The sequence below is a fragment of the Ixodes scapularis genome, unplaced genomic scaffold, assembly GCF_016920785.2.
Source record: "Ixodes scapularis isolate PalLabHiFi unplaced genomic scaffold, ASM1692078v2 PGA_scaffold6__148_contigs__length_123643588, whole genome shotgun sequence".
NCBI lineage: Eukaryota > Metazoa > Arthropoda > Arachnida > Ixodida > Ixodidae > Ixodes > Ixodes scapularis.
The window spans coordinates 102,327,840-102,399,928 of NW_024609881.1; the positions used below are offsets into that span (position 1 = coordinate 102,327,840).

The 72,089-nt window shown below is 44.8% G+C and overlaps 1 protein-coding gene across 1 annotated transcript; it reads right to left on the bottom strand.

Moving 5' to 3' along the window:
• Positions 1 to 31,301: 31,301 nt before the first annotated feature.
• LOC8024937 (cytochrome P450 3A14) lies at positions 31,302 to 51,014 on the bottom strand. The gene is given in 14 exon segments (XM_029967547.3): positions 31,302 to 31,399; positions 32,085 to 32,247; positions 34,221 to 34,361; positions 34,593 to 34,684; positions 35,595 to 35,703; positions 36,503 to 36,572; positions 38,172 to 38,277; positions 38,510 to 38,640; positions 43,678 to 43,915; positions 47,346 to 47,471; positions 48,771 to 48,867; positions 50,339 to 50,391; positions 50,815 to 50,913; positions 50,916 to 51,014. Coding segments are annotated over 14 exon segments (1,602 nt in total). The 3' UTR covers positions 31,302 to 31,321.
• Positions 51,015 to 72,089: the final 21,075 nt, after the last annotated feature.

Below are 72,089 nucleotides of genomic sequence, written 5' to 3' on the forward strand. Positions count from 1 at the left end.
TCGCTCACATTCAGCGGAAGTTTCGCGGTCGCCGATGAGCACCTCTCTGTCGTGATAGATGCGTAATCCGATTCGGGCAGCACAAAACAACGCAAACACAGTGCCGAGGTTGAAGGCGGTCGGTCACATTCAACGGAAGTCTCGCGGCCACCGATGAGCAGCTCTTTGTCGAAACGCGTCCAACAAATACAGCACAATAATTCCATGGACTCCGACGAAATAAACGACCATTTCCGAAAACTTGGCATGGATGTATTCCGGCCGTTCACGACGAAAAATCACGGCCTCGACTCAAACGCACGAAAAACAGGAATACACTGACGGGCGCCCCCCTTTTTGTAAACCGGACCTACGTGGCCCCTACAACTCGCCATAACTTGGCATACTGCAAAGACTACGGCCCCAGTAGCCCATCAGCGCGTCAGAGCGAATCACGTGACAAATTTTCGTCCAACTTCCAAGCGTCCTTGTCCTACGGAGAGCGGTCACGTGTTTTGCGCCACCCCTCTGATTTGCTAGAAGTGGCCTTCGCACTCGCTCACAGCAACACGAAGACATAAAAGAAGGTTTCGAGGCTTATCAGAAGACGAGGTCAAAGGGGGTTGGACAAAGCCGCTAATCTCCCTCTGCTGCTTTGTATTGCCACCTGCCCTGCCCAGGGAAGGTCGCGAATTCGGACTCGCCGGGGCTTGCTTTGCGTAGTACAACCTTGAGCGTCTCAAACTGCCACTGCTGTAGACGCGCATGATCTGGTGCGGACCGCGAGATCACAAGATAAATAAAAAAAAAAAAAACATTTTTAACGCCGCCGAAGACGCGGTTTCACGTGTACCAAAAAAAAAAAACGGAAAAAAAGCGTCGGAAAGCTAGATATTTTGGTGTCATTACGCAGAGATAAGAGTCGCGTCCCTGGGGGTGTCATTAATACGGCACTTTCGATTGTCTTGCGGCATTGTTTCTTCAGAGCTACACTCCAAAATAAAGTATCAGTGAAGGTGCTATAAGGAGTGCGAAGCCCAGTTAGGTGAATTTGTAATTTCCGAAATGAGGGCGCCACAGTTTGTTCAAGTCTTCAGCTGAAAAGGTCTTTCTCAGGTTAAAAGTAAGCAGATTCTATTTCATTGAATCTTGCTTTGTATTGTTTTTTAACGTCGGATTTTAGACAGTCAAGGAATAGAAATACCTCGCCGGCATAGCCGATTCACGCAGGACACTCTTGACAGTCAACCAAAAACGGCGCCAAGTGCAGTATGTCAGGACCAGTGTTGTACGGAACGGCGTTCCAAGGAACGGCGTTCCTGGAACGCATTCCTTTTAGGAGGAACGAAGGACCGCCACCGTTTCATTTTACATAGGTGGAACTGGAACGGGAACTCATTACCTTTTTACAAAAAAGGAAAAAGGAACGGCGTTCCTTTTTTTCTCGTGCAGTGTTTTTTTTTTTTTTAATTTCTACGAGGGAAGTTTCAAAAGTATAAAAACAATATCTTTACCGAGAGCAGAATCTCGCTAACTTCTTGGTTAATTATCTTAGGGTTTATTTTGTATCATCCTCGTTCAGTAACAGTCGGGTGCAGGGAAGCTAGTGAATGATGCTTCTTTTTTCAATGCCCAAAACTGCAGTACAAAAGAGCAAAACTTTTAGTCAAAAGAAAAGACAGAAAAAAGACGTTTCAAACTGGGCTAATTTCATTGCTTCCACGATTCCTCATATACCTAGAAATATAAAGCAGACTATAGCCATCATGGAAGTTTCACAGAGACCTAGAGTTTCAACAAAATAACATGTTACCAGACATCGAACGCACCCTTGAATCCCGAACAATGATCACTTATTTATAAGATACAAAAAAATAACCTTCATTCGTGTTCCCCTAGTCCCACGCCTTCAAACTGAACGACTAAGTCAACCTTCATGAAGAAGGAGATGTAGTTTTCAACACTGACCTTCCGAAGTCGTAACCTTTTCTTCCATTCATCGTTTTGCGGACATCAACATCGAGAAGCAACTGTTTTAAAGTTCGCAGCGCAATGTAGGGTAACAGTATATTTTGCTCGTTTGATTCCGCCCACCACAAACATGAATGCGGTTAAAAGCTAAGTTCTTTTTTTTTTTTTAATATGAATACATTAACAAATGAAACCCTGCGTTGCTTGCTCTCTTCTCCTGGTGCCCTTCCATCACGGCATTCAAATTCGTATGTTGCCATTTGATGGGATAGATAAAAAAAAAAACTTTGTTCTTTGTAATTAAATATAGTAACAAGGCGGTAAGTTGGGCTAGTTGGTTGAACATCGCCAAACGTGAAAACAGCGCAAAAAATTGAACAAAGGACAAGTGAAAGAAGTGCACGGAAAACAGTGCTTTGTCCGTGCACTTCTTTCACTTGTCCTGTGTTCAATTTTTTGCGCTGTTTTCACGTTTAAATATAGTAATAAGCAAATGTAACGTATATGTAACGATACGTTCCATTTTTCGAACTGTAACGGGAACGAGTTCCTTTTTCACATATGGAACTTGTAACGGGAACGCGTTCCAGAAATCAGAAGGAACGAGGAACGAGCTTTTGTTCCTTTTTTTGAGGAACGTGTACAACACTGGTCAGGACAGCGTCGGCGCGACCCATCCCATTTTTCAGATATTGGCTAGACCGAAATAATATCGACACAATCTTTCCGATTTAATTCCGTAACAGCGCAATAGTGTGTGCTGCCTAGGTTGTATATTTACACGTCTTCATTCTTTTTTTTTTTTTTTTGCGACGGAGATGATTTTTTTTTAGGTTGAACCGATAAAACTGATGCACGCGCGAAACGTAATTTTAGGCTCGTGTCGAACGAAGAGTTCAATAGGAGTAGCAAAAACTATTCTCTAGCACTTCCTAATCATACGCGACTCCGTGTGGCGATTAATTATACTCGATGTTTGTACCGCCGTACATCAACAACAGTTTCACCAAGGCAATAAATATTGCTTTGTATTGTAATAAAGCAATAAATATTGCTTGCATTGTAAACGGGTGATAGGACCACGTCAGGCAGAGATAATCTGCCTTTTGTCCTGTTACCCTTGACCTAGTGTCTAAATAAAAACCAATTCAATTCAATTCAATATGAACGGCTATGAAATCATGGCTGTATTTGACAGCATCACCGTTACGCCCCTTTCACACCGTGTGGATGAAGGGCGTAAAACTCGCCCACACACCCTTTTTACACGATTCCAGCCACCATCGTTGCAAGTGGGGCGTAAGGAGGGCGTGTAAAGGGTGTAAAACGTCAACACACCCTTTTTACACCCAACGATATTAAGAAATCGTGTAAAAAGCGTGTAAAAAGGGTGTTTTTCCTAGCGTACACCCTTCTTACACCCTTTTTACACGATTATGGGTGTTACAATGTTTAGTGTGTACAGTGGCCCGATTTTTTTAAATAATATCAAGCGAGCGTCGACTGCCGAACGGCCAGCGCCGTGCCGCGGAGAAATGCAGCGTCACGGGAGAGATTAAGCGCGTGCGCACAAAGCCCTTTCTGGTGGGAGCGTCGTCTGCTAAACTATTCCGTTGATCGCACACAGCCCCTGTTCCGTACCAAAGGAGCGCAGGGCGCTTACAATGTCGAAGTGCATTGCCGATACGCCACTCCTCTTGGAATTCGTTCACAATCCTATTGACGGTAGCCTGTCTAACCCCGACTGTTTTTGCTATATCCCTTTGCGTCATGCCGCCCATGGACATTCACATTCTCACAACACGTTCCCTTGTTTCTGTAGGCACTCGAGGAGACATAAAATGTGCGCGCCCCCGCTGGTCAAAGAAAAGTGTGACTACACGGCTACATAGGCAGGATGACGACAGCAACAACGCAGTTGATAATACAAAACATTGAGCGAAGTCTACACTCCGTTTTACTTTGCGTTGTATCGCAGCCGACGCTACGAGCCATCTTGGCCAGTCCGTCGCTAAAAGTGTGTCACGTGGCCTTCCCGTTGGGTACAATTGCACGTGAAAGCACGATGTCACGCGGCAGGGTGAAAACACTGGATTAGTTTGGTGGCTCATATCATTGTTAGCGGTATGTAGTGTAATGATGCATCGTTGCATTCAGTTTGTAGCGTCACCGTATTTTTCATTTTTGTTGGTGTTCACAAAAGTAAAAACAAACATGAAATATACAAAAAGGTAAATTAAACTCGAGATGACGCGCGGTTTATGCCACGCCTGAGCAGTATCGAAAAAAAAAAGAGAAAATAAAAGCAAGTGCTGTTCAGATCTTCGCTTAAAGGCGATTAGCTGTGTCAGCAGATAATGAACGCGGGCTGTGTGCGGTCAACAAAATAGCCTAGCAGACGATGTTCGCAACGAAAAGAGCTTTGTGCGCTTGCGCCCAATCTCTCCCGTGTCGCCGCATTTCTCCGGGGAACAGCGCTGGCCGTCCCGGCGGTCGACACTCGCTTGATATTATTAAAAAATTGGAACACTGTACTTTTGGCGTCGTTAATCTCACAGCACGTCTTCACTGCAGCCCCAGCAAATCCCACTGGGTTCGCGCCGCGCGCGCGCCTCCGCCGATTCTGGCCCAAGTAACGCCATCTCATGGTCCTGCGGCGAACCGTGGGTTTTCGTACCTTTCGTGTCGTTGCTGTGTTTTCGCTCGAGGGCTGAACGATAAGATATATAAGACTTTTGTCTTAATAAAAAAACAACATTTAAAGCGTCGCAAGCAGTACGACCAAGAGCACTGCAATCAGGAATGCAGTTAGCATTTCTCGTTCCTAGTCAACTGAACCAGAAACCTAAGTGGGGCGCAATGCACACCCAGTGCAGGTGGAACAACATTTCGATAAAAGTTTCTTATAGTAGCTGAACTGGTCAAACAAACGGATGTTGAATCAGCTACTCGACCCAACTTAATCATGAACCGGATGACGTGTGCAGAATCGTCAACTCTTTACGGCGACAGACTTTACTCTGCGAGCCTAATCGTCCCTTATCGTTACAGGCGCCAGTATTGTTGTTTACACTGTCAACCGATATGGGTCATTCGACTGCAGAAACGGATATCTCCAACACCTCCTAGATAACAACAAGGACTCGATACTACATGTTCTACGTCATCAGCCGAAGGCTCGCGCGGGCCAGGGATTGCATTTGAGTGCGACCTCAGTATCGGGCTTGGGCTTGTGTTCAAAAGGAAAGAACACAAGCCCCAGCTGTATGCTTACAAAGGACTCTTGTTTGATATGTGGCCCGTTTTGTACTCCAATAGGTGGCGTAAAAATTCAGTACCACAAACATGTTAAATAGAAGTGTTGATGACATGCCATCGACCTAAAAATGTATTTAGCATTAGTGAAGGACGCATTAAGAAAGCGGTCCAAGAGAAGGCTACTGAAGACATGCGAGAGGAATAGTGAAAGTATCATCCTACGTCCATACCTAGATGCAAGATGCACTACTTTTGGAGGAACACTCACACTCAATTTCACAATTACCTAGTTTCCTATCTTGTGGGGCATCGTTATACACCATGCATGACTGACCAGGTTCGAACAGAAACTGATGATCGATTGCACCAAAGGTTGCGTACCATGATAGTACGAAACCTTTAACGACATGGTCGCACTCCGATACAATCAGTGGTGATGATCGTACCCGTTGAGTGTATCGGGGTCGAATTGGTATGCAAAAGTGACGTGCCACTCTAACATATTCAGATCAACTCTCTTTGAGCATTATTTCCTGTTGGATGTTGGGCTAAGGTTATGCTGAGATTAGTTGGTTAAGCCACTTTATTCTAAAAATTTTTATGTTTTTTTTTTGGGGGGGGGGTGGACGTTTTCGCTTTTTCCAAGTCAATATTGAACAGACGTATAGTTGCGTAAATCTACTTTCAGTATTTAATGCACCGACATCCCATAAAACTTCGCGTTCTTTTAATGGTAGTGGGGGTATAAAAAGGATAGATGTTTAGTTGTACTGCCGAGGCTCAACACACAATTCGTTCACCGCAGTGTGAAAATAAAATAGAGCGGTAATCGAAGCTCGTTGACAAACTTTAAAAAAAGAACTTGTTAAAACTAAAATTCGACGAGTTAGTTGCTCATGATGTACATGGAGAAGAGCGCACCCGCAAAACAGTTACTAAAGTTACTACCATAATAACAAATTCATAATAACAAAACAGTTATTCCATAATATCAAAAAAAAAAAACAAAGACGGAAGTTTAAATATACCAAAGAGTTGTTAGTCAGCCCTGCGTAAGTGTGTCTTTCTTTTGTGTGTTTGGACATGAGTAACCGTTTGGCGGGTACGCTGTTCCCATTGTGCATCATGAAAAAAAACACCTTCGGGTTTCGCCTTTTAGAACTGAGCACTTCAAGATGAATAGTTCGCCACAGCCTAGCGGGTGGCTCGCCAAAGGGTGTTAGATGTTGATGTAACATCCGCTGACGTATTCTGGTTTACCAGTGGTCACCGGGTTTAGTGTACTCGAAACTTTATTGCCTCTATCATAACAATGCTACAGACACTTAAAAATTGTGAAGCCGAGAAATAAACTAATTGGTTTAACATTAACGAACATCATCTAAGAGAACCACGGCCAGAAATTTGCGACAGTCGCTTTTAGCCCAGTTACCTGTCTCCACGTGGCGTAATCCCTTTTAACCTTTACGCCGTGTACAAATTCCTGCCAAAGCCGTGTGTTGGCTGAGTGAAAAATGTAGTAACTTCATAGATAGAAAATGTTCAAATAATTTTTGTATTGGGGTTGCAACGTACATACAGATAACTTTATCCAAATCAGTTACCATTCCATGGCGATACCGGGATCCAAGAAAGAGCATTGAACTTCTAAAGGATTTCGCAGAAGCCATCACACCATTTCTAGAATTCTTATCGTTGACTTGAAGTGCGATATAGATAAGTGCTTTCAGAGATAGCTGTGTTTTGAGTGAGTATAGGGCATGCAACGTGTGCTAATATTTCACGATAACTTGGCGAACTGTGAAGGTTGCGGCCCCCGCGACCCAATAAGGGCGCCGGAGCAACATACGTGATAACACTCCATGGTCGAGGCCACCGGGGCCTCCTTACCGCCACAGCAGCAGAGCCTTCCGAGACTAAATGTAGTTCTAGGCTTTTTTTTTTTTTTTTTGCGGCGGCAATTGGTCTTCCGCGATTCCACCTATGACGAGAAGGTATAAAAAATAAAGAATAAATATTCACAAATTTATGAGTTTTAAATACTTAAACCAAAAAAGTGACGCCACATCCGTATCCGCTCGATTTTTTTCGGCGGCGTGGCCGTTGGTGATCTCTCACGATCACGGCCGTGTAAATGGCCATTTCCGCTCAAAACATTGCACTGTGCCTTTGCACTAGTACACGTCACATATTCGCCGCTAACTTCACCTTATAGTTTTCTTATGAATTGTTCTTGAAGTGCTCGCTATTCAAGCGAAGGGAAATGCTGCTGCGGTGGACGTTCACCCGAAATTGATTCGTTTCGGAGCAAACGACTCTTGGCTAGAAGATGGCAGCCGGTTTCTCTGGGGTTCGCGCCTCGCATTTGGCGTGGTCCCGTAAAGGCTCCCGTGATGTCGGGTCAAGTGCATCGCTTCGACGCTGTTATTGGGTCTCGGAGCCTTAGCTTCCACATTTCGCCGAGTTACCGTGAAGCGGAATGTAGTGACTGATTCTGTACAGGATGTGTCTACGGATGAATTGTCGGCTTATATAATTCCGGCGCATATTTTTTTTACGCGTTGATTTGCATCCACTTTCCGCCTGGTGCAATGTATCCACTTTCCTTCAATAAAAAAATGGAAGCTGTTTACAACTCCCTGTAGCGCCGAATTAGAGCGCAGCTCTTGAGGAGGAGGAGGGAAAGGTACGGAGAGGTGGCTATGTCCTTCCTCCTCTGCTGCTCGCCTTCCATTCAGGGGAAATTTTTCCGCTAGATTTAGCGGGGAAATTTTTCCGCTAAATCTAGCGGAGAAACTTTCCCGCAAGATTTGGCGGGGAAAATTTCACGCTAAATTTAGCGGGGAAATTTTTCCGCTAGATTTAGCGGGGAAAAGCTTCCGCTAGATTTAGCGGGGAAGTTTTTCCCCTACATTTAGCTGGGAAATTTACCCATATTGCACCGTACGGTTACGCCGACGGCGACGGCGACGGCGACGCCGCTCAAGCCGGAAAAGGGCGCCTAAGAGCTGCGCTCTAAAAAGCAGATCAATTTAGAAATAAAGCTAAATGTTTGATGAGCCTTCAAGTCCAGACACAGTTAATGCTACGAGGCGATGGGACCAATCAGACCACGAAAAGAAGGCACCATCATGGTGTTTGCAGTGTTTCTGCACGCTTTCTATCACTGGTGAATCAGTCATAAACTGAAAAGGCGTCATGACTTGGGCTTTTGAGGCTGCCTCATTAGTCTCATTATCTCGTAGCGTCGGCTGCGTGTCGACTAATACTGAATAGAAGTATAATAACTATCGCGCATAACAAATTTACACCGCGTTAGACATGGTTATCAAAGGAAGGAGAGAAACGAAACAAGGTGAAAGGACTATATTTGTTGCGATCCCATATTTTTGTGAAATTTCACACAACTTGACGGCATGCGCGAAAAAGTTGGGAGTAGACACTGTCTTTATCTCAGATTTAACTCAGTAGATTGACGCCATTTCAAACCGGTGCGAATAACTGCAAAAAGAACCATCAAGAAAAATCGGTAAATTGCGAGAATGGTGTTGTGTATTAGATACACTGGAATGCGGGTTTAAGTATGTAGGGCAGACATCACGATGCATCAACGACAGATAAAATGAACACAAAAGCAACGTGAAGAACAACGCACTGAACTCAGAAATCACAAAACATGTCCACGAATGTAACGACTGCACTATGATTTGGTCGGAGACAAAAATCATTCACCAAAAGATGAATGATGCAAAAAGACTTGTAAGGGAGACGGTGCGGATAAAATATCTAGGTAATTGCATAAGTCGGGCTTCGTTACAGTTGGGTAAAAATTCCAATAGCTTTTTAAAAATATAATTGTTTTCTCGTTCTTTTTGTCTTTGCCCCGCTTTAGATACAGTGTGTGTCATCCCTTCATCGCTGACAAACTTTTTTTGTGTAAAGAAAACATTTTTTGAATTAAGTATGTACTGATTCTTTTGTTAAATTTTGGGGAAGATCGTAGAGTTATCTTCGTGAATCGGCAGGAAGGCCGTCCAAAGTACTATTTTGTGTATTGGAGGTTTTGGCATTTGGACTGGTTAGAATTGTCCCTTCGCGTAGGTTGTGGCTGATTGGAGGGTTTGGCGTTTGAACTGGTTAGAGGTTGCCCCTTTTGTGTTGGTGGTGGCTGGTTGTGGGCTATATAAGGAGGAGGAGTAAATAAACCTGGTAACTGAGTTTAAAACGTCGTCCCGTCCTTTTCTGCTCCTTCGACTTATTTGTTCACTTCCGCCCCAGTCTCAGGTTATTCAGCATCGTTAACATTCACCAGCTTGCCTGCACCCTTACTATACTAAAAAAGGGTATCACCTTACAGCCTGTTGTCCCATATAAATATAATACACCTTAAAACTTCATTTCGACGAACAGAACCCTATAGTCGAACAGACCTGCCCAAATTTTATGAGAGCTTGATAATGGTGCAATAATTTTTTTAAAAATAGCTAAAGTGCGTATCAAAGATTACATAAAGAAAACACTGAGTTTTTACAGTAGGGCCAAGAAATCCCCGATTATTTTTTTGTAGTCAGTAACACGTATCTTAGCTATTTTAATAAGTTGTGTCACACGGCTATCAAACCCCTCGTAAAATTTGAGGCCGTCTGTTCGACTATAGGGCACCCCTTACAAAAATTTCATATATGGACCAGATATATTTTATATACGGCCATATATAATCGTATAAGGACGTAAATAAGGCAGTATACTGCCAGATATGGAAGCAAATGGGGACATATATGGCAAGAGGGCACCATATATGGTTAGGTAGAATGACGGATATAATCATATATGGTGCAAATTATTGCCATATATGGCTATATATAGCCCCTTAAATGGCGTGCATTTTCCCCATTTTGCCTTATACGGCAGGATGCAGTCTATATATGGCACGCGCTTGCCTCTGTATATATATGATAAAAAAAATTTTTTCCTTTACACGGACACATTTTTTATGAAAAGATTGCCAATTCTAGATTTTGAATTTGAATCTGCAAATATTTTTGTTTTATTTATTTTTCTTTTTTAATCGGATACTGCATCAATATTTTCTGAAGAGAAACGCTTTTTACAGAGGGATTTAACAGTGATCCACATATTTTTTGTTTGGCGCATTTAAAAAAAATCTTAGCAAAGATTATTCCTCTGTCAAGTGTGTACTATATATTAATTTGTGCATGCGCAAGTTCTTTGAAGATTGGAAAACAACTTATAAATGCTTGCGATCATTTAAAACTTTTTTTGCGAATTATCACCAAAATGATACTAAAGAAGAATTTGGATCTGAATCAACTATTCTAATGAGCTAGTATTTGGATTTTAAGATGATGGACCATATTCAACTGAACATAGATCAATTCCTGAAACCTTCAAAACACCTTAGCAAATGATATATTAAAAGGCTTAAATTGCACCAAGTGTATGTTTCATATTATCGTGATCCAGAATTTATCTGAACAGAAAACAATCACAAAAATTAAAAGTATTTTGTGAAGTAAAAGCTAATGTATACTTTGATGGCCAGTATTTACATGGAAGTTCAGTGACTGGCCGGCCTCTGCGCTTTGCTGTTCAAACTGGCGAGCCCCGTCATGGAAGTTCCGTTTACCGACCGGCATCGTTTTATTTTTTTGCCTTTTTCACTATGCAGTCAATTCATTGAGATTCTGACGAACTGCGGCGATTCATGAATAGCGAGTGGAAATTTTAGCGTTGATCAATCCTTTCTAAAAGACTGCCGACGCTGGCGTATTTGATCCCAGCATGGCAAGGCTGACGTGTTTTATCGCGAAAACGCGAGAAAAAACAATGCGGTGAGGAAACGTTGCTGCCCAGGATTTGAAAATGTGACCGCCTGCGCCATGAAAAATAAATTTTACAACACCGAACCGTACTTTTTTTCAGGAAGCTAGTTTAATTGGATGTACTATACTTAAGCGCTCTGATAAAAAATATAAACAATATAGCGATGCTTTAAAATGAAAAAAAAAACACATGGCATGATTGAGCACACGCCTTGAGGTTCAAAAACAATAATAAACATTACTTTCCGGGAGCTAGAAAAGTAAGAGACGTGCTTATTGCTTATGAAGCTACGATAGTGTGAAATGGAGGTTGAAAATATGCTATTTTTGTCAGGAATCGACTGCTTTCTGTGGTAGTCACGATCACCCAACAGAAATATTTGAAATGTTCACCTAGCGAAACGATATCTCTCTCTTTGATAGCGACATACCGTACCAGAAAAACGCGAAAATAAATACTTTTCTTTTCAACGCAAAAAAGCGAGAAACACCAATACGTTGTGGATGTTCACATTGCCGGGTTTGTGAATGTGACCCCTTGACGCTATGAAAAATAAATGTTACAGCGCCGAACGATACCATTTCTGAAAGCTAGTTTAATTATCCGCTACATTAATTAGTTTACGTTACAATAATTATCCGTACATTAATTAGTTTAATGTACTTGAATCTAAGGAATAAAAACATGTTTAGGTCTCATAAAAAAGTAAAACTGCGGAGCGCAACCTGTATAAGTAAAACCAAGCGGCACGCAGGGGCTAGCACTGATCTACCAAAACAAAATTATATACTGCTTTCCGGAAGTCAGAAAATTAAGAGATGTGCTTAATACGTAGCGCGCTATGAGCTCAGCTAAATTACTGGCTTAAAATGGCGGTATTTTTCTGTCAATAGTGGGGGAAGTTGGCCACTTTCAGAAAAACTTCGGCTGCATCACTGTTGCAGTTTTACCACTTACACATTTTCCCATTTTGCTCGCAGTATGCTCATTATTATTACATTGCTTTCTTCGTCGAAAGGATTTGAGCTGTTTGCCTATTACACTGACCCACATACTAGCACGGAGGGAGTGAATCATTTTGGCAAAACAAGAGGGCCACGGTTTGTGCATTTCAACAATTCAAACTTTGGCTGGCACTTTTTATTTTGACCTTCTGCGTGATTGCTACCCTAAAGAACGGGGGGCCGACGACTGAAACATACATAGAAAATATTTAAATAATAAAAACTAATACAAAAGGTGAGAAAAAATATTTAAAATAATAAAACTAATAAAAAAAGGTAAGAAGAAAATATTTAAAATTATAAAAACTAATTCAAAATGGTGAGAAAAAAATATTTAAAATAATAAAAACTAACACAAAAAGGTGAGAAAATATATTTAAAATAATAAAACGTAATACAAAAAGGCAAGATGAAACATTGTGCTCAACGCGATTCTGACCAACGACCACACGCTCAGCAAGGGAGTGTGGTCGTCTTTTTTTTTTTGTAAAATGTGTTTATTTACATATTAAAAGCATTACAACAAGCTAGGCTACCGTCACACGGTTAAATTTCGCTCTCTTTCTAGAAGGTTCGTTCTAAACCATTATACGTTTAGTTTCGTATTTATTATTTTGCAACGTGTTCAGGACTTATTCATAATATTGTGGCAATATTAAGGTGCGCAATAATTTATTATTGCTGTGTCTTTCATGACTTTTATACTACGGATTTTCTGATCGTTTTATTTCAAACGTCTCGAAGATACGAATATAATCTCATCGAATCAACAGCCTATGTTTCTCACGTTTTGCCGCCGCCGGCGGTGTGCGTTCTGCGTCTGAATGCCTGTATTCAAGGAGGTTAGAAGTACTAGGAGGGGGCACGTTGTAATATTGGTGATGCCTAGTCATAAAAAGTTTAAACGCTTTTGTGCCCAGCGTGACCGCAGATCTGTCTGGCGATTGGCGCGCGTGACATGTCACGTGTGAGATGGATGGTTGATTGTAGAAGGACCCCTTGCAGGCTTGCGCGCGCTCCGTCCGGTAGGTTTTATCAGATCGAAGGCTAGACTGCGGTGTATTCTAGTGCCCCATAGCAAGACCAAGGCTAGCTACGGTCACGTGATGTATTCACGTTGACATGGTAAGTGAGGAGAGTAAGGAGGAAAATGAGAAAGAGGCGAGGCGTCAAGGGAGGCTACGCGGCCGACGTCATGCCCTCTCCTACCCTTCTATCCTCCTTGCATGTGTTCCTGTGTCCACGACCGGCTAACGGTCCAATTTGCCGATTAGTAATGGTGCACGGAGTTTGCCTTAGTTTCAAATGTGTCCGAAAAAGACGGAAGCAACTGTGAGACGTGGAACTTTGTCAAATCTGCTCAACAGCCAAGATCATGGCACGGGATTCGAAGAAAGTTCGTTTCTTTGTTCGTTAGGGCTAGATTATTTCCTGCGTTCAAAAGACTTGTTTTGGTCTGTAGATCCCTTGCTTTTACCAGTATTACTAATCGTGCGCGAATGGTGTTATGCGAGGCTGTTTTTCTTTTTTGTTCCCCGATGCAGAGGCTATGTATTCGCTCGAGGTCTATCATTAGCGGCGGAACTCTTTGGGATACGGGGGGGGGGGGGGGGGGGGGGGGGGGGGGGGCGTGTTTGATTGCCTCCCTCAGCCGTATTGTTTACTTGTAAACTACTAGAATGTCTGGAAGAGCATGGTGCCCCTCCATTGCCGACGCCACTCTCCGTACTTGCGTGCGGAGAGCTAGACCCGACAAAAAGCAGCGATTGATTGATCGCTTAAGCGCGTAGCTTCCGCCGTCCAGTTGTCTGCGAACGACTTCTTTTTCGCGATTCGTAACCAGAAAAGAATTGCTGAAAATTGGTGCCGCGATGAATTTACCCATGGTGCTTAATGCATGGCATACCACTTCTTATCGCAAAAATTTGTGCCCGCGAAATAATTTTTCACGCTGGCACTTATTCTTCGCGAAATGTCGAGCTTTAAAGATCATTTGCTATACATGTGTTTCGTCTCGTGCAACGAATTTCACACCTCCAGAAACACTCAGGCTAAATAGTGCAGCATTTATTCTCTTTCTACTGGTCTTTTTTAATTTTTTTAGAGGCTATCAAGTATTAATTACAAGCTTCTGAGGAAATTAACAACCATTTCTTGAATTAAGGTGGTGTGTCGCCAGTTTTTGGTATCTATATTTTGTTCAGTGTATGTAGTGTTAGACATACCTCACCCCATCCCTGTGTTTTCGCTTGGTACTGCCTTTAGCGAATGGTGTAACTTGTAATTGTTTTTCGCTGTTGCATGATTGTAGTAAGGTGGTGAGCTGTTACTGATTGAACACCTTGAAAAATAGTTCGTAAAAAGTCAAGGAGACAGGGGAAGTAACACGTAGACCTCATGCAAGCGCAGACTGAACTCGCATAAATCAGAGAAGGAAGATATAAAGAATGCGGAAGGAGCTCGAGCACAGGCCCGAGTGGAACGCGCTCATTTACCTGTTAGCAAGAGCTGATTAAAAAAAAAATGTCCATGTCAGTTAAGGTAACAGCTGGATGGCTAATACATAAAGACAGCTCAATCTTTGTCTAAAATCATCGATGGATTGTCACCTACCTATGCACTGTTTACACTGCTCGTGTATGTCATCGTTAGGAAAAACGTAAATAATTAGCAAAGACTATAAAAAAACATACAAGAGAATTATTTTAAGCCTTTATTATTCGTAGTATGGGCAACAAATGTGTCCGCACATCCGTCTGTTACCTGAGCTGCCGAGGAAATCGTTTTTACAGTCTTATGCATATGGATGAATTAGCACATTCCACTTGGACCGTTTCGAACTTTTGCTAAAGCTCCTTCCGCATTCTTTCTTTCTTTTTTTCTTTTCTAATTTGTGTGTTGGTGTCTGCACTCGTATGTAGTGTATGTATTCCTCTCCTTTATTCCTTGTTTTTTGTTGTTATATTTCAAGATGTTCAATTAGAATGAACTCACCACCTTACTACATGGGAATGCTGTTGTTAATTTTAGAGGTTCTGTAAAACAATCTACCTGAGATCTTTGCCTCACGCCCCGGTTCCTGAAGCTCACATTCTCTGAACAGAACCTTTCTGATTTCTCTCGTCAACTTATTTATTTTCGTTTGTGTTCAATCGATCGAGTTGCGAATGTGCACCAGTGTGCGTCTTACGTGTTCCTTTCCTTTTGACCTTGTCTTTTTGTGTACTTTTTTCAAGTTGGTCCACGCTGTATTTGATCATATATTCTAATCTGTGTTTTGATCTATATACTTAGTGCAGCCTTTCCCACTTAGACGTTGGCATTCACTTTCGCCATCCTGATGTGGGTGACCTGAGACGACACAGGATGACAGTCTCCTCTGCTGAAGTCCTGGCTTCATAGAAGACTGCCAAGGCTGTTCATGGTAAGGTGCTCTATATATTGAGCAATATCATAGCAACTTATTGCTGCTAAGATTGTTTGCAACTCAGACTGTATATATGAGCTGGCCTTTAGTAATTCTGATGCCACTGACGCGAAATGAAAGCCTGTAGGGGAATTGCGCATTTCATTCATAAGAGGAATGCTGAGTTTACAACAGGAGTGCGTTGCGTTGCCTTGCGTTTGGGGATCGGTGGCCAACTAAAATCGGAGCTTTGAATCAGATAGGTGCCATTCGAGTCAGATAAGTTTCATTGGATCAGATAAGTGTTGTTGGGATCAGATAAGTGTCAAATTGGGGTGTCGTAGCACATATTGAAAATTGTTGCATATTATATAGGATTTGAGATACACTGACAAGAGAAATAATGAAAGCGCAAAGAATAGAGCATCTGAAGGACAAGTGTGGAAGTAGTCCTATAGCTTCGTCGACCAAAGAGCGCCAATTTCTATTTAAGGGATAGCGCTGAGGAAGAGGGATGAATTGTAAGGGTTTCCTTTTTTCGTTTTTTACTTTTTCTTTTGTCTTTTCCTTTTCTTTTGTCATGTCTTTCGTTTTTTTCTTGTATTTTGTGCTATTGCTTCTGGTTATCACGTTCTGGAAAGTCAATTCAGACGTTGAAGAGAACAATGAAGTAGTCGAATACACAAGAGTTATAAGTTCAGTGCGTGTGCTTGTCTTTCGGAGTATCTGGTGTGTGATTGTTTCCCTGCACTTTCACCGTAGAATATGCAAAAATGAATAATGACATTGGCATATCTGTTGTGCCAAAGCCTGTCAAACTCTGATCTCCACGAGATCACAAAACCATTGTTTCTGTTGTAGTGGCACGGCAGACTCTATACTTGTTTTGCTTCAGTCTTTGTAAGGGGGACGCTGTAATCCGATTCTACTCATCTATGGTGTACTAGATAGCATCTCAGGCAGCACAAGGTGTTGGGCCAATATTGGAAGAGCATTGGCAAAAGAAGGTCCAATGATGGTCCACTTTAGCCAATCTGAACCCAATATTGTCTATGCCATTATATAGCATCTTCAGTGATGGCCCAGCTTCTCCAATGACCAACCAATATTAGAAGCACATTGGCATAAAATGGACAATGTTGGCGTGTCAGTTCCATTGGGTCGCGAATATTGGATGAACACTGGTATAAAATGGGCAATCTTGGCCTGTCAGTTCCATTGGCTTGTGAATATTGGATGAATAGTGGCGTAAACCGGACAATGTTGGCCTGTCAGTTCCATTGGCTCGCGAATATTGTATGAACACTGGTATAAAATGGGCAATCTTGGCCTGTCAGTTCCATTGGCTTCCGAATATTCGATGAATACTGGCGTAAACCGGACAATGTTGCCCTTTGAGTACCCTTGGCTTGCTAACATTGGATGAACACTGGAATAAAATGGTCAACGTTGGCCTGTCCGTGCCGTTGGCATTCCAATATTTGATGGGGACTGAAAATGGACACTGTTGGCTTGTCTGCAGCATTGGCTTGCCAATGTTGGATAAACACGAGCTTATAATGGTTACTTTTGTCTTGTTAGTACCATTCGCTCATCGTCATTTCAAAAACACAGTGGCATATAATGGTCAAAGTGTGTTAGTCTCACAACACCATTGGCTTAATAGTGGAAGCATGTTGAAATAGGCTGGTTTTGGCAAATTTCGTTTTACCTCAACAAGTTGAAATTGCTCGAGCGATTGTCAATTTAATGTTATTTTTTCAAAGCGCGATTCAGGTGCTTTTCTGCAAAGTAAACAAAACAATAACAACGTACAGAACTTAAGGGCGATGTTTTGCTCCTTCACTGTGCATACTAAGGAGTCGTGTGCGATATGGGCTCATCAGGACCGCCCACTGGGAAAAAAAAAGAAGAATCGATGTGCGCGTTATAGTCACCATAATAGATTATTATGTTGACTTTATGATCTCGGCAGAAAAGCTTCGTACTCTAACTACGGGCTTGTGGGCTGCACCTCGTGTCAGGTGAAGAACTTCTTTGCGATTGATTGGAACAGGACACTATTCTGAAATGTGGTTGTACAATGACGGCTCTATGACTTTACGGCACTACTGGTGCTACAATAAGAGCCCTAATGCCTCCTACATGGCGCCAAGGCACTGATAGCAGACGACAATGTTGGTTTGATATGGAGTCTAGCTCCTTTTTTCCGCATTTGATTTATCACTGTCTCTTTTCAATTTTGACATTAGGCTCCGAGCTGATTTCAGAGCTTCGTGTCTGTCAGTCCTTCTCCGTCCTCTTGCTGTAGAGTTTATCATGTCTGAGCAATCTCTTCTACATTGGTTTTTGGAAACCCGGATAGCAAATACCAGCAGAGAGAAACGAAAGAATTCGAGAGAGAGAAGTATGCAGGGGAGGGGTCGCGCCGACGGCCTCGGAACTAACGTCCCTGAACGCCTTCCCCACCCATTTTCCCCACGCCGTCACTAATCTCTCCTTTGTGGGTGAAGAGGACTCGACGACCTTGAGGGAGGAGGACACTGCGCATTCCTAAGCTGACAGTGCCGGGAAAGCTACGCGCCGGCCAGACCAGTCATCACCTGCACCGCTCTCTGCGCGTGGTTACGGGAGAGAGTGTGACCACGTGAATAAAAATAAGCCTGAGATTGGTTCACCGAGCTTCTCAGCTTCCTCTGCACTCTCAGCTTAGGGGTGATGGAGTCTAGGCCGCGAAACACACGCACGCACGCACACAAAAGCACACAGAAAGTGGGATCGCGAGCACCAAGGCCACACGATAAGGCAACGACTGGAAGGCGGTGGGGACGGTCTCCTCGATTTCCAACACCCGCATCCGCGAACTGCAGGTGGGCAGGTGCGCTTCGCAAATTATGCATGTTTTTTTTTTTTTTTTTTTTTTTTTTTTTTGTGGCAGAAATAGCTTTTTTTTTTAAGGAACAAGAATGGCAAGATAATCATGCTGATAACAGGACACCGTGGGTCCGTTTCCAGGTTGTCCGAGTGCATTTGATTGCTTAGCAGACTGCTTTTATCGGGCGAAGCGGCTCGGCATCTCCGCCATCCATGGGCAAGAACGGTGGTTCTAGAGTTCCGATCACCAGCAGCGCATTTCGTCTTAGTGCCAAGTGCGATCTTCAACATGCGGATTGCCAAGACCCATGGATATTCTTTCGGCAGCGCCTACATACCGGTGATCTTCCTTTGTTGTGGGCATACATGTGACCACTAGCTTCGACGGACCGAAGACACGACGGACTGCTTTCTCTTCCATGTGAGTGACAAGGAGAGGTCCCCTTGACCATTGGGGATGGGTATTCTTGCTACGCAATGTACGTTTTGTCACTTTCCGATGAGTTTGAACCGTGTCGGACTCTGTGCCAGGGATCTCCGACGAGTTCAACGCGGAATCCACAGCGATCGGCCCGAAAGGCCCTGTACAGCGCTATTTGTAGTGCTTTTTATTCTAATAGACCGCGAGAGGCGTTCTATCTGTCTATGCTGGAAAAAGCGATGAAGAAACTTCATCGTGACGTCGCCGGTGGGAGGAGCCTAATCTCAATCGGCGGCGAACTCAACTGGCAGGGAACTTCATCGTGGCGCGTTGATGACGTCGACGGAGAGTGGCGATTGAGTTGAAACTTCATCGGGATTTGTCCCCAAAATATGTCCCTAGAGGGAAATGCGCAACGCCGCATCGAAGGGTCTCGTAAAAGCAACATTTTTAACTTCTGAAAATGTATAATGCGGTACAATCTAAATATAATTACCGGTGTCAAGTCTAGGTCGCATGAATCATGTCTTTCTACGTAAGTGAAACAATTTAGATGATCGCAATGCGTGAGCTGCATCGCGATCGTGATGAATCGTCATGGCCGACGGTGGTTGTCGCACGTAAAGTGCTCGTGTGTCTGTACGAAGATTTGCCTCACTTTTGGAATTTTTGCTGTCAAGTCGGGCTTTTTCACGTCGCGATTACCACTCGGCAGTCTGGTGGGGGACGTGAACCAAGTGTCCTCGCTGAACTCGAGGAGTAGGACAGAATCTTGGCCCATATGAGAAAGGTTCCTCGCTAAGACACGGAAGAAGGCGCATGATTTCGACGGCGGACGCGCCTCGTCCGTCGCCACACGGCATCTCGGCTGCAGTGTCGGTAAGTAAGTGCATGGCATCTCAATGGGCAGTTTTAGCGTACCGTTGCCGTGCGCAGCGAAATTGCTACTGGGAGCTCGCGCTGTAACTTTGAAGCATGCTTTTCAGCGCGCTTAAAGCCTTACCAGCCGTACCGTGGCCACCGCAGAACACGGTAACGGTCTCCTAAAACTTGCTACTTGTAGTAAACAGACACTGTGTTGTTTTTTGTCTTATTGACTTTGCACGAGTGTGCTGCCTCGTGATGTTTCTTTGAAAGCTCGGATCGTAGCGCTCAAGCTGACGAGTTAATTTCTCTAGAGCTGTGCATGAGGCACTCCGACACCTGAATTCTAAAGTGAAGGCAATGGGCATTACATGAACGCGGAACCAGAAAGGCTGCCAATTTGTTGTGCGTTAACTTGTGTTTGATCGGATGATGCAGGACTCATCGGCTGTGGCCAAAGGTGCTGGTGAGGACCCAGCACAGATGGCAGCTCCACCACCACCAAATGGTAGGTATAAAAAACAGTCTGGATTCATCTCCATACTACGTGGTTTGCGCCTGTGTCAAGACATGTAATATGCATGAGTGTTGTTGGTAGCCTCATGCTGGTGGCCATTGATGTTGTGGGGTTGCAGCTTTGCTACACTGTGATCATGGTGAACTGCGCTGGCTCCAGTGGCCCAAAGTGACAGCTTTTGTACCCATCTCAGCAATTGCACAAAAATGTGAACATGACCTGCACTGTGCATAACTATGTAGAAGATGCTGTCATTACCATATTGTGCCTGGTCGGTAGCTCCCAAGGTGACTGTAGGTCTAACCGTGTTGATGTTTCTAGCAAGGTGACACCTCAGCAAGACTTACATAAACTTAAGTGTACACATGGTGCAGAGACAATCCACACATGGTTACTAGAGTTTTGTGTCGGACAAGACACAGATCCAATTAATGAGACTGTGTCAGGAAAAAGACGGTGCCTCCGGTCCTGTTTCCCAACAGCAACCTGCTTCCACCGAACATTCCCGGCAGCACCACATCTACCCACTGCCCTGAAATTGACAAGGGAATGTCACTAAGACAAAACTGGCTCACCATATCCAAAACCGGTGTCTGCTATTTATATAAAAGGTCCACTTCTAAAAATATTTGCTGCAAAGGGCTGTGGAAGCAGGACGCACCTGGCTGGGCATTGCCTGTCGAACTCGGCAAAATCATCGGCGTACAGTTTTGTATACTTCTCTTCATTTTTTGCACTCAGGTATTCACGTTCTCCACCTTTGGCTAGATATCACAATCTGTCACAGTTGAGAGTAAGTAGCAGATGGTTCTCGCCACCACACGGAGCAATATTTTCTGCGTACTGAACTGGAAAAACACGGACAAACTTTGTCATCATCACTTGACGGTTTAAACTTCTGCCTAGGCTTAGCCTAAGTGCCTGCACTAGCACATATTTCCCCGCACGTCTCCGAGCAAGCGCGCCCGTGGCCGAATGGTTCTCGTACTTGGTTCCCACACAAAGGGCCAAGGTTCGATTTCTGGCCGCGCATGCACCTTTTTGTTAATGTCCCGCACATCCACCAAAATTTCGCGAATGACAGATGGTCAGGTGACAAATGAACAGAAACTAAACGTTTAATTTGGCAAACTTGTGCCGAAAACAAAAATACAAAGAGGGAGCATCACAGGCATCGAAGGTCGGCGGAGTAGCAGGATCGAGCGCAAGAGCGAGACTCTCTCTGTATCGCCACGCAGAGCCCCTCATGTATATGCGTGGACTTCTGGAACAATCAGCATAGAAAGTTCGGTGCGTAGAACATTCTGACTTTGAACAAGCAATGGGATTCTTGAATTAAACCAGAATGCAACATTTACAGAAATAACAAAAAGGTGCATGTGCGGCCGGGCATCATACCTCAGCCCTTTGTGTGCAAGCTAAGCACAATAACCATTCGGCCACGGGCAAGCTTGCTCGGAGACGTGCATGGCAATATGAGCAGCCTCTGCCATTAACCACATCTGACATGTACCAAGTGGTGGTCACCAACACGGTGCCCTTGGAAGTACTCAAAGGTCTTGTCTTTTATACTGACATGACATTACGTGCAAACCATGTATGCATGCTACTGAAACTGTGTCATGTCAGCTGTGCACCAGTCATCAGGTAGAGCTGCAGCGGAAAAAGATAAGCACAAGCGACCAACGACCGGAGCAGCAAAATCGCGACACACGGTGGTGGCCGGCACAAAGCAGCCCATCCTAAAGCTTGCATTCCGAAAGCTATCTTATCCCTCAATTTTCTGGCAGCCACCAACGTTGAGACATGGAACATGACTGGCACTTGCTATCGGCGCGCTCGGGAACAATAGCGCTGCCTGTCGCAATTTTGCTACTCCGGTCATCGGTCAGTTGTGCTAATCTTTTTCAGCTGCAGCTGTACACTGCCACCCTGGATGGTGAGGGCCTGAACTGCCCCCAGCTGCACTGTTTAGGACCTCTCGCCCACTCAGCGGGAGCAGCTGGTTGCATTGCACATGCTGCTGGGCATCCAACATTACAGCATGAGTGCCCTAGATGCAGAGAAGTGCAGTCAAGGTCTAAAATTGGCTGGCAAGCATTGTTTGGAGAACCGTCGAAAGAAAACCTCTGTCGTATGGCACTAATGAATTATTCCAGGCCAAGTTTCTTCGTCCTTGCTTTATTGAGTTACACCCAGAGCAGCTTGGGCTCACAGTCTTTGTTGTTTGCTCAATGCAGTGCGGAAGAGCTGGACTTCCACAGCACCAAAAACATTGACGGGAACAACCGTTAACTTGTCATTGGGAATCAGTTATGACAGACAGTTATAGCATAAAGGAAAGTGAATGCAGGACTCTTCTGTTTTCGCTCCTTTTCATTTTAGAGCTTGTGTTGTGTTTCGAAGTGAGTGATTTCCAACTTTTTGCTTTCCATTTTTCATGTGATAAACAGAGCAGGCCTGTCTGCTGCAAAGTAATTGGATCATGCTAGGTGCACATTGCTCAAGGCTGCTTGCTTCATAGGTTGCGTGTTGTACTGGAAGACCCACAGCATGAGCTGCTGATCTGAGCAGTTCCTTGGTTAGGAAGGTGCCTGCATAAACAAAATGTCTTTCAGGAGTCTCGCATTCTTGATATTTCCAGCACTGCATAAGAGTTCTAAAAGATAAAAGCAGTTGTATGCCATACACTAGTGCTCACCACACCCCTGTGATTTTCTTGTTCTATGCAATTTCTGTAACATAGTCTTTAAAAATGCTTGTTTTTATAAACATTCACCCTTTTCGTGTACTTTGTTTGCAGGCTGTGGAGGGACAAGCAGCTGCAGATAGCCAGCAGTCATCTTCACTGACCACACTCGTGCTGCCCCTCATGGGGGTGCAGAATTTCCATGCACAATAAAACATGCTCCCCAGGCACCATTTTGCGTCTGTCACGATTTCAGTATAGCATGGAAAAAAGGTTTGCAGCACTACCTTTGTCATACCCGACAAAATTGTCATACATCGAATACAAATTTTGGGTCAGGAAATCTCTGTGCAATTGTTTATGTGCCGGGACTCGTATCTCGACTTCAGATGTCGATGTATATTTCATATACAGGGAACCAGAAATTTCACAATTAACGGTGACACGGCGGTGCGAGTTCAATCGTCCAGATACCAGCAACCACAGTTAATTCTTCACCTTTTCTTCCTCTATGCTTGGAACAATATACTGTTAGAGCCAGAATGCTTATGCAGTCAATGGGAAACAAGATGCCACCCATGAGGAGGGCCCTCTTTTATTCTCTATTCTAATGCCTTGACGTTTCACTTATGCGGTTTGCATTTTTGCAAGGTTAACCTGCCAAAAACCTTGTGTTAAAAAGCTTTTTCAGAAACATCACCTTATTACAAACTTCCATTTTTAGGTGCCATACCAAAACTCCACTTGACCTGTCTTTTAGTAAGAACCACTCGGCAGCCAAAGGGACTTACCATGTATACTTGATTTGGCAAGTTACAAAGTATGACAAAACACTGCAAGCGGATACACACAAGTATATTTCGCAGATGTGACGAGAGACAAAGCTCGTAGTAGCCTCAACAGCTGCCAGGCTTCAAGTTTGAGCAGGGAGACCTTGGTAGGCAGCACATACTTGCAGAGGTGGCCACCTCTCAGATTTTGAGCACAGCACAGCGTGTCCTCTGCTGTCAAAGCTTACACCGTCCTCGGGGTCGGACTCTTGGGGCTCAAGGGAGAGGCCCCAAAATAGAGCTATACAAGCCCGCATTGTGCAGAAAGTCAAATGATGTTGCAGTGCCTAGCACCTTTGCAACCACCGGAACCTGCTTTTCAGCATCCTATTCACTGCTCTACGACAGAATCCTAAGCAATGCTTTTTGTTAAGCTTGGCCTCAGAACAGCAGAGCGTCCATTGGGGTTGCAAGGAATTGGTCTGCAAGCATGGCTTCAGGGTTTTGTCGCTGTCACCTGCACACAACAGTGAGGCGGTATCTGACATGAATGTTTCATAACCTTTTCAGTTGTCCAAAAGCACATCAAGACTAGATAGAAATTCTATACGCTAATGCAGCCTCTACTTGGAGATAGTAGTTGCATAGCATCCCAAAAGGGCTGAAAATGTATTAATAAAAAAGTTGAAAAAAAAAGTGGAGATATTCCACTTGTCTTGCACAATACCCAAAATTATGCCTTCAGAGCAAAGAGGTGTCAAGTGAGTTTATAATCTCTTTATTTTCCTTTATATACAAAGGTGAGAGATGGGACACATAATGTCAAACGTCAAGCTGCATGGCTTGCAGCTTGACGAGGTGCCCTACCCGGTGTGGCAGAAAAGCAGCAGAAACGTTTCAGACAACACAAGCAAAGAACAAGATACTGTACCAGTTTGAACCTGCAATCGTAAAATGAAAACGTACACAACGTGCTGCAGCAGAACAATTTCCAGATGTTGAGGCCCGTGACATTTGGATGATACACATGCAATCACGAGTAAGCTTGAATCCGTGCGACTATCTCACACGACACTCATCACGGTGAACGAGGCACCCGTTTTCTACCGAGAGCTCTCGTGCAAGCGCATTGAGAAAATGTGTATTGAGCACTTACCGACAACACCGCTGAATTCGCATCGCTGAACTTCTTAATCGTCGTCTTTCCGTCTTCACTTGGCGCGCGAAGCCCAGCCACCTTCAGCCCCCGGTTATCGATTATCGCCTCTGTAGCATCCAAAGAATGCGACACGGAGCACACCGACGCACGATGACGTCTTCGTCGCAGCAAAATGTGCCGCCAGCAACGCTCAAAGAGAGCACTTGCTGCTCGGCGGTCACCATATGGGGCCCCTCGCGACGCCGCCAAACCTTCCACGGCAAATGTCAGCACCAGCGAGTGTCGGGCAGTATTCCCCGATTACGTCCCTGACGAACCTTGAACGGCGAACACATAAAAACGTAGCGATAGTCCGCTTTGGTCCGCCCCGTCCGCGAGCTTGAACGTCGCCATCTTCATTGACTTTGGCAACTTTTGCTGCCCGACTACTACAAAGTTATCTCCATCGCCAAACTCAATCGTGACGACATTTTGACGTCACCGCGAACTTCATTATTTCAACAGCATAGCTGGAACTCCATCGGAATCCGTAGGGAAATACTCAATCGCAACGTCACATCACGTGACCAAAAGGGCAGCCAATCAGCGACCGATTGAGTTAACTTCATCGTTGAGTTTGCGATCTAGCATGGAGAGACTGATTGGTTATTTCTGTGCTCGAAGTTTTTCTTATTTCATTTTTCTTGTTAAAATACGGCTGTCATTTTGGCTGCAGATGTGTGCTGCAGTAAAAAGTCCTCCAGGTATGTCCAAAGCCGAATACTACAAAGCGTTGAGTAGTGCTTATTTGACAAGGTTCGGCTTGTTGGGGGCAAGTTGAGTGTCAGCTATGTCACCGCGCTCTGCGAGTGTAATTGCCACTGATTGTCTTTACACGGCAAGCTATTTTATATGCGTGATTTTTTTTTTAATTCTTGATTGATTCAAGCATAAAATTTTGTTGAACTGTCATGTTCTTACGTGTAGAAATATCGGTGTGAACTTAGATGGCGAGATTATAATTCTTAAAACTTCTTATAGCTAGATGAAAGGTTAAGGGACGTCATGATGTTGCAAGATTAGAGCTAAGCAATTGATAAAATAACCTTCGTACTATTCGAATATTCCTTTTTTTTTAAATCACTATAAATATCTGAATCTAGATCGATCGAGCTTTGAGTAAGGACAAGTCGGACGAACAAAACAATATAGTAAGCGCCTGGGCCGTCTTGCTAGAAACCGCGTCGCAGCCAAGACGGGGGAAGAGAAAGCACTGTCAAAGCCAGCGTACGAGCTGAACGGGACTCAAACCTCGACTCAAGACGCTCGCGCGTTCCAGCCTTTACAGTGCTTTCTTTCACCCAGTCTGAGCTGAGACACTGATTTCAGCAAGCTGGCCCCGGTGTCTTTCCTGCGCATCTATTTATTTTAGCAGGCAGTACTAAGTTTTTTATATACTAAATAATGAAAAATAATTCACTGGAAAAGAAAGTTTATCATATAAAAAAGTAAACATAAAAAAGTCGGTAGGCTTTTCCGAGATTTTATACTTGAAGAGCAACTGAACCGATTAATCGAATATTTAATTAAAGGGCAGCGATTACTAATGAAGCTCTGTTTTATTTTGATATTCATTATTGACAGGCGTAAGAGAACTGAGAGCCTCTGAAACCCTTCACCTGAATCCAACCCCCGCTTCTGTCTCTTTCAGAATCCTGTGGTCATGCCCCTGGGTGGTATCCCCTTCCTTGCCCAGCCCTCTGCCCTGTCCACTACCGAGCCTGCCGCCGACCCTGCCACCGAGTCTGCCCAGGCCCCCGTGGTTGCACAATGTTTTAAATATATTTATTCAATCTAAATAAATTATGAACTGTCAAACGTTATGAACAATTCATTTGCATGCTTTAATGATTTTTAATGTGCCCAAATATGGTCAAATTGCCGCATTTATTAGATTTTAGTATAAGAAAGAAAACGGTGCTTCAGGAAAAAGGGAAGGATACTTGCTTGGTTCTCTGCACTGTTTTTGTGACACTGGTTTGAACACTGGCTGAAAAATAGCATCTAATAATGTCATAGACAATAGATGCAAAAATTTGCCAGTGTATTAAACTGGATGCCAATATTGGAATAGCCGATATTTAAGCCAATGTTGGAAGAGCCAGTGTGTAAAGCGTTGGATGCCAATGTTGGTTCAGCCAACGGTGAAACTTCTATGCCAATATTGGATAAAAAAGCAGAAACCACGTTGGTCCAACGTGGGCTAAAACGTTGGCAAACCAGTGGTCCAACATTGGCATCAATGTTGGACCACCATTGGATCGGGTAGCGTTTTCGAAAATGCCAACGTCCGACCAATATTGGAACCATTTTTTGCCAACATTGTGCCAACGGGGGTCCAACAATGGTGTGCTGCCTGGGATCATATTTGCAGAGCTAGTCTTTGGTTGTTGTAGTTCCATCAAAATATATTTCAGCTTTTAAGTTATTTGTTATTTGGCATGTAAATTTACAAGCTTATCTAGATTGAAGACAGGAAATATCTTGCCAGCACTCATGGTACGCATTTGAGGTATATTGCGTTAACATAATTGACCCAACCTCTGATTTTTATTTGTCAGTGCCTCTAGGGAATTGTGCATGCTAGGATTGCTTTTGTTTGTTTGTTTCACATTATCTACAGCACATTTTTCACCTTTCTACTTAGTGCAGCCCTCGCGAACAGAAGCAAGCATCGCCTAGGCCAAGGTTCAGGTCTATGGCAGCCTGCAAAGGTTGTTGATGGTAAGCTGCCTTATAGATATAGCTGTGTAAGAGCAGCTTGTCCCGGGTGACAATTTGAAATGCATTTTTATGTTTTAGAAAGTGAATTTTGCATGGGCATGCTTCCAATGTGAAACCTTACCAAGCCTCTTCTAAACTTTCATCTTCTTGAGATTTCAATACAGCCGTTTGTGCTGCACACACACTGGCTACTTCGGCCAGGTAGAGACTTGATCCATATGAAGGTAGACAGGTGAGTATCAACTGCTCAGTGCTGTCCGTGGTGACGTTCTCTTCTTATCGCACGACTTACGCTAGGCATATGAAAAGGAGAGCAAGTCAGCTGCTGAATGATGTTCCCAGTACTAGGCAGTCAACGATTGATTGTTCACCTTCGTATAGATCACGACTGTACTTCAAGCTGGGCAAGTGTGACGCTTATCTGATTCATCCAGCAGTGGTGTGCTGAGTAGTATGTGTACAGCTAGTTGACTTGTGTACAGACCCGATTGGGAACTTTAATGCAATCTTGTGTATTCCCATTGATGTTATGATTATGATTACACAACGTTTTATGGCGCGAAGAGAAAAAAAACGCGATGTAATCGGTTTTCTAGACAGCCTGTGCGACCTTCAAGCTTGTATTTGTACGTTCTGCGTAGTGAAATGCCCTCTATAAGCGAAATTAGGAGACTCCTCGAGCTATATGCTGCAAGGAGGGAAAGCAGCGGTCCGGCCGCATTCTCCCCTCTTCTGGATACTGTGCAAATGCAGACGGACGCACGCTTTGGATGCTTTAAATTTAAAGACCCCACATAAAGCACCCGGCTTAATAAGCATCAATTATTGTGAAGTGTTCCCGGATTTGCTTTTAAATGTCATGCGCATAGGAACCACAATGGTGGTTTAATGTACACCAAAATTGTAATGGTGTACTTTAAGGTTATACGGGGTATGTTCAGCGAAATGTGGGCCAAATCGTTTGTGCCAAGACTATACATCGCACATAAAAAAAAAAGTCTTGTGTTGTTTTGGTCCTGGGCCAGGGGCCTATTTAGAAAAATTATTACAAAACAATGCTGCTAATAATGTGTATGTGTGCTGATTATTATGTTTTTTTGTTCCAATTACAGCACACACGGAGGGTATATCCAAGGAGACGGGGTGGGATTATGTAGAGAAGCTAATGATTCTTTCTATGGGTATGAAGCTGCCCGAAGTAAGGCCAGAATGGAAAAAGCAACACCAAGCTCTGCCTGGTTCTGAGCAGACACAATAATGAACACAAAATTCACTAGAATCGTAATATGAAAAACTTATGCAGGCAGCCAAACTTTTTGAGTTTGCAACGGTCTGATTATGATCCTGCATTTGTCTCAAGTTCGCCTAGTATACACACCGTATTGGTGATCTTTAGCGCAGCAGGAATATTGTTTATCAGAATTAAACGTCATTGGTAATTGAACAAATGTGGCTGTCTGTGTAAGTCCTTCGTGTTTTTATTCATTTTACTTGTGTGTTCATTTTTTATTCATTTTTTCTTTTTATGAAGTTTTAGTTAAAGATATGATGCCCTCGTCATTTTCTAGTCCGGGAAACAGGGGTGAACTCGTCGTGTTCATGGAGCAGTTATGACATTTTCATCTTGTATTGCCTCCAGCGAACAATGGTGTCTGTGTGTGTGCGTGTGTGTGTGTGCGACGTGTTGGGTCGCAAGGCATGATTTGGGGACCGAACGGAAAAACAAGGCCAGCGAGGAGCGACTAGGGGACTTTGAACATCGCACGGTGCAAGGAAGGACTTCAACGACGAGGCAAGCGAGCAAGCACATATGAAAACTGCTGTGCTCGACCAGAGTTGAATCACTACTGTGACTCTGTGAGTAAGAATCAACGACTTTGGAACTTCCGTATAGTTTACAGCTTAATTGTTGCCTTCCGTTTGTTTTATTTTAATAGGTGTCTGTGTGCTATTACATTTTTAGTTTATTTTAATGGTTTTCCGTGTGATATTACACTTTTCTTCCTTATAATTTTTTCTTGAACAGGGAAGTGCCTGTTTGGATTTTTCACGCTTTCATGTATGAAACTTCTTTTGCAAGCCATACTCTCGGTCTGCTCTCTCGACAACCAATCCCGCCAAAAGCTGTGACTTTCCGACGTCGAATTATATATTACAATGTTTTCTAACTAGCGATCGCCTACATTCTATCTTTGTAGCATACATATTTGTCGGAATGAAAAATTCCGAACCAGGCCAATAAAGATTGGTCTGATTCTGTAGATATATCTACGTGAACACTCGTTTGGTACAGTGTGAGATAGCCGTATGATGTATATTCTGTGGATACTCATAGAAATGCATTATATGATCCCATGTCTGGACCTGGAAAGTATGGTACCTGTCCCATGGCAATAATTTTCATGTGATGCCAGAAGGAGCATCACATGAAAATTAACCATTTCGTCGTTTACCCTGAGACTGGGGGGCTTTTTGAAGAACATGAAAATTGCTTTAAATGGGGTGGGTACCCTATATGCCAGACCCAAACATGGGATCATATAAAACAGTCTATATATGGTATATAAGGAATTGGGCAGATATGGGTATATAACGAATTGGGCAGATATGGGTATATAAGGAAATGGGCAGATATGGCTATATCCATCCAGATATGGCCTGATCGTGCATATCTGGCCATATCTGCCCAATTCTGTCCCTTACAGAAATGACATTTCTGTAAGGGACAGTACGTCGAGTTGAAGTTTAGGGGTGTATTATATGCGACAAAAGGTGTTACAATACACTCCTTTAAACCCTTTTTCTTAGAGTGTATATTATCTAACAACGATTGACCTTGGAACTCTGCAGAAATCCAAGCCCGGAAAATGGGATATCCTATATCCGACATATCTCCTGGGCGCCACAAAAGGCCAACGACTGCTCAAGCAAATGAACCAAGTAAAACTTGCCGCCGACGGTGGACTGCAGTAGCACGCGACTGTCCGCGCCGAGTCATATCTCGTACAGTATGCTTAGTCCACAGAATACACTCGCAGGCGAGTTATACTTTGTCGAGCATAGTTAGTCCGCGGGGAACCGTCGGTGGTGAGTCGAACTTAGTCCATCATACTCAGCTCGCAGGCGACCGTGGGCGGCGAGTTATACTTAGGCCACTATAAGTATACTAAAATCCGATCACAGCATACGTACGTTACAATCCGATGCAGCCAACCAAGCAGTGCAGAGAGTCCATCATCATGGCGCTAGTTACCCTTGCGGAATTGCCATCAGCGGCTGAACCAATCACGCAAGAAAAAATACGCAGGATCACGGCGCCTTCACTCTGCGTGATTGGCTCAGCGACACATAGCAGACGTTCAAACACAACAAACACCGTGACAGTGCATTATCGCATTCGGCGCAAGAAAGCTAAAATGTGCGAATCAGGCGTAAGATTTTCACTTGCTCACTTTGACTCTATACACAGTGCTACGCTGCTAGTGCAAACTAACGACTGCCAGCTTTTTGTTCTCTTTTGCAATATGAAGGCTGTTTTAAAACCTAAGTGCTATAACTTGGTGCCCGTTAATACTACTTCTAATTTTTTTAAACACCATTTTCGTGTTTGAAGTAGCAGTGTGGCGCAGTGCACCTCCTGTAGCTCAATACATGAGATGGGTGATATCTTCCCGCATGCATATATTTATGGTGAAGATGACTATAGTTTCAACGCCAAACACTACAGACAGAAAATGTAGTTTGCACTTTAATATTAAAGTAATCATTTATTTGTAAGAATTGCATTGCTCGGGTGTCCTCTTCATATGTTATGCAAGACAATCCAAGGTCCCCTTCCAGGAATTGACACCATGGAGCACTGTTCCAAGGGCATGTCTTCCTGAATATAAAACAAGCACTCAGAGGGCGAAGGTAAAGAAAAAACTTCATTTCGAAACGCTATCGTGAGGAAATACGCTCATAGTTACTATCCTTTATATGCTTCCCCTAGTTGCAAGAGTGCATGGCAAAGTGCAATAAAACACGCCTGGCAGTATTTATGCTTCAGTTGTAATACGACCACGCTTGTTATATTATTTGTAATAATTACGTTACACGTGAAAAGATCAGTATATTATTTTGTCAGAAGGCATGGGAGCTTGCTCCTCTAGGCCTTTAAGAAAAAGTAAGAAGTATAACACTGGTTGTCTGGTTTGTCTGGGAGCTGTGGGCGCATCTAGCTATGCAGTAGTAACAAGCTCTAAGGTTTCCCTAAACTTGCTGAGTATTCTTCCGTTTGTTGCTTCCTTAACCCAAGGGTGACATCAGCCTTGGGCACGAGTATCTACCATTCCTTTTCGTTTCAAATGAAAGTGAAAGTAACAAAACAATATCATCCGTGCGACACTCCTCTGCTTTTGACCGCTCGAAGAACACTGCCTCCAGCGAAAGCAAGAACTCCCCCCCCCCCTCTTTCCCACACACACAGATACCCCATTTCTTTGAAAACAATTTTTAGGTGCCTGGTGTTTAGCCATTGCAGCCATTTGAACTAACGCTCATGTCATAACTAAAAAAAGGCGTACCTTTTGTGATTGGCCCAGTTCCCAACGATAAGACTGCGTCATCCTTGCAATGGTGTAGGTGATTTCGACCAGGGCAAGCATGGAACCGATACAATTGCGGGGTCCTAATCCAAAAGGCTGGAATGCAGCTTTTGGAAAGCATTTGTCGTTTTCGACGCTGAACCTGCAGGAAAAACTAGAAGTTTTTCTCCTGCGATCAAATGTAGCTGTAAATTGAAGCAGTAATCAAAATTATCTTAGTTATTTCAAGCGACATAATGTAAATAAGTTCAATATATGAAGCAATTGAATAGTGGCATCATTACAGTTACTGAAATATTGCGCTTCAGCAATATTTTAGTACGTCCAATTGAGATTACATGCTTCGAACTTAATATATCTCTAATTGTCAGATTACCTTCATCATCAGTAATTGCCGTTTTTGCATTACTGCACTCAAAACCACTCTCGTAAAAACAGCTCAAAGGGTAATGAGAGAAAAGGAAGAGAGCGGACAGGACCAAGACAAGTTTCTTTTCTTATGTCCTTGTCTTTTTCCGCTTACCATCTCAGACAGTTTCTTTAATATTAATCTCAGAAATCTTTTTGCAGCGATTGTTCACTATTATTACCATACAGCGGCGGGCACGAGATGCCTTGCCTTGCTAAAGAAGAAGTGACACGGGGGTGAGCGTGACTAAAGTCACTGGTTCCTGGAAAACTAGCGCCAAGCACCCGGTATGGTTGCAATCTTGGTCCGTGAAATTTGTAATTTCTGCTTGACTTGGTGAGCCGATCTAAATTCGCTGGTGACGGGTAGTTTTATGGGGATGTTTCTTGTATACCGAAATTTTGCTATACATAAATCGGCGAAACAAGCGTGCATTTTCGTACCACCATCACATGCTGTGTCGGTGATTGGAGGCACTGAAAATTAATTTTACTGTTTCGAAACACGCAAGGAGAACAGTATAATTGTAAGAGATCCATGGCGATGGGCATGGTTCATAAGTTGATTGCATGCACAGTACCAAATACGCTTATATTGGCGAGGAATACTTCCAGTACGATGATGCTCCATGGGGACCTTGGCGCGACTGGTTTAAAACGACTCTCTGAAAGCTTCGAAAATTTTAATGGACCGAGATGGCGATTTCTATGGCAACGTAGACAGATTAGCCAATCGCCTAGCGGGGTTTTGGTCGTCTGTACGTTAGTATTTTTTCGTGTGCAGCTAGCAGGTAGAGAGGGTAATGACGCTACTTTCCCACGATTCAATAACTCGAAGCGCGTCCGTAGCGTATATGTCAGTTTGGAAGTTTCAGTAGAAACTTCCAAACTGACATATGTTTTGTTGAAGACGGTCATTTTCTTTTTTTGGTAAACAATTTTAACGTCGCCAACAAAGACGTGAGACTAGAGGAGTGTTTCCAATCACCATAACAGTTTCGCAAGGTTTTTAGTTTTCTTTTTTTTTTTTTTTTTTTTTATCGTAGAGGTTTGCTTTTGTCTGAAAGGACGCGGTTGTTGCAAGGTGGTTAGGAATTATATATATCGTTGTAAATATTTGCTTCGCAAAATGCGGAAGGGAATGTGGGGTTTCCAATTCTTCGTCAGATGGTCCTTGGCAAATCGACATTGGGAAGTTACGAGTAGATTACACTCCTTTCTGCTGCATAAATCAAAAAATCGGTCTGTCTAAACCGCAATATCCTTATCCGTTTGGCCTATCGAGCCAACAATATCCTCAGCCTAAAACATGGTTTTAAGGGTTGGAGCCCTTACGCACTCACGAGTTAACAACTTGTTCGCTTCTCAGAAAAGACAGCCAATCTGCAGCGTGATCCCCCTCCCCCCACCTCCACCTATCTGAGAGCTGCGCCTGCCGTCATTTCCCCATTGAAAATCTCAAAAAGTTACATAATTATAAATAAAATGAAGGCGAGTTCTGACATTTTCGCCTTTGGTTCCAAACGCTACTTTGGGGTGCAAAATAAAAGTTCGATACTGCTTAGCTACAAATCGTTATTTAAAACAAGCACTCAAAGAATGCTTGACTTGGCACTCGTTGAGTCTTTGGCTTATAGGTTGTGTCATTTGCGAGCAAAATGAGAGGTCGTCGCTATGGACACACTATTACCATCAATATATTTTTACCTGTCCGGATCAAATTTCATAGGATCGGAGAAATATCTTGCGTCCCTTTGGATCTGCAGAGTGGGTGACAGGATGCTAGTGCCGGCCTTGAACGTGATGCCCCGGTACTCAAAATCTGCCTTGGCCTGCCTTGTGATAAATCTAGAGAATAGTGTTTGGAAAGAAGGTGGCCATATTATTGAACTTCGCCGCAAATGCTAGAGACTTTAAACTTCGGGAACACCTGGAGTATTTCTGAATAAAAACTTGATTACTAAGGTGACAATTCGACTACTGGCAGCATAATGTATACGCTTATAATTTAAAATGTATACGTGTTTTTGCGAGTTTAATCCAATGCTGAAGAAAACAAAATGATGCATATACGCTCACGTGAATACCGGTGGCCATATCCGCAGCGTCTCGTTCACCACCTGACCAAGGTACTTCAGCTTTTGAGTCACTGCCTCATAATCTAACTCTCCCTAAATGGATAAAAAGGAAAGTGCGTTATTAACCAATGGTTAACAATTCACGCAAGACCATCACAGATTTCCCTTCCCGACTTCTAAGGTATAACCGTACCAACCCTATTTATTCTTCAACTTTATAAAAAAAAACATTTGAGACTCACGTGAGCGCCAAGGTTAGTCAACCGAGAGGTTGTTTAATTTCCCTTTAAATCGCCACACACACACAAAAAAAAGCAAATTTATACTTTACAATTTGAGTTCAGTACCTTCAAATGTGCATCCCAAATTAAATATTTGGACGTGAGCATTTGAAGAAATATTACTGGTTGGGGGAAAAAACTAGACGGGGGTACGTCCAACCAGGTCCTGCTTAAGAACCCAGTGTTTCGAGGTCTACTCGGCCACTTCTTTTCCACAGGGTTGACTGGGTATAGTTATACCCCCATTTTCCCTGAACAAAAAGCCGAGAAGACATCGAGACGTTCGGTCAATAATAAGACATAGTAGGCAGTTCCTCTTTTTCAGATAAATTTTATATTGTGATTTTGTAAATAACGATAAAAGAGTAGCGGCTACCGCAACAAAAAAAAAAACCGACATTTTTTTTTTAGGGAATCGGGAGTTGTATTGTTTGTTTTTTTTCTTTTTTTTTTGTTATAGAAACTACCTAATCGGGTTTGTGGGTATGGCATGAATAAATACCGCTGAATATTCAAGAGTTGGATGACAGCTTGCGCCACTTGGAAAGTGTTTAACTTCTAACGTTCAAGTGCCCTTCAACCAAGAGCCCGCCATGAACATAAGGTTGATTTTGAGAAATACTAGGACCACTACATTGACTTCTTGTGAAAATTTAATGTGTACACAGCTCGTGTAATGTTGTAATCTAAAATCACCTGAAAAAAGTCTTGAAACAACTTACGGAACCATCCAAGGCCTGCTCCACTTCTTTTCTAACTTTCTCTTGGATATCCGGGTACTTCCCGAGTGAGTAGGCAACGTAGGATAGTGCAGTCGCAGTCGTTTCAAACCTAGCAGTAAACAAACTATATATTTTTATTATTTGTATATGACCATGTTGAGAAGATTGATCAGCTGAAGTATTAAATCCCTTAACAAATTTATGGGAGTCATAAACAGCAAATATAATAAGGCCACTGTTGGTAAACTCTTAAATATTATAGGTGAACCGTGCGCTTAAATCACGTAAACGTTTATGAAGAAACAACTTTTGATAGTAACGCTTTTGCAATTGTATCTAAGTGCGTGCCTTATGGAGAAAACTGAATTTATCTCGTTAAAATTGAGGAGCGCCATAAATTTTCTTTTTTGACGAAGCATACTGCCGTTCATTTCAGGGCGAATTCAATTTCCTACTAAAGGTGTGCGCTCAAGTTCTACCCTACATAGTCCGCATCCCTGTTAACATTTTACAGCGATTACTGCTATCTGCTCCCTCCCCCCCTCCCCCCCGCCCCCTCGAAATGATATAAGCTTAGCTTACGGCGTTGCAGACGTCCGTCAATTGTCACCTGACAAAGTCACGTAACAAATTCACGAAATGTCACAATGTTACGTAGCGTCAAGATTCCACTTTATGTCATAATGGCAAATGGCATCACAATGTTCAAACTAAAGTTGGACGCTCCGTTGTTCCTGTCAGAGTGAACTTCTTAATTAAAACTAGCTATATTAAACTTACTTTGGTTTTTAATGATAAAATTAAATTACATTATTTTCCCAAGCACAACCTTGAACGGTTTCACATCTGCGGATTAAAAGCATAAACACATTGACCAAAACAAATTACGCAGTCATAGGAGAACTTACCCTGCGAGGAACAAAACAGTGGTGTTCATGATAACTTCTATTGAACTAAGCGGCCTGGTCTTGCGATGGCCTGCGAAGAAAATTAGTTTGAGTTTCCGGTTTTTGCGATGACGTAAACCGGCCTCAATTCTTACATATACTTTAAACATATATGCCTCATGTACCCGGTAAACATTGCTAGTTTGTTTTATGAGCTGTAAATTAAAAAACACGTTCACTTCACAATTACCGGAAGGTGCTAGGCCTTGTAAATAATCCAATGAACAAACCATTAGCTCAATAAAAAGTGAAAATATATTTTTTTAGATTCTCGGCCAGCGAGAAGAATGCGCAATCAACAGCAGTCGTAAAGATTCAAAATTACACCCAGGTGAATGAATGCATGAATACAACCGAGCCCATTGAATTGGGGGGTGGCTTCCGCCACGTATAAGTGTGGTCGTGTTTCCTCCACCCTGTCTCAGGTGGTCTAAAAAATGGTATAAGTGTCTATCATTTGAACTGCGTTAATACACCTTTGAAATAAAATTGAGGTTCATCTTTCAGTGGTACGTGTCTGAAGAAATGTCGGCAAGTGCAACGAAAAAGCATCATTCATCACCGGGTGCAGGCACCTTCCGATTTACGTCTTTCCGCAAAGGGTATGTCACAATGCCAATTCTTCCCTTGCCTTAGGCCATCAGTAAGCAGACTTTTTATAAGCCGAACCTTTTTTTATACGATTTTACTCTCAGCTTTTTTTTAACCATGGCATTTTAGCAATACACTGCCGCCTCTTTCTACTGCAGGTTAAAGTTCTCTACAGTTGAGAGTCAAACGTTCAGTAGAGAGCCTATAGTTAGGAGACCAGCGGCTCAAACTATGAAAAGCATATTCAATTTAACGGCAGACACCTCCTTCGAAGATTTGCACGCGTAGCGTCGTTGCGGAGCAAGCAGAATAGTGAGCAGAGGAGCTGAGGAAAACTTGGAAGCGCTTACACACGCTTCGCAGACGATCAGTACTTTTGCTTCCTCGTCAAAGCTTGTAGTACAAACGCAGCCCATAAACTACCTGACCCCGATCGCGTAGTGGGATATAATTTCAATGCTAGGCACACTTTGCACGTGCTCCACATGCCGTGCCAATCCGCTGACATTTAACTGTGCCCGTTTAGTCTGCAGCACTTCCGTTCGCACTTCGAATAACGAAGGACAGTCCTTAATATTCTCCTTATAAAATGTCCTGTTTAAGCATACTGTACGCTTACAAGAGTGATCTTTTCTGCATAGCAGCTTCATTGTTTGTATTTTATGATCAACCTTTCTGGTATAGCCAAATATTTGTTTTCTAGTTCACCAGGCACATCTTCTGTCGAAATTCCTCATCTACGAATTGCTGAAACCTCTTAGTTTCCACTATCTATCATCAATTTTTCTCAATCGATCATGAAATATTCTTCTACTCTTAGCTTCCCTTATATATCAAGGCAACTATTCCATGCCATCTTAAAGAACACAGTTTCAAGACCACTTGCATCTGACTACAGAATGATAGCTTTCTTCTAACGCTCATCTCGTCGATCTGCGCTCCGGCTCACAGCTGGCGCCATCTAGGAGCCTCAGAGGAAAATGATCGTTGTACACAAAGTACGTCTTCCTAAAAAAATGACTCGGAAACTTCACTATACCTTGAGTCTCCACTATCGGTGTCCCTTCGGTAATGCTCTTCGGGGTCTCCTGCAATTCCTCATATTCTGCGTCAATAAGGTTTTGAAGTATGTCGTTCCTTCGCAGCTGTCAAAAATACACGACGTAAAATCCACGTTTACACGCCAGTCATTTCTTTTGTTACCAATTATCATGCAGTTGTAACGTATTCTAACAGCTTTCAACGATTGCAGTTTGTTTTACAAAACTGGACCTTCAACATTTGGTTATTTTAGAATTTCTCAGACACATCCGATAGACGCTTAGAAAGCACTGAGTTATATGCCTGGTAGAAATATCAAACGGGAAGTTGACGCACTGTAGAGTCATTTTTCCGAAGACGGATGACCTTCGCCACGTGCTCGGCGAACGTTCGAATTGGATACCTTCCGAAAATCCAGCTGATCCACAATAGCGGAGTCGCCAACTTTCCAAGCGCAGTCGTACAGTCTGAAATTGAAAGGAGATGCAAGAGTCAAGCTATTTTCGACGAAACAAGCAATGCCTAGTGGAAACAAGCCAAAATGTCCAAACATATCTGATATAATTCCACTAAAAGATTAAAGGTACTTTTAATCTCTTATCTATTATGCCATCTCCTGACAATGTCGAGCTTCTCGGCGAAGCTGTCGTAATACATACAATAAACTCCCAGCATAGCAACTCCGAAACTGCAGATATTTGACTTATTACATCTTCCCGGTCCATTGTTCTCGAACTGCTCTGCCTCACCTATATATATATATACACATACAGGGTGTTTCACGAAAGGTGGACAAATTCAATTTTGCGAAAACTACCCGTCGCAACAAAAAAAAGGCTTATGTCTTTTTGGTCCTGGGCCAGGGGCCTATTTAGAAAAATTATTAAAGTCCGGGATAATTAAATTGTTAATTATTTTTGCGTAATTAACTTTTCTAATATTGTGTTTAAGGGCTAGGTTTCAATTAGAGACTCGCTGAGCATCATTCAAAAACACTAAATCAATAAATTGCAGAACGATAGAAGGCACGCGCGGCATTTTAAGGCTTTCTAAAAAACCGCACAAACTCGACGGGTTTTTGAGTTTCGGTTTGCAATCGGAGCGCTTCTCGGCTCCAACGGCACCACGTCCAGTGGAGAAATAGTGCAACCAGCCTTTGCTGCGTTACGCGATGACAGCGCAGCAGAGGTCGGTTGTACTATTTCTCTACGAGGCGCGGTGCCTTCGTGGTCGAGAAGCGCTCCAATTGCCAACCGAAACTTAAAAACCCGTCCAATTTAAAACTCGATAAGCTCGAGGTAAGGTCTGAGCTTCCCAGACTACTGCAAGACACTCCCACTCTTGGACGGTGTACCTCGCTCAGATTCGATAAGCACACTGCTGATGGACACCGTTTGCAGTTAGTCGGGGCCTTCGTGTACAAACACTGCAGCTATGCCCACTCCCCTGGCATCTGTTTCGACGACGAAGGGCCTGTTCAGGCCCGCAGTGCATCCTTGAGCATGGTGAAGGCATGCTCCTGCTGGTGACTCCAAATCTACTTTCGGTCATTTCTAAAGAGAGCGGTGAGGAAGCGGGCAATAATGAAAAACGGTTTGATAAAGTTTTGGTATTAGCCAACCAATCCCAGAAAGGCTTGCAGCTGCTTGACTCTGGTGGGTCGGGGATAGTCGAGCATAGCCAACACGTTCCCTGTCGTCCGGCCTACATTTTCCAGGGCTTATTACATGCCCCAAACACTTGAGCGACTGCAGCACAACTGAATCTTGTCCTGGTTCATGGTGAGTCCCGCTGATCTGATGCACTCCAGGACTTCTCGGACATGTGCGACATGTCTGTCTAGCGTCTTTGAATACACAAGGACATCGGCCATAAATGTCACAGCAAATTTCTGGTTGATTCCATTCAGGACTCTGTCCATCAGTGTTTGAAAGGAGGTTGGACCATCTGCAACACCTAACGGCATCCTTGTAAACTCGAAAGTGCACTGGTGGCATATTAAAGCCGTCTTCAAAATGTCGTCCTCGCGCAAAGGAATTTGGAAAAAGACCCTACAAAAGATCAAAGCTTGAGAACCACTCCACTCTCCCGAGTTGCGCCAGCAGCCAGTTCGTTCGGGGCATCAGATACACAGGCACCCTGGTGCGTGCGTTGAGCGGTCGGTAGTCTATGGCTAGACGAAAGACTCCAGCGTTTGTGTCCTCCAGACAGGCGCACTGGTCCACTGACTAGTGCTTTGACGCACTATTCTCTGTTCCCGCAAGTCTTGAAGGCAACCGTCAATGATCCCTTGTTTCTTGTAATTGACGGGGCGCAACTTGTAACGAACGGGTGGACTGTCTCCTTTGTCAATTTGGCGTTCGGCAAAGAGAAGTGCAGCCGGAAGTTTTAGTGAAGATTGGCCCAAAGATCCCCAACAACATTTTTATATGCGCATACGCTTCCAACATGTCGGCAAAATTTCCATCGCCTTCGGTAGCACTACGGATGGATATTAACGACGCAGGTTGGCTTCTCTTTGGAGTGGTTTTCCAGGGACTACGAATGTTCTTCTGTCCCAAGCTCGCTGCTTGCTTGCTTTATGGCCTTCACAAATGGCACAATGTGCTGGAGCTCTGTTCCGATTGTCCATCCCCCATGGGCCACATGCAAGGAGATATCTGTAACTGTAAGGAAATCAGGGCTCTGTCGGAGATGTTGACTGGGGCAGCATCTACCAGTGTCGGTTTCCCAGACACTGTGCTTGAAAACGGCCAGGTTCTTGGCACCTGAAGCAGAGACCTGGACCCATACGCCGACCCGTGGCACAGTTGCGAGCGGGGTGACCGACTCCTCCGAATCCCCGGCAGTGGGCGACTTCTTGTTGGCGCTGATGACACTGAGACATCGGCAGAACGGAATCTGCAACTTCTCCTGATATTCTGGGTCCTGAAAGGTGTTCCCTGTACTAGGCTGGTTCTATTGTCGCAGGGTAAAGTGGCCAGCGGTACGTTAACTGGCATAGTCACGGTTGCAGATAACACAGCGGCTGCTAAAGCCGGTGCGACTGTAGCGGGCATTGCAGCTTCCGTCCGGGGAAGTCGCATTACCTTCTGCCCGGAAGGCTAGGTCACGGGCCACCTGGTCACTTCTTGGGGGAGGGGGGGGGGGGCGGCTTGTACTAAAGACGCCGCCAGGAACGCTCCATCAGGACATCGACTGCCTCAGCAAGTTCACTCAAATATGCGTACTGCGTCCCTTCCGCCAAATCCTGGAGCTGGGGACGCATTTGGCGTAGCACGCGGTTGACGTTTCCGGAATCGGGCACCTCTTCCCCGATTCTCTCGTAAAATTCGGCGATCGTGCAAATGATTTTCTTGACGTTCTCCTCGGAGTCTTGAGGGCGGTGTCTCAACTCGTTCTTTATATGTCGCTTGGCGTCGATTGACGCCGCGGGGCACATGTGCCTTGCAGAGTCGTTACCCATATACTCGTCACAATATATATACCGGGTGTTCCATTTTAACCCGACACGACATGCAGCCGTAAAATCATCCCAACTGCCAAAGTCACCGATAAAACGCCACCATAATTTGTCGCTCCCTTCCAGTTCAGCGGGTACGACCTGGCTGAGACAGTTTTCGGTGACGGCTCCCGTAATCAAGCAAACTTTTTCTTGTTTCTCGATAAATTCTTCGGGCGACTGTCGATTATTGAAGCCTGTATACTTCGGCAACTGCGCCGTGATTCTTGGTAGAGGGCCGCCGACGGATGGACTGCAGCCGCGGTCACCTCGGGTCCATTGGCAGGGGGCACTGCAGCAGTCAGTGCCAGTTGGCGCACTTGAGCAAAAACTTGCTCCGATGCATCGCTGATTTGTCGGTCCTCTTAAAAGGTGGGCTATCAATTCATTCGGTGCTTGCAGGGTGTCCATCTTTGATCCCGAACGGACGACCACTTGTTAGGATGGAACCTTTACTCTGCGTTTCCAATCCAAGAACCTAACTGCACATTCATTTTGTCCGTCGTCGTCTTCGTACTCATCCCGTTTTCCTCCGCGGGGCACATGTGCCTTGCAGAGTCGTTACCCATATACACGTCACAATATATATACCGGGTGTTCCATTTTAACTCGAACAGATATATTACAAAACATTCGTAAACGACGCTCTAAGACGGTTCGTTCAGGTGAGTTATACGGCCAAGAGGACATTATGTGGGTGGATAATCTTTTCGATACGAAGAATAATAACCGAAACTTTCTTAATTAATTTTAATTAGTAGAAATAATCTAATGGTTTCAATTAGAAACATGCTGAGCATAATAGGAAACCACTATATCAGTCAAATTTAGAACGACTTGAAGCCCATGGGAAACTCGGGGGCGCACCAAAGTTACCATTCGTACTGCAGGCACAAAAGTAGCAGTGGCGGAACGCGATGATAATCTAATCATCCGCGTTTTGCGACTGGTAGATTTGGGCCTGCTGCAGGGGGTGGTAATTTTGGCTCGCCCCCGAGCTTCCCAAGAGCTTCAAGTCGTTCTAAAATTAACTGGTATAGTTGTTTTCGATTATGCTCAGCTTGTTTCTAATTGAAACCATATAATTCTTTTTTTTCTAATCAAAAAGTTCATAAAGGAAGTTTAGGTAATTATCCGACTTATCGCAAAGATTAGCCACCTATATGGTCCCCCTGGCCGTATACCTCAACTGTGGTCCCTTTGAACACCTGAACTCTTTAGATGAGCTGTCGCCTACCCATCCTTGAATATGCCTCATAAGCGTCAAATCATTTTGTTTTGCTATTTGCCTATATCCGTCTGAAAAAGTGCAAAACGGAGCTAGATTTTTTTTCGGTGATGTATAATTATATAATGGGAGCACTAAAGAAGCGAGCAACTCAAAGGACGAATAACGTTTGCAATTTATTTGCGTAAGCGTCCTGCGTAATATGGATGCCTCTACGAACGCTTGCATTGTCGGGAAGGAGGGGGGGGGGAGGGGAAAGGTGAGAAGCAGGGGTGGAAAGACGGAGCACTGCAGAGACATGTGCAGATCATCGACTCTTTCGACTCCTCCTCGCACTGTGCATTCCAAACGTAGCGCATAAACCACTTGATACCAATCTATAAGCTGGGAACACTGTTAAGTCTAGGCACAATAGCGGATAGTAAACACTCATCGGTGGCAGCCTGTGAGTGCGCACACAAACGCAAATCTCTGAACCAGCCTTTACGAGCATGACGTCAACATGGGTCAACGGACGCGGATAAAATTCCGTACAGGCCAGTAAAGCTTACTCGATGCTTCTTACTTACCTTCTAGATTGATTCAACTCGGGCAGAGAAGCACTAGTCAATGAACAAATTGGTCTTTTTCACGATTTTTGAATTCTCTATTTGTCTGAAACGTAATACGACGCCCGATCAAAAGGCAATGTCTATTTTATTTTATGCACAACACATGGTGAGCGAATCACGAGGTGATTGGCGGCAACTGGGAAGCAATGACACAAACACTTACGCGCGAGCATGTGGAATGGGCCAGACATAACGCCCTTCACAGCCTCCCTGGCACAGATGAGGAAGGGATGCTTCAGATCGCGCTGGAAGCTGGTGTCGATTCCGAATGCTGCTCGACCTATGTAATCCATCGTCAGCCCTTGGAACTTTTCGACCATGCAAACCTCCTTCCCGCTGTCAGCATCATCGGCCAGGACGTCCATGAATACGTCGCAAACTTCTGCGATGTGGCCCATCATCTTGAGTCATGGATCAGGACAACAATACCCCATTTAACGATGAACTTTGTGCATTGTTAAAAAGTCAAATTTTCGCCAATATAAAATGTCTACTGCATATTACCAAGACTACGGCCGGTGAGCGCTGCTCGCGGTTTGTGCGATTCCATGTCGCTCCGAGGAATGAAAAGGCGCTTCATCAGCGCGAGCCGATTCAGGGTGGCCGCGTTATCGAGTTGTGCTGCGCTCGCATCGATACAGAGCTGTCTATTACGGGTGCCGCTCCCGCCAGCCACCGCCTCAGTCACAAGCTCAGGGTGAGTCTTTCATTTACGGCGCGAAGGTTTGCCTGCTCTTTGGGTACCTGGTGTGCGCCACATGGTGTTTCGTTCTTTAGTTTCTCCCCAACCTGAACCAAAGACAGCGCGCGCTTGCCGGCTACGTCATCGTGAGTTCCCCGTGCGTTCCCTATGGTGACATTTGATTGACGTGCCTTTCCAGCCAAAAACGCGTTTTTCAAAGCTTGCTTGGCGTATTCGGAGGAGCTCTACGCCCGCGGATCACAAATTTCTATTACAGGGAGCTGTGTGGCACATAGCTGCTCTTCGAGCGTGGCCAAATGAAGCCACCGGAAGTTCGATGCTTGTTCCGGAAGTCGGGCGTCTGCTGTGCTACCTAGCGCATCCAATCGATGAATTCGTTGATGCTTCTTTGAGTCTCTGAACGGGTTTTAATACTTTCTTTTTAAATTAAATCCTTAAATAAGGCATTTGAAGACGGGAGATATGCACACCTGACGAACTAGTGTCTAAAACGGCTTCCCAAATGACTTGTGGGTTCTGCGAACGCTGTTGCTGAGAAACAAGCAGGCTCCCTTGAGATGACAAGACACAATCCAGACCCCTGGAAGCCATTTGAACAAGCATTAAGAAAAGTTGAAAAGCTTGTTAATTAAGCGCTCTCTTCTGGGACAAGCCGATTACTTCCGATAGCCTCTTACTTGTTTTCTGAATTCGTCATCCAGCCCCCTAGTGGAGATCAGAAGTCAGATTCACAAAACAATTTTACGCCAAAAATGTGCGCACGACAAAACCCCCCAATAAAGTCGTATTCACGGAACGGAATTATCGTAAGATTTTCTCAACTTAGAATCGAATCGTACGACAGCTCCAGATGTGTCTTATGCCCTTTGATACTACCAAATCAAGATGGCGGACAGCGTCACTCAGTTACTTTGTTGTGATTCCCAATAGACATATATTTTTCTCCGTTTTCCTCTCGCGCGCCCCGACTTCAAGCGTTAAGGAAAGAAAAAGTGCTTAAAATTGACGACGGCGGAGATGAACGCCGGATCCACGGGCCCTCGGAAAAATCTGCAACGGCAACGATCCCATCGACCAAGCAGCCACCAAGAGCTAGCTCGGCATAATGTAGGCCTGGCGAGGCACTCCGACCCAGTCCGTCGCAGCGTCGCTCCGATTGTCCCTGGCCAAGACCGTCTGCCCACTACTGGTTTACTTTCTCAATAGAATATGCCCACGCCAGTCTTGTGGATCTCTTCCGTACAAATAGTTAGATCGCTGACCTCAATTTTTGGATTATGATGCCAGTCTCTTCCCTTTGTCATCCCCTTGTTTTCCGAGGCAGCAACGACGAATGCTGTCGTCGAAAAGGGTACTTCCATTCACCAATTCTATATCCTTGTTTTGTGGGATATTGAGCCCAGATAAACGGCGTATGGATTGCCTCCGCAACATATGGTATGTAGACTTTATTATTCGTATGTCCTTTTTGGAACGCTATCGCCTAGAGCTCATGCGAGCTGCACACAATGCCGGTCCCACCTTCCTCTGTCGAATGTCACGCCATAATTTAGTTCCAATCATTAAAGATTGGTCTCGAAGTGCTTACTAAGACACTTTCCAATAGCGCGAATTCAGCACTCCGACCAAACGCGCGCGTCTGCTCCGAGTGTGAACAGATGTTTACGTGGCTCGACACTCTCTTAGTTCAAACGTATCTTTTTAAAGGTCGGCTCGCTCCTGTATCTCCGAGGCCACGAAAAACGCAGCTGAAAAATTTTTTTCCCATGAATGCCGCTCCGCAAACAAGCGGTACGGCCGTCTCCTTTTAGCAACGGTGACAGTTGAGTTAACTTCGTTGTTGTGATCCAGTTCCTAGCAGTTGGCGAACAATGTTATACCAGCCTCGGCATTCGGGCCCGTTTAAATAGTGTTGGCGTCGACATTTCACTGCACGGACACGATTCCCAGAGAAGCGTTGGAGGAAAAATCGCCTGCGTTTGCTTTTATAAAAACTCCCCGTGCTTCGAACTATGCCGAGCTCTCCAATTGGCTGTTCGTGTTGCCGAAGACGCTGTCGCCATAGCATTATCCCGCTGTCGCGGAGTCCGGAGCTTGCAAGACGCCGGAAGTTCTAGCTTTACCGCACGAGGACGTCGCTCTTCTTCTCTCACTTAAGAACGCGTTCGTGAATGCTGATTTATTTTCTTCTAACGATGTTTTGTAACCTACGAACTTCTTCCGTAAGTTGTCGTAGCCTAAAAAGCTCCTTGTGAATCTGGCCTTTGTCCCGTGGACCACATGAACTGAACCACCCGATTCGTACTTTTTCTCTGCGCAGTTCCCAAAAGATTTACATAGCTCAATTTGTCAAATAGTGCAAAGTATAGGACCTAAAATTTGCATTCCATTCCTAGTTCGGAAGACAGCTCTTTCAACAACCTGGCAGGCACTTCAAAGAATCATAAATAACTGTTTCAGCTGATAAAGTCCGCTGTAGTGGATACGGCCCCAAGCGTAGAATTTCTCTGGTTTAAAGTTTTAGGTACGTTGTTATTATGATATGCCTTTTAGAGCGCAGCTCTTAGGCGCCCGTTTCCGGCTTGAGCGGCGTCGGCGTCGCCCTCGGCGTCGCCGTCGCCGTCGGCGTAACCAAGGTCACCCCAAGGCCATGTGACCCCCAGGACACGTGACCCGCCAAGGTCACGTGACCCCTCTCAAGGTCACCCCAAGGTCACGTGACTCTCGAGGTCACGTGACCCCTCCCAAGGTCACCCCCAGGTCACGTGACCCCCCAGGTCACGTGACCCCCCAGGTCACGTGGCCCCCCCCTCCCCAAGGTCACGTGACCCCCCTCCCCCCGAGGTCACGTGACCCCCTCCCCCCAAGGTCAGGTGACCCCCCCGGAGCATATTAAAAAATGAGGGGAGGAGGAGGAGAAGGAGGAGGAAGAGGGGTCTACCCTCCCCTCAGTACCCTTCCCTCCTCCTCCTCAAGAGCTGCGCTCCAATTCGGCGTTACAGGGAGTTGTAAACGGCTTTCACTTTTTTTTTTATTCAATGAATGAACAACTAAAGACACTTTAATGTTCGGTTATTTACGCTACAAAATAGAACACTCAAAGGTATCCTAACGTGTGTAATATTCACCTGCTTGATCTTGGAGGTTGTAAAACCCGAGGAGACGCACTGACGCGTGCTTTTCCAATGGCTGTCCTTGGCGTGAACGAGACACTTGCTAAGGAAGGGATGCATTTCGTCCGATCTGATGGTCACCTGTGGGTCGTTGCGTAAAGCATTGCTGAGCACTAACAAGTGTATCAAACAAAACATAATCCGTTAAAACATATCTAAAATACCTAAAGATAGCGCATTCATCTTTCCTGAGCGTAAGCTTTAACACAAAAATGACCGCATCTCCACGTGGTGAATGATGTTGATTAGGGCGAAGCTCTGGTGGTGCTGATGACACTGATTTAGTTCATAGGTAGTGCTGATGTATACGCATTTGAGCATTTGACCGCAACGCCCTCTCGTCTATAAATGTTGAGCCAATGCATGCAAAGATTAACGCGATCATATGCGCATTTGACCGCAGCGCCCTCTCCTGTGTAGACGTTGAGCGGCTACATGAAACGTTTCATCCATGACAGAAACTCCAGCTCTTGAGTTACTACCACATCTCAGAGCCCCCTACTCCTCCCGCAGTCGTGGCCGAGTGGGCAAGGCGATGGAGTAGAAATCCATTGGGGTCTCCCCGCACAGGTTCAAATCCTGTCGACAGCGCAAACATTTGTTTTCTCTTTTAAGAAGACAGATGGGATGGCAATAGATGTGAGCAAAGACGCCGGACGGACAAGGCTAGGCCCTAAGGAGCTTTGCCCCTAATAAAGCCCACCCTTTGAAAAAGGTCCTACAGCAATGGCGTCCAAAGGTCGTATTCCTCCTGAGGCTAAAGTTATAAACATAAACGCAAATTCGCTGGTGAATAATGAAAGTAATGAACAAAACCCCCAGACCAGAGGGAACTATAGACGACACGACGCAGAAGTCGGAATTCAAAGACTTTTTTGACGTGTCCTCCCTCGTTCATCTCACTCTCGGAGTTTTAGCCTATTCGCTGAAATTTAGTCTGCTTCTTCGCCACTTCATAAGAGGGTATGCCACCTCCCGGCCAAAAAGAATTAACTTTAGAAATGGGAAGCTCGCCCTTTCAGACAGCGCAGCAAAACGTTTCCCTGCCTGGCGTCAAAAATGTAAAATAGGGGAACGGATATTAAATGCGCAACGTTGGAATCTCGAATAGCTTTGGCAGCTATACCAAACATTTTACGTGCCAGTAGATTGTCGCTCTTCTTGATTCGTCTTAACATAACACATTTACTGCCGTCTGGTAGTGCAACATTTTTAATGAACCGTTAAAAATAAATTTGAATATTTTATTGCTGGATGGTGACACACCTATAACTATAGAATAGCGCTTATCTTCCTAATACCACCCTTATAAAAACTACCCCTTGCATTCGTTTTGGAGTTTATCATCAGCAAATCAATGACATTGGAACAAACACTCACTCCACGGTTTGTGAAATTTGATGAACTCTTTACGAAGGCTTGCTGTAAAAAAGCTATGTCGTTTACCACTAGCATCGGCACATCCCCATTGTAAAATCTGAAAAAAAAACACGTCGTCAAATAGCTTGGATTTTGACACAACTGTAAAGGTATTCAAAATATGGCAATGACCAACAGAATTTTAGAAGGAGGCTTCTTTAAAAGTCTATGAGGGCAATATTTATTAAAACATCAGGTTAACGTGAGAGTGGGTGTCGTGTTTCTTAATCCGCTGACATTTAAGATTTTCTTTTAAGCTAATCTTGGAGTCACCAGACAACTCCCCAAGAGCACGACTTAAAACAAACAAGTGATTGGCGGAAAAAAAGCAGCCAATGACGGTTACTTTTGGTTAGTATATTAACACGAAATGTGTTTTATGGCAGCGATTCCTAAAGGAAGTTCTACGGAACGATAAAATCATTATTCACGGAATGTATATGGCTCTAATTTCAGGAGGCAAAGAGTCACTTAAATAAAAATAAATGATATGCATAATTAGTTACAACATTTCGAACGTGCCCCGACAAAATTCAAACACCTCATTATTTTAATCCCAAAACTATACGCGATAGAACCGATCGAAAAGAGGAGATAAGAGTTTGTTGAGAAATGTAAGAGCGCGAAACTCTGATTGGTAAGATAGTGGATGGACGCAAAGCCTTTCTGCACGCTCGTTGTTCGAACGTGTTCCGATGCCGAACACTGGCGTCAGGTGTTCGAACGCGACTTACTGCGCAACCAGCAGACGACGCTTTTGTTTGCTCTTAATGGAGGAATACGGCGGGTAGAGACTAAAGCAGCTAGCCTTTGCACCTACCCACTAAACCTTCAAATCAAAGCTCGGTGTTCTAACGTCACCTCGCTGTCTCATCTACTGCTCTCACTCAGTTTCCCCATGTACAACACTGGGAATACTTTCAAAGTGCTTCCCTCGTGCAAAAAACGAACGTCAATTTTTTTTTTTAAGTTATCAAATGAGCTTATTGAGGGCAAAGGCTCCTGTGATACAAACTAAACTGGAAATTGTTCGAGAAGCAGGCTACAGAAGGAATCAGTCAAGCAATGATAGCAGAACAAGACCCTCGAAAGTTGCGCTTACTTTGGTACGATGTGGGCTGAGAGCGTGTAGGTAACCTCGGGACCATATCGTATTACCATACCACGTGATTGGTCGGAACGGAAGAGATTCAAAAGATTGACACGAGAGCGGAAAATAGAACCCAGTCCACTTATACTGCATTCTTCCAAATTATCCGGAAGATCAAGGCAAATAACGAATTTAGATACATTCATATCAGAATATATATGTAATATCAAATAAACTTGCAGTTAACAACAGTGTAAAAATATCTACTATTTTTACTAAGGACAATCAACATCTGCTGGGCAGTATTGAATTCATAATTAATAAAGGGTATCGTCGATCATTCTTTGGGTAATTTTATCCAAAACGGTGCCATTATTGGCATATTACGCACACCGATCTTTAAATGAATCATGAAACACAGTCAGTGGGTGAGACTTACCCGAATACGTCACCATACTTCTTGCACCACTTCTCGAGAGCCCGAAAAAGTCCCTGTCCAGTTGAAGAAAAAGAGTAACTGACCACTTGAGCACATTTTCCATGCGCAAGAAATTTCAGTTACAAGCATAACTGTAATGTACCCTTGGTAAAATACAGGAAAAATGAAATATGAAGGCTTTTTTGTTCTGAAATGTTTTTAGATATCGGCAATGCAAGCGATAGGGCCAGTGTTGCCCAAGTGTTTATTGATATAAAGGCTTCATTACGCGTTATAAATTATATTGTTTGCAGATTACCACATCGCTCACCTAAGGAAACAGTACCCCATAAAAAGGGGGCTTCGGCATTACGCCATTGTCAATAAAGCCCCGAGGTGCCCCAAGTTGCCCCAAGTTAAAAACAGATTAAAGCTCTACAAGAACTGCGCGGTTTCCTCTCTCACGATGGGTGAAAAAATGCGGACTGGATATTTACATTTTCATGATATTCCCAAAGGTTTCCCCAAATCAGATTTGGTTCTGGTCCCGGAACACCCAGATCCTTGAAGTAGGAAAACGTCTTTCGTCTCCATCTGTGGAGTCGGTCAATAAAACCACGGGTTTTATCATGTCAATGGTAAATGAACTCCGGAAAACAACTTTCTTGTTGGTTAAAACGTTCATTATATCACGCATCTTTGTACCCTCATCTAAACTGATATTGGTGTATAACAGCAACAACGAGTCTTAACAGGCTAGTTGTCCTAAAATCAAATCGATCCTAGTCATAGACAACTTCCATTCTTAAGCTCACACCGCTCTTTTTTTTTCTATACACAAAGTCCTTAAAATTTAGCAGGTTGTAACTTGAAATTAGCCTCATTCATTTACACAGAAATTAAAAGCGGCGAATCTATAGAAAGATACCCAAAGAAAAAGATTACGGTAATTTGAGACATGAGACATACATGAAGGAAAACATTCGCACCAAATACGAACTCACAGAAGTTGAGAGTTAGGATTCCGAAATTTTTAAACAAGCTTTGAGACGTTTCAGATATTATAAATTTCTGTTCTTCGCAGATTTTTAAAAAAGAAGATAAAGAAGTACATTTTAATGTCGGAAGATTAAATATATAGGCCAATATTAATTCCTTCGAGACTCTAAGGGATTGACATTTCTTGCATCTATTTTTTAAGGCAAATCATCACACTTTATGTTTCATTTAGGCCTTATATAACTTTGTGAGAATATTTTCAACTTCAGTAAAAGAGTATATAATGTATTAAGGTGCATGATATATGAGTATATACATTTTAGCCTAAGTAGGATTCTAATATTCCTGCTGGGACTGCAGTAACGCTGTTAAGGGACTGGAGCCTCGTCAGGTTGCTTTGGCAACCTTTTGCTCGTTCCTTTTTGACATTTTTGGGTGTCATATGAACTTTAATATTTCATTCATTTCATAAGCCTACAACGACTTGTAAAGTTTGTACGCTGCGTGTACAATCGCGCATCTTTTTCAACTAGTTTTTTTCCCGAGTAGGTCTTGTCTACAAAAGTTCTTGTTTTACTCTTAGCGACTGATTCCGGTACTCTCTTCAAAGGAAAAGGGACGAAATTCCTACATTTTCTTTATTGTAAAGATGAGGATGAGACGTCGCATTCCTTCAATCGAAAATTTATTGTCTAGATAAGTACAGTCCTCCGGCAGGTTGTGTGGGAAAATAATTATTTTCGAGAATGTTAGCTGCCAGAAAAACATCCTGCATCTGCCGCTATTGTTTTCAAGCGAAAATGATATGTGATGTCCACAAACCCTGTTTAAGTAGCCAGTAGCCACTCGCCTCTGGTTGCTCGTCGTACACAAATATTTATGTTTTCAAATATTATGGAATCGCCACGACGACCCCACTGCGTGTCATTCGGGTTCTGCATGGACTTATAATCCAGTTTAAAACTGATTGCAGCTTTGTTCATTCGACGAAACGCAATGAAATTCGGTAACTTCATAGGAGAGTCGTGAGCGAAAACAATTAGGAAAGAAAATTGTCAAGGACGGCGTCGAGAAGGACGTACTCGAGGACGACGTCAAGAACGAAGTTAGGGCGATCTCTCGGATGACCTCTCGGACGACCTGTAGGACGACCTCAAGGACGACGTCGAGGACAACGCCCTAGAGGACGACGTTAAGAACGACATCTGCGACGGCCTCTAGGGCGACCTTGGGGACGACGTCGAGGACGGCACCAAGGACGTCAGGTAACGTCAGCTTCAGCTACCGGCGCTTACGAGCTTACACGACCGGAGCTTACACGACCGGGGCTTACACGACCGGAGCTTACGCGACCAGGGCTTATGCGACCGGGGTTTACGCGACCGGAGCTTACGCGACCGGAGCTAACGCGAGAGGGGCTTACGCGGTGGACGCTCAACAGCTTACGCGACAGGTACTTCAGCCAGGCGCGTTTGAGTCACGGGCACTTTGGCCAACGGCGCTTCAGCCACATACGCCTCAGCCACCATCGCTTCAGCCACCATCACTTCAGCCACGAACGCTTCAGCCACCATCGCTTCAGCCGTGGCGGTTTCGTAGCCTAGATTGCGCGACCCAGAGTGTGGTTGGGTCGATAAAGATAACGCTCTAAAAGTTTATTTTGGCTCTGTCTCCAGAGCACTGTGCTCAGAAACGTCAGAAGCCTGCCCGCGGTGCCAACTCCGTAAACGATTAACCTCATTCCCTGCGCGACTTCTACAACCGCTTACTTCGCCTAATTCAGCGTTTGAGGATGTAGGAATAGACCTCATCGGTCCCCTTCCAGCATCTACATCATCAAACCCCTAGATCATATTTGTCATTGATCACCTAACGCTTTACGTGGAGACTAACGGTGATTCCGAATGCGCAAGACCCACAAATTGCCAATAGCAGTACTTCACCAAGTACTGCTAGGGCAGGGCGCGCCACGGACACTCTTAAGTGATCGGGGCCGAGAAATGTTGTCTACGACGCTCCAATCACTTCTAGATGCTTGCAGCGTCACTCATCACCGAACCACGCCTTCGCATCCTCGAACGAACGGGCTGACAGGATAGTTCCACCACACACTTGGCGACATGTTAGCCATGTACTATCGCGGACAATATGAGCTGAAACGGATCTCCGGCCAGCGCGAGGTACTACCTGCGCCGCCTGTCGCCTTGTTCCGCACACATGGCGCACCCTGAGTCTCGAGATATTTTCTCACTTGCGCTCGCTGCGCCACTGCACTCTTCCGGCTGTAAGCAAGCGAGGCGGCGGGTGCGACAGCGGGCTTGTGTGGTATGGCGGAGGGGGGAACAAAAAATTACACTTGCCATTCCCCTTTTGGTATTGATTTACTTTACTCTATCGCGCAAAATCCCGTAGAAAAAACGCTGACTGGTGAAGAAAAATATTGAAGACGAGTACCGTTATTGAAAATCATCAAAATACGTTGCAGGTTGTTTCTGTTTGATATAGGTGCATGCACAAAGTGGGACATCGTAAAATATAGGCCAAAATGTGTATGCCGGATTTAGTCCGACTTCAATGTATCTTTTTTTTCTGTTTCAATGATCACAGATGTTCAAAAAACGGTAAGCATTAATCTTACTGAGAAGGTTTTGTAACCTTAATTAGTACGAAAAGGTTCAAAAATATTATTTCTTTATTACTGGGCCCACGTGTTTGTTTCAAGCAAAACAAGCTGCTGACAAGACACCCGTTTTTGTTTACGAATTCCTAGTCTTAATAAGGTGGGACAAACTGTCATATATTTGTCAGCTGAAGGAGATTGAAACTTAATCGAAAGAATATTTGCAGAGGAAATTGTCATACACAAAAGATTCATAGTCGGCGTGGAAGTTCAACTGCACTATACAAGAAGATCGGGATGAAGGAGGCACCCCTCAAAAGTATGCATGGCTAACGGCGTCAAACAGTGTGTCGCAACCGTAGCATCAAGCTTTGTTCTAATCGGTAGAAGTCCAGTTCAGTGGGTCCTGAGGCGCAGTAAAATTTGCAAGATAATTTAATACCGCGTCATTCTCCCCTGACCCGCGAAAACGGCTCTCATCCTGTCTGGAAAGAAATAATACAGCACGGCCCCGAAGTGCCCAGCCCCGAAGCCCACTACCATTCACCTCCCATTGCTTTCCACAATTTTTAGGCAGTGGCGCGTTGGAGGGGACGCCGTGACATGGCTACCTTGATGCGCCTCCAAATGTTTTCGATGATATTCAGATCGGCTCCTTTTAGGGGCCGAGGCAGCTTCGTCAGGCAGCGCTCCTCGAGGAAATACGAGCGTGACAGCGCATTTTACATTCGGCACTTCCTTGAAATGCACTGAAATGCATATTAGCTGAAAACGTGAACATTGGGCTAGCAGACGGCCGGAAGAGCGCAGTGGTGCAGTGAGCGCATAGTGATAACTTATCTCGGCCTCAGGGCGCGCCGTGTTTAGGGAGCGATGCGACAGGCAGCGCAGGTAGTACCGTGCACAGGCCGGAGCGCTGTTTCAGCTCAAATTGTCCGCGATAGTACGTGTCCGGAGATCATAATAATTGGGATGCCATTTTACCTTTTATTATCCTTGTGTACAATAGTTCTGTACATTAAAAACACCACAGGTATATCCCCATTTAATCCTCTCCACGGTAACGACTCGTCCTGCAATATACATGGCGAGAAGTTTCGGTGTCGCCATCTAGCGAAAGCCCGGCACAATTTGAAGTGAGGACGCGGCCGTTGCTTCCCAGAGCTGAGTGGGCTTTCCCTGAGCCTCACTGTCTCGCAACTAACTTTTCATTTTGTGCTTTTTTCTTTAATCTCCTGACCCTGCTCTTGGCAACGGTCATCTGAGACCATAAGTAAACTTCCTCAGAATGCATTAATATGCGAAAGCAGTGTGCCAGAAATAATAAACACCAATATTACATAAACCTCAATTTTAAAAGATAATACATTTCATGTTCTTTTTTTTAAATTATTATTCTCTTCAAACTTTTACTGAGATGATGTGAAGACAGTGCTCTCCAGTGCTAATTTGCTTAGTCTTCTGACAACAAAGCGTGCTTGCTTGAAGGAATTTACGAGAAACATCAGGTCAGTATTTATACTCCTGTGTAGGGGCGAGGGTGCGTGGCCTACTCCGATGTGTTTACGCCCTTCGCTCGGCGCTGCCCAAGCTTCGACACTGCGCCTCTTTGTGCGGTGAAAGCTATCACCGCTATCTTTGCTCGCTCGGCGCTTGCGGAGCAAGGGAGCTCGCGCTAGTAGCAGCTAAAAAGCGCGCTGGCTGAGCGCGCGCTTTAGGTGCTATTAGAGGAGAGATTCCTTACGTCGCCCGCGCGGAGCGAGCAAGTATAGCGGTCCCAGGCAGCACCGAGTTCTGGGCCAAAACTTGGCTTGCGTCTGGCAGTTGAGGGCATTAAAAAGCCCGAAGAAGCCAAAGTAGTGCCAAACCTGACCTCCCTTGGCAACAGTCTGGGTATCTTGGCCCTAATTCGCCAAACAAGTGCCAAACTTAGGCTTCGCTCCCGGGTAGTTCGGTTATTATCTGGCATCTTCGGGCCTAAATCGCCTAACAAATGCCAAATTTAGGGTTACTGCCCGTTAGTTCGGCAGATCTTTGGCATTTTCGGGCCAAAATCGCCAAACTAATGCCAAAGTTAGGCTTCACTTTTTGATAGTTCGGCTATCACCTGGCACATTCGGGCCAAAATCGCCACAGATGTGCCAGAGTTAGGCTTACTACCTTGTAGTTCGGCAGAGCTTTGGCATTTTTGGGCCAAAATCGCCAAACTAATGCCAAAGTTAGGCTTCACTTTTTGATAGTTCGGCTGTCACCAGGCACATTCGGGTTAAAATCGCCACAGGTGTGCCAGAGTTAGGCTTACTACCTTGTAGTTCGGCAGAGCTTTGGCATTTTCGGGCCAAAATCGCCAAACTAATGCCAAAGTTAGGCTTCACTTTTTGACAGTTCGGCTGTCACCTAGCACATTCGGGCCAAAATCGCCACAAATGTGCCAGAGTTAGGCTTACTACCTTGTAGTTCGGTTGAGATCTGGCATCTTTGGGCCCAAGTCGCCAAGCGAGTGCCCAAGTTAGGCTTCGCTTCCCGATAGTTTGGCTATGATCTGGCAGCGACGGGCCAAAGGTGCCAAACAAGTGCCAGAACTAGGCTTACTGCCTTGGAGTTCGGCTGATGAGGTATTTGATGTACGCGGGTGGTCTTCATCTTAATTAAATAGAAATCAAGTTTTATTCGGCTGGCAACTTTATCTTATTTTGGTTGTCTCTTGATTTCTGCAGTCCAAAGGTTGGCTGAATGTTTTGACGCGGCTGGAGCGGGCTTTGCAAACGCAAATTGTGCCAGATGTTTTACTCGCGCGTAGGTACACAAGCCAATATCGGGACGCGCCGTGAGACTGGTTCGACATTATGGCGCGTTCACACCGGCGATGCGATCTAGTCGCGCCATAACTTTCATCGGAAAAGCGACCATCGCGGGCAAAAAGTGACGGGTTTTGAGCAGTCGCTTGCTGACCCGACGTTTTGCGATGCACTCTAGTCGCGGAGAGGCCGAGCCAACCAACGGCGTTCGGAGCGAGAGTTTTTGAGACGCGACTCGCCAACGAAGGCATTGGACTCGCTCATCGCGCACGTCAAATTGACCAACTAATTACTTTTTTTTTTCTTTTTTTTTTTTGCGATGCGATTTAGCTGGATCGCGCGACTGCTATCCCCGGTGTGAATCCGCCTTTACAGAAAGTGCTGCCATTGAGCTAACACTGCGCAAGACGGATGTGCGCACGTCTCAACAAGATATATCATTATTAAGGGGTGTCCAAACTGGACACTACAAAACGCACGACTCCTACAAATCGTGAAAATTGAAGCGGACGCGCCCGCTTCAAGCCCGCTTCAATTTTCACGATTTGTCGGAGTCGTGTCCTGTTTGGACATTCCTTTATGCGGCGCATTGCAAAAGCGAGCGTGGCTCTGTGCGTGTCTTGCATTGTGATTGAGCACTGTCAAATCTTAGCGATAACAAAGTGCGGAAACGACCGTGGCTCTATGGCGCGGTTCCCGCATCACACTTGGGGGATGAAAATGAAATCCCGGAAATCGTCCTATTTTAGCGTGTTGATACTTTTTAAACATTAAAAAGTGGAGACACAAAAGGGACGATAAAGACAGGACAATCTCTGAACTTTAAAGCCGCTGTACAAACGGGACGTTCTGCAGAGAAGAACCTTCTCTCCCGAAGCTGGGGGACGGGGAGGGAAAGGTCAAGCGTTGGATGGAAGGAGGTTTAGAGAATGGGATTAGCCTCGGGGCGAGGCCATCCTCTCGAGAGGGAGTGGGGACGGAACAAAGCTGGCCGTGGTGGTTCCGGCTACCAGGTGGAAGAAAGTTAAGCTTGTCAAACGGCGACCTCGGATCCGAGGACGGGCACGCCAGAGAATTTGAAAATAGCTGCTTGATTAGCCGGACGACCCAGTGCGGTCTACTGGTTCTAGAAGGTGACTCGGATGAAGAAAACTCGTTTTGGTCGAAAACTCTAAAAGCATTCTGGACGTGAACCCTTGCCACAAATAAAAATAACACATGCATGAAAAACTGCGAAGGCACCTAAGCTTTCGCCTATGATGTGGGAATGCGTGAGCATTACTGGCAAAGTTATGTTGGCGCAACTTGCAATAAAGAAAGAAAAAAAAAAGTTATGTTGGCTGCAATAAAGAAATAAAAAAAAAAAGTTATGTTGGCGCAACGGATAGCGCGCTAGTTTCACGATCAAGAGGGCCTAGCTTCGAAACCGGGCAGGGGATGGTTTTTTTTCTCGTGTTATTTTTGTTTTCGTTTTTTTTTTTTTTTTTTTGTTTGGTCACGTGGCAAGAAAAATCACATGAACAGAATTTTTTTTTGGCCAAGTCACCAGAGATTTTTTTTCTAATTTCTCCTTTTCTTCAGTCTTTCTTTCTTTCTTTCTTTCTTTCTTTCTTTCTTTTTTTTTTTTTCCTTTTTTTCGGTTTACGCTTCCTATCGCAAAACTCTTTGCACCTATTTCGCGTTACATTGGCGTTAGCCAAATCATTTTATTTATGGCAGGGAATTCTGCCGTACGTATCTTATGTTACTATTACCAACCCTGGATTTCGTCCGGCAACCAGTTTGGGAATGACGACGCCAAATTTCTGTTATAATTTCTTTGAGGTCTAAGGCCTCGTTATCCGTCGGCCTCTAAGATTGGCTCTTCAAGTATCTTTTGGGAAAGAGTTGACGACAGGCATCTTTAAGGAGCACGTGTGTCGACCAGAGTAAACATTGCTGAAGCGCCTCTAGTGTGATTTTGGCCGTAAATAACTGGAGGCCCCGGGCAAACCAACCCAGTGGAGAAAAGTATCTACCTTTCTGGTTTCATAGAGAGCTATGAAAGTCAGAAGGGACGAATCCCAGCCGAGTCAAACTACCGGCTTGCAAACGCAATCGTGTTGATAATAGCGCAAAGGAGTTTGTATGACTCTCTCTCTCGGTGCGCACAGGGTAAAGGCACGGAGGTAATATATGCTTTTGCCCAGTCACTTCGCGAACGGTTGGGTATTGGCTGCAGAGATCCATTTCGCGTTGTTTTATTACGGGATTATATCTTGTTTTTTTTTGTTCCTAGTTTCACAGACAGAACGAAATCGCTTTTCTCGTGTGGTGTCACGGCGGGAAGACAGAAATCAATCAGAGTACCGAAATTCGACGCTTGTGCTCGTTCTATAGCGCTTCTAAAAACCGTGCGATCACGGCTGTGTATCGTCAACATTGCATAAACTGCCGTTACTTGTACTCGTATTGCATCGTGAGGGAACGACTATGACTGGGTAAACAGAAATAGGGAGAATGGGTGCGTGTGATTTGTTGAAGTTCGAATCAACAAATCGAGCTTCAACGAATGCGATAGTATTGCATTCACTCAACCAGCTATATGAGTTTTCAGATCCTTCCAAGTATGCGATTCGTGTTCTGCCAGTGATACCTCAGTAAGATTAAAAAACAAAATCCACGTTAAAAAAAAAAAAAAAAAAATTACGGTGACTCGAGTTGCTCCCGCGCCGAATCATGTTTCACGTAAGCGTAATTTTGGGTTCGATGCACGACGAGGGGTCTTCAATTATAAAAATATTTTGATTACGATTATTTGCGGCGCTAAAAATTTGAAAGCCAAGCAGTGAAGACGATGGTGTTCTTATAAATATTATATACATTTTATTTTACACTGTTTGAATACGCTGCCGTCGTTATGTCCTTGAATTATTGGCTAGCTTGTGGCGGACAGGGAAGTCTTGCTGGACCATTATGATAGCACCTACACTAAACCTGCCGCGCTTCGAAAAATGTTAGTTCAATGCATACCAGCTTGTTCAAGGCGGACGAAGCATTACGCATCCGGCAAAGCGCATTAAATCGCTGCCCGCGACGTTTTTTTTTTTTTTTTTTTTGTGCAGCGAGATAATTTTTAGTCAAGCAGCACGCCCCCTCTACGGCGGGTTATGCCGGATTAAAGGAGGCGTCTCCTAATCCATTCTCCGTGTTGGCCCCTCGGGGGAGGGCGGTGAAGTGAGGAAAGGAGGGCAGGAGAGGAGGAAACGCAAAAAAAAGTGGAAAGAGCGAACTTTATTTTCGGCTTCAACCTCAAAACCCGCCCGCTCCGTGGGAGTACCGGAAAGAGAAATCTTGGCGGAAGGAGAGGAACCGAAGGAAGTGTACGCGATCCCCCTGTCCTGCGGGACCAGGTACATCGGGCAAACGGGGCGATGCCTCAACGACCGACTCCGAGAACATCAAATGGACGCCGAAAGAGCTGCTTCGGACTCAAAGCACCCGATAGTCATTCACGGGAGAAAATGTCCCGGTTGCGCTCCCAATTTATGTAATAACAAAAACGGCTTGACATAACAAAAATAACAATTTAATTAAACGTTGCGCCTCCAATGCGGGAGGCATCTTCAGTAGAGCACAGAGCGAGTGAGAGTCGCACAAAAAAGTTCGGCTATTTAGGCATAAAGTTTCTGTACACGTCCGGCAGGGGGCCACGGTTCTTGTTTACCAGCGATGAATCACTTCCGCATTTGTCATTCTGGATGAACCAAGATTCCAGCAGCTTCCTCGGTCCCCACCTTATATCTCTCGCCAAGGTCGATGCCTTGACAAAGTCAAATTGGTGTCCTCACGTCCATGCGTGGTCGACGAGTTCGGACTTGAAGCGGGTGGCGTTCGTGGAATTGGCGACATCCCGTGCGTGTTCTTTTAGTCTTGTTATTCTTTTTCGTCCCGTCTCTCCAATGTAGGAAGCGTCACATTCCTTGCAGTGCACCTGGTAGATTACGCCCCTTTCTGCTTCTGGCGGGGTCAGGTCTTTTGGCATGGAGATAACATTGACAATTGTTCTTTCGTACCCCCAACGGCCTAAGGGCGCGTCCCAATGCCTCCGGGATGCACACGACGTCACGTGTTCGTTCGGCTCGATCCGGGCGCCGATGGGACATTTGTTTCTTAACGCGATTGACAAACCAGTCGGGGTAGTTACGTTTTTTCAAAGCCTCCCGCACATGGCTAAGTTCTTGAATGCTAAGTGTTGACTTAGATGGGACAGTTTCTGAACGATGAAGTAACGATCTTACAACTGAGCTTTTGTGTTGAGTAGGGTGATGAGAGTGGTAGTCAAGAAAGTTTTGTCTGTCACATGGTTTACGATATACGGATGTCTCCATCTTAAAAAAAAAGGTTCACTAGTTCTATGGACACGTACATCTAAACACGGCAAGGTACTATCGGTTTCATGTTCGCAGGTGAACTGAATTGAGGGGTGGACACTATTCAAATTGCGGTGAAAATCAGTTACGTTCTCTCTGTTAACCATTACAAAAGTGTCATCGACATAACGACGGTAGAACTTCACGGGGAAATCAATGCCAGACATTACCTTTCCTCAACATATTCCATGACGAGATTCGAGACGGTGACGGAAACTGAACTCCCCATAGGGCATCCGCTGACCTGATGATATATGTCCCCATTAAAACTAAGATTACACTGGTTGAGACAAAAACGCAAAAGGAGTATAACGTCTTCAACAAGGAGGGTTGTGCGACTGCGAGTGGACAACGACTGGTCTGCCAACAACCGGTCACGGGCGACATCCACCGCCAGGGCGTTGGGGACATTCGTAAATAATGAAATCACATCAAAGGATACCATAGCCTCGTGCGGTAGCAGGGTCTGAGCGCGTATAAGTTCAACAAAGTCATGGGAATTCCGGAGGCTAAACTCATTTTTTCTTGTAAGAGGGCTAGCTCAGAATCATAACCAGATATTTGGAAAGGCTGTAAGTGGATTAACTAATAAACGATACAATCGGGCGTAGGGGGCAACCCGGTTTGTGAATTTTGGGGAGTTCATACATCTTGGGTGTCGCGGCGGCAAAGGAGAAGAGACGACGGTATAGGTCGTCACTGATGCGTCCTTTCTTTTTCAGCTCTCGAAGGTGGTCAACTAACTCTCTTTCGGACTTAGCAGCGGGATCTCTTGATAGCCTCACGAAATAGTGACTGTCGTTTATAACTTCATACATCTTCTTCATGTAGTCATCCCTATCAAGCACAACGGTTCTTTTTCCTTTGTCGGCCTTTAAAATCATGATGGAGCTGTCTGACTTCAACTCATTAAGACCAATGCGTTCTTGTTGACCAACAAACAAATGTACCATCGGCGCCTGGATCGAGCCGAACGAACACGTTACGTTAAGGGTTTCGGAGGCATTGGGACGCGGCCTTGGGCCGTTGGGGGTACGAACTGTATACAAACCCTATAGAACAATCGCCAATGTTATCTCCAAGCCAAAAGATCCGACCCTGCCAGAGGCAGAAAGGGTCGTGATTTACCAGGTACAGTGCAAGGAATGTGACGCTTCCTACATTGGAGCGGCGAGACGAAAAAGAAAAACAAGACTAAAAGAACACGCACGGGACCGCCACCCGCTTCAGGTCCGAACTCGTCGACCACGCATGGATGTCAGGACACCAATTTGACATTGACAAGGCATCCACCTTGGAGGGGGATAAAAGGTGGGAACCGAGGAAGCTGCTGGAATCTTGGTTCATCCAGAACGACAAACGCGGAAGTGATTCATCGCTGGTAAACAAGAACCGTGGCCCCCTGCCGGACGTGTACACAGACTTTATGCCTAAATAACCGAACTTTTTTGTGCGACTCTCACTCGCTCTGCGCTCTACTGAAGATGCCTCCCGCATGGGAGGCGAAACGTTTAATTAAATTGTTATTTTTGTGATGTCAAGCCGTTTTTGTTATTACATTTATCACGTCTTCGCCCGGCTTGTGGAGTATTTTTGCGCTCCTAATTTCACCGGCACGACAGCCATGGGAGGCCACTGCGAGCAAATGGGGAGAGAAATAATTGAGGCCTATCGGATGGCGACAAGCCCGGAAAACATAACCACCCCGTCCATTTCGCTCTCAAGAAAGGAGATTATCTTTCTTAGGCCCTTAAAGGGCCCATGAAACGATTTTTGGGTTGGGATAAATCATTTTAGATTGGGATTTTACTAATAGCACATCGTTCAGTGAACCAAAAGAAAAAGGTAGAAAGTCAAAAGCCTGACTTTCAGTGCGAAAATTTGAAAACAGAGCGGACTATTTCGTACCTCCTCCCCTTCGCAACCTCTCTGCCTTTTCACTGTGATACAACCGCGGTCCCAAAAGCGCGTTATCGGGTCCAAACTGACGTCACACGCAACCGGACCTCACTTATTCCCTTCAGCCCTAAGCTGACATTGTGGTGGAAGCTACACGCTTGCCGGACCAATCAGCCGCCTCCCTTTCATCACCTGACTTCATTCTCTGCAGCCACATTTGCCACGCTCACGTGGCAAGTGTGGCTGGCCCAACGAGCACGTAGCTTCAACAGCACTGTCAGCTTCGGAATGAACGGGGTGGGGAAAGCGACTTTTGTCTGAATTTTGAGCGACGGGCTAATCTTCTAGGGGGAGAATGGATGTGTCCGGGATTACACAAACGGGAGTGCGAGCAAGAGGGGACTCCCCCTTTTCGTCTTCTTCAACTGTTTGGTGGAATGCGCGATTTATGAGTTCAGGACGAAAGCGAAACAGGAAAAAGTTGTAAAAGCGTTTCATGACCCCTTTAATGGAAGCCGAACGCTGACAGACTAGGCAAGGCGACAAGGTCACCGGCAGAAGCGGCCTTTCCTTTTATGCGTTGTTGATGCCCCTTCGACCTCGCCTTTTGCAAATCCTCCCCACCTGCTTTTGCGTCTTCGTGTGGCTGTCAGCGAGCGCGACAGCCGCTTTAAGCAAATCAAAAGGATGAAGCGAAACGCGTTACTCAGCGTGACCTCTCTACATAGGACGCGTAGGACAAAAAAGTTTGGACGAAAATTTGTCACGTGACGTTTTCTGTCACGCTGATAGGATCTCTGGGGCTGTCGTTTCCGCCGTTTGCCTAGTTATAGAAATAAGCAGGCCACGTAGGTCCGGTTTTCGAACTGGGCTCTTCAGTGTTCTGTTGCTTTCGTGCGTTGCAGACGTGGCCGTGTTTTTTCGTCGTAAACGGTCGGAATACGTCCATGCCAATTTTTCGGTAACAGTCATTTTTTGCACCGGAGTTCGTGGAATACTTGTGATGTGTTTGTTGGACACGCTTCGACAAAAACTGCTCTTCGCCGACGACGAGACGTCAGTTGAATGTGCGCAACCTTCTTCCTCGAATGTGTTTGTGGGGTGCCTGAGTTGGATTATGCATCTATCAAGGATTACATGATATCGCTCTTTTATTAGTAAGTGCACTGCAAGCATGATTCTGATAGTCGCCCTGCTTTCCTTTCATTCTCCGCGGTTTTACGTGTGATGAGTTTTGCTTGGCATGAGGACAGTGTTAATTGTATTTTATAATTTGCTTTTCGTTTTACAGAGAAGTGTGACCTTTGTAAATATGTTGAGAATACACTGTGTGTAATGATAGTTGTTTATTAAACTTCTGGGAGCGATCGAAAAAGTTTGTTTGTCCGTATAAGTGATTGGATATGCAACAAATGACATGTAACGTACACATACTTGCACGACGTTCGGCCAATACGAAGCAGACGCATCGTAGAGTTTTCGCACAATATTACGCGAACGCTAGGCCGGGGCGAAACAGCTGTACGGCAATACCTGCCGGGTATCAAACGGTGGTGCAAAACTGGACAGTTGAGCGATATTGTAACCGACTTTCGGCCGGCACTGGCACGATACTGCAAAGTATTGCCGTGCTGCTTGGGAACGGAGGTGATGACATCTTACTATCGTGCTTCCAACGCTTATTTATTTTATTTCTCTCCTGGGACGCGTAAAAGAGCACTTCTGTGACACACCAGAGATATTCGAAACTTGGGCTGGCCTCTCGGCTTTCTTTGCCACTTTTGGCACTTATTTGGCACTTCAGTGGGTAGCCAGAAAAGAGCCAAACTTCGGCATGCCCCGAATCGACAAATTAAATTTTACTGCGGCAGTTATGGCTCAAGTCTGGCACTTACTTTGGCACAACTGTGGCGGACCAGAGAAAAGCCAAACTCGGCGAGGCTGAAATACCGAAATTAGGCGTTGCTTTGGTAGTTATGGCTCAAGTATGGCACACTTCGGCACTCCTGTGGCGTATCAGAGAAACGCCAAATTTTGGCGTGTTCGAAATACCCAAATTAGGCGTTGCTCTGGCAGTTATGGCTGAATTATTGCATCAACTTTGGCGCTCCTCTGGCGCACCAGAGAAACGCCAAACCTTAGCACGTCCCAAATACCGAAATGAGGCGTTGCTCTGGCAGCTATGGCTGAAGTATGGCACCAACTTTGGCGCTCCTCTGGCGGACCAGAGAAACGCCAAACCTTGGCACGTCCCAAATACCGAAATTAGGCGTTGCTCTGGCAGTTATGGCTGAAGTATGGCACCAACTTTGGCGCTCCTCTGGCGGACCAGAGAAGCGCCAAACCTCGGCATGCCCCGAATTCCCAGTTTTGGTTTTATTATGGCAGTTATGGCTCAAATCTGGCACCAACTTTAGCGCTCCTCTGGCGGACCAGAGCAACGCCTAACTTTGGCATGTCCAAAATACCCAAATTGGGCATTGCTGTGGCAGTTATAGCTCTAGTATTGCACTACTTCGGCAATCCTGTGGCGGACCCGAGAAAAGCCAAACTTTGGCACGTCCCAAATACCGAAATTAGGCGTTGCTCTGGCAGCTATGGCTGAAGTATGGCACCAACTTTGGCGCTCCTCTGGCGGACCAGAGAAACGCCAAACCTTGGCACGTCCCAAATACCGAAATTAGTCGTTGCTCTGGCAGTTCTGGCTGAAGTATGGCACCAACTTTGGCGCTCCTCTGGCAGACCAGAGAAATGCCAAACCTTGGCATGCCCCGAATTCCCAGATTAGGATTTACTATGGCAGTTATGGCTCAAGTATGGCACCAACTTTGGCACTCCTCTGGCGTACCGGAGAAGAGCCAAACTTTGGCATGCCATAGGATCGCCCAACTTAGGCTATAGTTAGGCACCGTACTTTGGCACTGATGAATGCCATGGTGCAAAAACCGAACTGCGCCAAAGTTGGGCCCTTATGTTTGCCAGACCTTTGCCCAAGTTGGGCATTCCTCTGGCGTGCTACCTGGGGTGATATCTTTCAGCGCACTACGAAGCGCAATGCCGAAGCTTGGGCAGCGCCGAGCGAAGAGCGTAAACACATCGGAGGTGGTCACACACCTTCGCCGCTAGGCTCACTTCCAGGCGGCGCAGCCTGTACCGCGAGCCACGCGCTTGTTTGTTCGCATTTCCTTTTTCCCCGATAGTACATAACGTAAACGTAGGCAACGGGTTCTCGCAGGCGGCACGGCGGTAGCACCAGACGACGAAGCAGCGACCCTCACTTTTCCCATAATTACTCACGCGCGCCGCTTCAGGGCTCTCGCTATTTTCCAGAAAGGTCCATTGAGAAACGGGAACGACAGTCTACTTATTCTCTTGTCCTATCGAAAACGCCAACACGTTGCAAGGGCGGTGTCATCTGAATTCTTGTTACGACATCAGCTCAGGGCCCAAGGTAGTCTTACAAACAAATCAAGATTAAGATGTAACTGGAAAAAACGGTGAGTTTACAAATAGAGAAGAGCACGAGGCCTCTACCCCCTCCCCCCCCCCCCTTGCCCCGTCTTACGTTGGCCCTCGGCAATTACAGTGTGTAATATCTGGACCCCATAGTCAAATAAGTTTTGGGCAACTGGGCTAAAGAATCATAATAAAATTGCAAAGCTTAAAAGACAAATCCTGTCAATATTTTCGAATTTTTGGTTACGACTGCTTTCAGCTCAGTTAGTGTATTATATATGTTTCCATATTTTGTGTGGTTTTATAAAAAGGAAATGAGACGCTTACAATTTTCTGTAACGACGAATTAGAGCGCAGCTCTTGAGGAGAAGGTGGGGTTGGTACGAAAGGGAGGGTATGCCCCCCTCCTTCCCCGTTAAATTTAGCGGGGAAAATTTACCCCGAATTCCCACGTGTCGCCACACGTGACGTCACGAGGGTAAATTGAGTGGGAATATTTTTCCTACAAATTTAGCGGAAAATGTCCCCGCTAAATTTAGCGGGAATATTGGCAATGTTGAATGTGGGTAACGTCACATGATGTCACACGTGACGTCATACATTACGCGTTTCCTACAATAATGTCACACGTGACGTCACGTGTAACGTCGCCCTCGTGAGGGTAACCCACGTGACCCTATTGAGGGTTAACCCACGGGACCCTCGTGAGGGTAGCCCTCGTGACCCTAGTGAGGGAACCCTCGTAACTCTCACAAGGGTAACCCTCTTGACGTCACATGTAACGTCACGTGTGCAGTCATTATGGGAAACGTCTCGTAATGCAACGCGCAGTTACGCCGACTCCGACGGCGACGCCGACAACGCTGCTCGATCCGGAAACGGACGCCTGAGAGCTGCGCTCTAATATCACGGCTCAAAGTTTGCGTGTGGGCGTCAACGGAAAAACTGAAACTATCTGCTAAAGAGGGATAGCAACACTGATAATCAGCTATACGGCTGCGACGCGACGTCACAGTGGTGCTGCAGCACGCGGTACAACTTGCGGGATCAATTTCAAAAAGTAAGGTAAGCGCTCCTCTTTTGGTCGTTTAGGTAGTACGTATACAACGCACGTAGGAAAGATCAGTGCGTATTCATGAAGCTAGCGGCTAAAAGCCGAACTCCGCGTGTTGCGTAATTAAAGAAAAGAGCGGGTACTGTGCCGACCACTGGGTACCGACGCAAGACGTGCGTGCATTTCTCTATTCCTGTTCCTAGCACGCGCAACAAGTCGTGCTCGGTATCGCGCGAGTTTGACTCCGAGGTTGACGAGGCCGGCCTCTCCGGCACCACGATTCACATGAGCGAACGGCGAGTCGGTTGGGGAAAGCGAACTTCGGACTATTCTATACGAACGCGCAGGAGCACTAATATTCCAAAAAGGATACACTGGAGGCTCACGGAAACCACTACAACAAAACAAAAAGACAGCCAAAATGCGGGAAGCAGCTCTAGTCACTACATTACACAACGAAGGGAAGCCATGGCAGAAGAACCAACTCACCACGGTGACGCCAGGTTACGTCGTAAATCAGTCTTGCTTGACTAAAAGCTAACCCGCTTGCCACCTGCCAAAGTGGTACTGCTAGCATATTTAAAATTACTTTTAGCGGAGTACGCGGCTTCACTTCCGACGTAATATCTAGTCTTCGATCATATTTCGTGCCACTAAAGCCAGAGCAGTCATTTATTTTTGTTTTGTTTTCAACTGGCGTCGCCCTTTAAACCTACTACCTGCATTAAAGTATAAACAAAAACAACTCACGTAAGAAGCGCTGCAAGCAGTAAGATTAAGACCGCTGTAAACAGGAAAGCAGTCAACATTTCTACTTCCCTCGTCAACTGGGCCGGTGGTGTAATGCGCACTGCTCGTGCAGCACTCACTTCTCGGCGTTGAAATAGAAACTTCTTGTCGTTTCAGATCGAATCAGTGCTGTAAAAGCGAAGCCTGAAATGGTTTCATATATTCAAGTAGACGTCTGAAGAACACTTATCTTTGAGATTTGCGTGTGACCTCGAACTCAAAACGCCAGTGTTCGTATTTCAAACCTCCGGCGAAAGGGGTCGTTTTCCTGTAGCACCGACCACCATATCATTAACACCAGAAGGAAAGATAGCAGCAGGGAAAGGCCTAGTAAATAAACAATCAACAGCCGCGAAAAACTGGCGCCTGAGCAGTGAGGTAATGATAAGTGTGCCATTATATATCCGATATTTATGAAATTCACTATAATAAAAAAAAATCTGAACATATATATAATGTCAACCTTATTTTATTCTATCTGGTGGGATATCGTTGCAAACATCCCCGTGCGTTGCTGGGTTAGGAACACACCCGGCTAACACGTGGAGGTAAATGGTTAGAATCTCGCCAGCCTCGTGGTTTTCTAACCAATTACTCTTCTTTGTAATATGCCCGGTTCATCCTTGACTGTTATTGCGTGATCTTGTTTAACATATTCCTCAGAACAGCGCAGGTATAAAATAAGTCGTAGCAGGCTGCTTCCATCTGTCGCCGAGGGACATAGTCTTCGTTGTTCTAGTTACACGCACAAGTTATCCTTATTTAAATCTTGCTCTTCGTTTTTTAGTTTTCTTTGTGGCAATATTAGCATTTTGTGATGTCAACGGATGATCTCATGCCCCAAATATCGCGTAAACAATGGCCCGCCCAATCGTGCCCGTTGCATGCTTAAGGGAAGAACAGCAGCGCCCGGCTGAGGTGACTGTTCAATACTATAGGTTAGAAAGACAATGCGATACTACGTCTAGGGTGTTTGAAGCGGGTCTCCAACTGATGTGTCCGGTTCCGCCCATTCATCAAAGCTGGTCCCGAAGTGGCAACAAATGACGTCACAGATCACGGATCGCGCAGGCAGCCGGCGATCGCATGCACCTTCGTACTGTCTCGCGACCGGTATGCCATCACAGACCAGTACACAGTACTATAGTTTTTCCACAACGGGCTGAGTGGTATAACCCCTACGTCGGGTCATTGCCCGCGGGTCTTCCCTCTCAAAAGGGGCAGGAGGCCACCGGGCACACTAATCTACGCGAGCGCTCAGCAGCTGGCACGCCACTTCGTAAACTGGGCGGCGTCTCCAGCTCGAACGACTTCGTCGAAAACCTCGGATCGGGTTTCAGTGGTTCGTGACGTTGTCTGGAGAGGCACCAGGCGCAACTGGTGTATACGCCTCGGCGTGGAACCAGAGTCTTTCTTTCTTTCTTCCTTTTCTTTATTATTCGTTTGCTATTCTGTTTAAAAATACCCACTCGTTGCTTTGACCCATACCCCTGAAGGCCAGTCGCGAGTTTCACATTAGAAATAAAATTTACAATGCGGCAGGCTAACAAAACAGATGTACACATCGCGACACAGTTAGCGCGAACACGACATCAGCGCATTTTCACAGTTTACTTCTAAATAGTATTAGCGAGCACGAAGTTTTATCGCTTATATTATAGAACTAAATGAGCTCTTTCCGTGGCAATAATAACTTGGACGACATCCCACGGTTTCAAAGAGAAAAACGGGAAAAACCGGCGATCGCTCGGTCGCACTAGCGGTGTCGCACTCTGTACGCGCATATCAAAGTATACACAAAACAATATACATACTAATTGAAAAGTATAGGCAGGACGCTTAAAATTGAATTTATTCATTGGCATGCAAATTAATTAGACACTTCTTTAAGCATGACAAACAATTGGGTTTACATTTGAGGTCGGGAGGGATATCATTCGATACTAGAGCAGCGTTGAATTCAAAGGGCCTTTCTCAATAAACATTTATACAAGGTGGAACATTAAGCAGATTATTTGTTGCAGCCCTCGCATTCCGTAATGGTAATTTAAATAGGTGTAATGGAAGTGGGTCGTTAGTTCCTATTATTTTAAAGGCTGTTTCAACTATTTTTTAATTTGCATAGGAAGATTAGTGGCAGCACGCCAACTGATCGAAATAAAAGACTACGTGGTTCAGTCTATCTAGAATAAGTAATGAGCCTCATAGCCTTTTTCTGTAATCGACTGAATGGCTCTAAATACGTGCTATATGTTCCGATCCAAGACTCTATACAATAGCTCATGTGACTATGTACAAATGCAAAGTATAGAATGCACAGTTTAGACGAATTGAAGAACTCCCGAGTCTTTAGCAGTCTGTAGCAACCGTGTGGAAGTTTTGTGCATATGCTTTTAATTTCATTCTTCCAGTGCATATCGGTTTCCAACAAGGCACCAAAATATTTGTAACAGGAAACATGCAGCAACTGCGCGTTATCTAAGCATAAAGCAAATTCTTCAAAACTCGTTTCCTTTCTCCTATAGTGAAACACAGTGCACTTAATAATTTACCTTGTAGTTCACTTATTGTGTCCCCTACAAAAACGCATGCTGTATCATCAGCATATTTGAGTGGTTCAAAGTGACATAAAACAGAAGTAAAATCATTGATGTAAAGAGAAAAAAATAATGGACCCCAAAACAGGAGCTTTGCGATACCCCTCTGAGCACTGTTTGTGGTGTAAAAATAAAATTATTATGCCTTGCAAATTGTATTTGTATAGAAAGGTACCTTTTATATCACTATGTTATCTTTTCCCTAAAAACCGTACTCATAAAGCTTGATTAATAGTATAGGGAGATTAACTGTATCGAAAGGCCTTACTTATAGCCAAATAAACAACCACACCAAATTTATTGACAAAAAGGGCCTTACTAAGAAGCTGGGTTAACACAGCTACAGCAGAAGAGGTAGATCTATTCGGCCTAAATCCGTGCTGACTAAGGGAGAGAATATCGTGATTTCTTAAATTCATGAACATGCTTACAAAGTCTTTTTTTTCAAAAATTGTATTAATTACACTTAATACTGATATTGGTCAATAACTAGACAGCTCGAAATATCTCCCTCTCTAATACTGGGCACAACCTTTGCTATTTTGAGCTCATCATGACATATATCGTGGGACTCTCCGCTAAACCACTTCCCAGGACGCCCAAATGTGTCGGGCGCGGCTTTCGTTTACTTTGAGGCTCCCGCCCGTGCTCTGTGGTGATGATACGTTTGCCGATGAGGCACGTTTCGACGATTCTCTCCGAAACCGAGAATGAGTATATCTTCCCTGGAACATGAAAATGTCGGGGGTTTAGACTCTCAACCGCGGGACACAATCTTAATGCCCCCACGGCAACAGCAATGACCTCTCGTTCAATTGGTTGAAAGTGCTCGTGCCTTGTAACCAATGGAATTCTAACTAGAGCCTGATTGGGTGGGACAGGTTTTGGTGCACCGTCATAACCCCCGTCCTGGCGGACCCATCTTCCACGATCACCACCCGGTCCCCGACGGTACACACTGTCGAAGGTTCCCATCGAGTTCTGGAACAAAATCAGCCTGATATCTACCCTTCTGTTCTGGCACTTTACGCTGTACGCTTTAATCATCAAACATTGGCATTTCTTGACGCACCGCAAAGATCAATTTGCATGCTCGTGATTCTATTTGAACACGCCGCTGCATAAAATTGTCTAGCCCGACAGAGCCG